This window comes from Boleophthalmus pectinirostris, unplaced genomic scaffold (genome assembly GCF_026225935.1).
Source record: "Boleophthalmus pectinirostris isolate CB_2022bp ecotype Guang Dong unplaced genomic scaffold, ASM2622593v1 HiC_scaffold_3, whole genome shotgun sequence".
NCBI lineage: Eukaryota > Metazoa > Chordata > Actinopteri > Gobiiformes > Gobiidae > Boleophthalmus > Boleophthalmus pectinirostris.
In genome coordinates, this window is record NW_026571299.1 from 38656872 (window position 1) to 38728960 (window position 72089).

The 72089-nt window shown below is 38.7% G+C and overlaps 1 protein-coding gene across 1 annotated transcript; it reads left to right on the plus strand.

Moving 5' to 3' along the window:
* The first annotated feature begins 16620 nt into the window (after window positions 1-16620).
* Window positions 16621-58443, plus strand: dag1 (dystroglycan 1). Its single transcript, XM_055160829.1, has 4 exons — window positions 16621-17095; window positions 38867-39586; window positions 54204-54665; window positions 54774-58443. The coding sequence occupies exons 2-4, from the start codon at window positions 39191-39193 to the stop codon at window positions 56595-56597; spliced, it is 2682 nt and encodes an 893-aa protein (XP_055016804.1). The 5' UTR covers window positions 16621-17095; window positions 38867-39190; the 3' UTR covers window positions 56598-58443.
* The last annotated feature ends 13646 nt before the right edge of the window (window positions 58444-72089 follow it).

Below are 72089 nucleotides of genomic sequence, written 5' to 3' on the forward strand. Positions count from 1 at the left end.
CTGTGGGTCTTGAATTAGCTAATTAGATCATAGGACCCGTGTTCAATTAAAAAGACCACTGCCAGATACTTATCTGCTTCATAAGCTCCTTCCCTGACAGGCCAGTAGGCCGTGTGCATCCCTTGTTTGGAGCACAGCAACATTTTAACAGGTCTAGGCAAATAAAGTCTAATGGGCTGGGGATAAAGTGTCAGGGGAGAGGTAGGTTATCATTATAGTATTTTTAGAAGCGGTATATGGTTTGCCAGGAATTTGCAGTGAAGGAATGTGTGCCAGAGGTACAACCATAAATCATATGTTAGAAAGGTCTTGCAATACAGGGGGAGGTAGGTGTTAGTGACTACAAAAGTATAGAAAAAAGTAAAAGTGAATTAATACTGCATAATAAGCTCATAAGCTTGCAAACTGAATGTACAAATCACTTACAAGCTTAGTTTTACATTGAATGTATACAAATCAAAGAATCCAATTCATTTATGGAGTCTTTCATATATGAAGTACATTTTCTTTTGACAGATCTAATGTGATCCAGAACTGACCTTCTCTCATCACTGTTGTTTCTCACTTCTCTGTGGGATCCTCCCCTTTTTTTACTTATTATCTGCCATGTTTAACAGGTCATGGATTTCTCTGATGGGTTCAGCTGCCTCTGTACCAAGCCCACTGTAACTGTAACTGTAACTGTAACTGTAACTGTAACTGTAACTATAACTGTAACTGTAACTGTGTCTGTAAAGAGAAGGCCACAGACCACATGTCTTGTGTAGGTAAAGCTTGTGTGTGTGTCCTGGCTCTTTGACATTAATCTGAAAGGTTTATTTTGAGGTGAATTTGTGTCATATTCTCATTATAAAATTAACCTTTATTTTATTCAGGTCAAACCCTACAGAGGAGGCAGGGCCCACAGCACTGTTCATGTATTTAGTGACAATGAAATCTGTTACAGGAGACAGAACATGCCAACTCCATACAGAAAGCCCCCACTGGGTCTGGAAGTGGAACATACGATCTCACTGGTGTGTGGTAGAAGTGATAACCATCCATCTTTCCCAATCTTTTCAGTTACAATGAAATAGACTTGAAAAGAACATGAAAGCTCATTAGTGTATCCACTGACCTTTCCATAAATGGTAACTGTAAGATTTATGCAACACATTCAAATCTGCTTTTCTCCATATGTAATCTCAAATACGGTTTGTGCCTGTACATTGCTCCATGTTCTCTAGTCTGGTGATAATCTTGTGCTGAACGCATATTTTGCATGGATCAACAATTGCAGCATTAGCCAATATCTACCATCTAACAGACATAGGAAACTAACAGAAACACTACTTTTTCACAATGTTCAGTCAATCTACTAAAATACTGTGTGTCAGTTCTATATAGTAGGATTTAGCATAACTTGTTTGCTGGAGGAAGCAAGTAAAGCCTCCCCCCTTCTGCCCTCACAACTCAAGATGGATGGGTGCCAATATACAGTTTTGCATGCAAAACACTGGCGCTTCCTCCTGTCCCGACTTTGGAGACTGAACTTTTTGGTAACTAGGGAAACTGAATATGAATAATTCAAGCGTGGACCAATTTCTCCAAAACTGTCTATCAACCGGCAGCGAAAACACCAAATGCTCTGATGGATGCAGTGATATCCCTCCTCTCCAACACTGACCATATATAAATAAATATATAAAAAGCATTAGTCTTGGATCTGATTGTTCCATTTCATAAAGAAAGATGGAAAGGAGCTGTGGGTTTGCTGTAAGCCACCAAAACTCTGTACTTATCTGGTACCACGGGTCTATAACATATATCTTGAAGTGCCTCACATCCGCTCTTCCCTTTGAATCATATCCGTCTTGGTCCATATCTTTTTCCATGACTGGCTATAATATGCCTTTATCTCAAATATACCAAATCCTTACTGCTTTGGTATTTTTTATTAGAAATATTTGACTTGAATGTTTAAAAAGTGAATGTTGGGGTCACTGTAACATAGAGCAAACATTGTGACAGCCTCAAGTCTCAAATCTCTTTTTATCTCCTTCTAATTAAAGTTAAAACTGCAGGAATGTCAAACGAGGTTATCCGTGATGTGTGTTCATTTCTCAGAACAACCATAATTCTAATCTTGCAATTTAACCTCCGTCAGTGCACTGTGACAATATGATGATTCACAGTGATTACTGCAATTACCCTTTCCCAATTCTGGAGATAAACACAGTTCCTCATAAATCAAAAAGAGAAAAAAAAAAAATAAAAATTAGCAAATTATATTTTGGCACACTGCACTTTCCCTTAGTTAAACCTTGGTGAAAAACTTAATTTTCATAATTTTTCAATTTCCCACAACTCACAAATTCCACAAGTTTAGTTAAAGGTCCTAAATTATGCAAAATTGTCTCTTGTGTGCTTTAAGCCATGTTAGAATGTTATTACTTCATCAGAAACATATGTGGAGTTGTGTTTTGTTTCATTCATGCATATTTGAGTAACCCTTTATTATTTATTAGTCTGTCTAGGCTCAAATTTATGGTGAGGTGTCATGAAGCGGTAGTTTTCAAATTAACACCTACCTTTGACCTTTTGTTCAGTAGAGATGGACAATTCCTGGGCTGAAATCATCCAAATGATTCTAGTGAAGGTGTACGGAGTTTAAAAACACAGTGGAGCACATTCTGTATTGCCACACGACATGACATGGTGGAATGTGTTTATTGTGGGAGAGAAGAACTTAGCCTAAATATGCAGGGTTTGTGTGGTAAACATGGGTGAATGAAACTAAACAGAACACTTCAGGTATGTTTTTGATGCACAAGCAACATGATAACACAGATCAGAAAATAGTTGAATATGGCCCTTTAATGTGACCAATGCTTTAACTACATAATTCTGTGGCTATTAGGATTTGCACAAATAGCAGTGTAAATGGTGTAAGAACAAGAACTGTGTTTTAACCCTCTCCAGGCAGGTGTTGTAGATTTGCAACAGCTAAATGCCAACAGTGTTGGGAAGGTGACTTTTAAAATGTATTCCCCTAGAGATTACATACCCCAAAATGTACTTTATAACGTAATCCATTAAATTACTTAAAATGAGTAACGTAATATGAATATTTTGGATTACTTGGTTTGCTGTAGAGAAGCAAAGACTAGGATGGTTTAGTCCTGTTTTAGATCAGGTTTAGACCTGGTTTAGATCTAGTTTAGATCTCCTTTAGACCTGGTTTTAGTCCTGGTTTAGACCTGGTTTTAGTCCTGGTTTAGACCTGGTTTTAGTCCTGGTTTAGTCCTGGTTTTAGTCCTGGTTTAGTCCTGGTTTAATCCTGGTTTAGACCTGGTTTAGACCTGACTTAGACCTGGCTTAGACCTGGTTTAGATCTAGTTTAGTTTCCCGCAATGAGTGGAATTACAGAAGAAAACAAAAAAAAAAAGAAAAAGAAAAAAGGGAATAGCCCAAAATGTGAAAACAGGAAAATACCTCTGTGTAATCCATTTATTTCAACAAAGTAACTGTAATCCAATTACCACTCACTGAAACAGTAACTGTAACTGAATACAGTTACTCATAATTTGTACTCTGATTATATAACTCCAGTACATGTAATCTGTTACTCCCCAACACTAAATGCCAATTACCTACTTACTCCACATCCATATTTTATGAGCCTTTTTTACTCAGATCGTCCATGTTTATCAGCATGGATGGGAGAAATCCCATCCATGCTGATAAACATGGACGATCCAGACTGTACAAGAATGGCTACATGCAAACGGCCTGCCAGAAGTGCAAAGTACTTTTGTTGTTTACAAAGGATAAAAATGGTTTCTTGGAGTACCACACGGAAAAGTGATCTATGCCAAGTTGTTTTTCCACTGTGACGCTCTGTTACACTGTGGCTTTTGTTTTCATTGTTATGAAAAGTGGTATACAAATAAAGTTAACGTCATGATATCATTCATATCATATCATTTTCAGTCTTCAGTGTTCCCATATGGAAAAAAAAACTGGAAAAAAAAAAAAATAAGAATTTACCTCTGTTTTTGTAGTAAATCTTTATATAATGTTTATATGTGTCATGTGTGGTTTACTCCTGAAAGTTTCCCCCTTTTGCATTTTTCTCATACAACTATATTATGAAAAACTAGTAAAGATAAAGTGAACATTTTGCAGGACATTTACAGGTAATGTGCATGATCAACTACATTTTCTTCGTATGTTCCATGTAATGTTTGTATTCTTTAATTATATGTTGTAGAAAAAACAGTCTGAAGGGGGGATTTGAACCCAGATCTACCATGTGGACGTCCAGTGACTCACCAATTGAGTTAATCAGCTGCTGATTCCAGAAGGAACAACAGCAGATATTGAGGACAATTATAAGTTCATTGGTGATATGACGTCTTGTCAGTTGAGGCATGTGAAAAAAAAACAGAAGTGTGTAGCTGCTTTTTGGAATATCACAAGTCAGTATAGAACTTTGTAATAATTAGGATTTTGCAGAGTAAAAATATTTTTACAGCCTGATGTTTGTTCACTGTGAAATCAGTGGAAGATGTTTTTTAAGGTTGTAATGTAATATTTGCATTACTGTGTTTACACCCATGCTGCACACACACACACACACACACACACACACACACACACACACACACACACACATACACACGCACACACACTGTGATCATGTTCTTTCTCACTCTCATACACACACACCAATCAAGTTTAAGGAAACAATCATCATTTCACTTGTTTTTCTATGATTCTGTGGTATAAATGACCTTTGTCCAACACTTGTGAGGAGATTGTGTGTAGGATTAGTGTCATATTCAGCTCTTGCAGGTTACAAAGTTTTATATGTTTCATGCTGCACATATTTACCAAAGATCTTGTAAGTGTTTTCACTGTCATATACAAATCTTTTAGGATTCAGATAAAACATGTTAAAATGGTGTATGATTTGTCTATATCTTTTCCATATGGGTTAATTTACCAAACCGGACCAAATCTGCAACATCCCAGAATGCATTGCATGTGAAGGTCTCTCTCTCAAAAAAAAAAAAAAAAAAGTCAGGATTGTATATTACTACCCCATATGATCATTTTCCCCAAATATCAGATTTTTCCTGATACTAAAAATTAATTTGAGCCTGAGAGGGATAATAGAAAATGTAAACACTTCACCACCACTTTTTATAAATACTTTTACATACCAGTCACTTAAATATGTTTGTAAGTTTGTCATGATCTTGTGACTCCTGCTTGTTATTGATATATTATTATTGAAACTTCATGCAAAAGTTCTGCATATGAAAGTTCCAGAGAAGCCTTTCCATAATTCTTAAAGTACAGCAAGCCCCATTGTGAGCTATGATTAATGCATTGAAAGGTAAATGGACTGCAATTAACACTGTATGGAGTTTTTCTACCATAATGGCTCTTAAAGCACTATTGTCAATCACTTCCCAAAGTCAACTCACTCCGCTAATAGACCTGTTGCGGCCAGGAGGCATTAATAATTTGTGGGGAAAGCTCTGAAAAGGAAAAGCTTGGTTGCACAATGTTCACTAATTCTTTTAATGAAATTTCCACATGCGGCTTATTTGGGAATGGGGAGGGTGGAGCTGTGGTGAGAATAACATGTTATGATTGAAAGCTTTAGAAAACATTGTGGTCGTTGCATAGACTGTATATACAAATGGACATAACTAAATTGCGAGTCGCCGCGTTCCAAATAGGAAGTGCTTCCGGCCCCATCGACTCCGTTTCCATTTCACTTTACATTGACAAATTGTCGCCCCTCTCTCTGTAACTGCTGCTTTGAGCCTCGTCATTTTGGTCTTAAAATGTTTGTAATAACCTGCTCTGCATGATCCTGGTGGTTTTATTACGCTATTTTGTCCGTAAACAAAGTAAACTATTCTTAATATGGAGCTTGACTCCAAATACGCCCCATAATGTCACTCTCTCTTTGTCCAGTGTGGTGTTGCTGTGTGTATATTCTAATATCGGTAACACTTTATAATAACTACACCTTCTTTAGCCTTAATAAAGCATGAACAAAGACTTAATTAATAATGATTCATGCTTAGTAACTACTTAATTACTACCTGAATTAGCACTTAACTTGCTCTTAATTCACCTGTGCTGTAAATAGTTACTCATAAGTATTTCTTACTTAATTACTCATGAACTAACCATTTGTGTGTGCTTTTGTAAATGTATATTTAAGTACAAATTTGAGCATTTATTAATGATTAGTCATGAGAGAATGATTTACTAGTAATGCATTATTGTTTCTCTGGAATTTGACCAACCTTAACAAATGTTTAATAAACATAATTAGTCTTCACTTTAGAAAAGCTCTCAGAAAGACTTAACTAACAGATAACAGCTGCCTGAATTATTATCATTCTCTCATAACTTACTAATCATTAATAAATGCTCAAATGTGTACTTAAATATGCATTTGTAAACATGCAAATGGTTAGTTCATGAGTAATTAAGAAGTATTGAGTAACTATTTACAGCACAGGTGAATTAAGTGCAAGTTAAGTGCTAATTCAGGTAGTAATTAGTAGTTACTAAGCGTGAATCATTATTAATTAAGTCTTTGTTCATGCTTTATTAAGGCTAAATAAGATGTAGTTATTATAAAGTGTTACCCTAATATCTGAAATACCCAATCTGTCTTTGGTGGATGCAACCCAGACATATACAGTGTTGGGAAGGTGACTTTTAAAATGTATTCCCCTACAGATTACAGATTACACACACCAAAATGTAGTTTGTAACGTAATCCATTAAATTACTTAAAGTGAGTAACGTAATCTGAATACTTTGGATTACTTGGTTTGCTGTAGAGAAGCAAAGACTCGGATATCGTAACATAATATGTTTTGTCTGCTAAAAAAAATTAAAAAGCCCAGACTTTCCTTAACCGTATTAAAAATATTATTGATAGAAGAGGAGGAGACACACGGCTGCGCGGCATGGTTTAGTCCTGTTAAATCCTGTTTTAGTCCTGGTTTAGATCTGGTTTAGACCTGGTTTAGGTCTAGTTTAGATCTAATTTAGACCTGGTTTTAGTCCTGGTTTAGATCTGGTTTAGACCTGGTTTAGGTCTAGTTTAGATCTAATTTAGACCTGGTTTTAGTCCTGGTTTAGATCTAGTTTAGACCTGGTTTAGTCCTGTTAATCCTGTTTTAATCCTGTTTTAGTTCTGGTTTATATCTAGTTTAATCCTGTTTTAGTCCTGCTAAATCCTGTTTTAGTCCTGTTTTAGTCCTGGTTTACATCTGGTTTAGATCTAGTTTAGACCTGGTTTAGTTTCTGGCAATGAGTGGAATTACAGAAAAAAAGAAAAGAAAAGGGGGGATATAGCCCAAAATGTGAAAACAGGAAAATACCACCGTGTAATCCATTTATTTCAACAAAGTAACTGTAATCCAATTACCACTCACTGAAACAGTAACTGTAACTGAATACAGTTTCTCATAATATGTACTCTGATTATGTAACTCCGGTACATGTAATCTGTTACTCCCCAACACTGGACATATGAGAAGAACATGCAAAGTCCACAAATGAGGCCCCACCTGGTTTAGGAGTCAAAGCCGGGACCCTCTTGCTGTGAGGCTCTCAAGTTGTACCTTTGCTGCAAGGTTAATACGATGAAATGATGACAGTAAAATTGGAGCACCGCTGTTATACACTATATGATTTGCTCAGTTCGCAGCGGCCCGTTGACTATAAAGAGCTATGAAGAAGTGTTAGGACAGAAACACATTGAAAACGGTGAATCTAATGCATCCTCGAGGAGCCATACAGTATAAAGCAGCGCACACTTCCCCCCATCATTTGGAGTGCACATTAGGCTTTCTCCGCTTCTCTGCCCCATTTCTTTCTAGCAAGCGCAGAGATGAAATATTAACAAGGAGGCCGGCACCCTAACCCACATACTGTACCCTGCACTGCCAATTTAACTGATGCTTTAATGGGCACGGGACAGGAAAAACACTCCCGAAGATACAGTGTTACCGGGAGTCATCTTATCACAAACAAGATCACTTCATCTTGACTGTAGATAAAGCGGCCGCATAGCAATATCCGTGTGCATGGTGCAAAGTTATTTCTATGACACATAATCTGACAAGCTGTAAATACCTGCCACTCAATATTCATTTTTTGTATTTGTTTTCAAGTCGTGCCTAGATTTCCACTGCTACTGCACCATATGCAGTGTTGGGAAGGTTACTTTTAAAATGTATTCCCCAGCAGATTACAGATTACATATCCCAAAATGTAGTTTGTAACATAATCCATTAAATTACTTAGAGTGAGCAACTTAATCTGAATACTTTGGATTACTTGATATTGTCATGCTTTTTAAAACTACATGAATGTATCAACCACATCCTGAAAACTCTTGTTTGTTTTCTTCAAATTGTCTGTTGAGCCCAAGTCTCCATGAATAAGCAACTGTTTACTGTAGAAAAGCAAAGACCAGGAAATCTGAACATAAGATGTTTTGTTTTATCTGCTAAAAGACAATAAAAAGTCCAGTCTTTACTTAACCAGATTAAAAATATTATTGATAGAGAAATGATTTTTATATGAGATCACTGCTGCTTTAAATTATGTTCACCTACTGTTAGTGTCATATTGTTTAGTCCTGGTTTAGTCCTAGTTTAGTCTTAGTTTAGTCCTGCTTTAGTCCTGCTTTAGTCCTGGTTTAGTCCTGGTTTAGTCCTGGTTTAGACCTGGTTTAGTCCTGGTTTAGTCCTGGTTTAGACCTGGTTTAGTCCTGGTTTAGTCCTGGTTTAGTCCTGGTTTAGTCCTGGTTTAGTCCTGGTTTAGTCCTGTTTAGTCCTGGTTTAGTCCTGGTTTTAGTCCTGGTTTTAGTCCTGGTTTAGTCCAAAATGTGAAAACAGGAAAATACCGTCCTGTAATCTGTTTATTTCAAACAAAGTAACTGTAATCTAATTACCACTCATTGAAACAGTAACTGTAACTGAATACAGTTACTCATAATTTGTACTCTGATTACGTAATCCTAGTACATGTAATCTGTTACTCCCCAACACTGACCATGTGTCATTTAGCCAGTGGTGAAACTTAACAAAGTAAAAGTAGTACTGTACTTAACTATACATCTTAGACATCAGTGTTTTTCTTAAGTAAATTTTAATGTGGCCATTTTTTACTTTTACTTCATTACATTTGAGAGCAGGTATCTGCAATTTCTACTCCACTACATTTTTGAACAGGACTTAAAAGTATTTCTTATTATTATTTGTGACATGCAAAAAAAGAACACATCCACAGTAAAACAAAAATGTATAAATAAAAACAGTAGACAAGCTCAATACTACTGCACCATATGTCATTAAGTAACATTTTCCAGATTATTACTCTTCCAAACACAGCAGTTCTCTCTTCCCCCATGGGACAATTATGGAATTTAAAACATAATAAGACCATATAGGCAGCAGCACTTTCTGAAAATACAGTACAGAGAAAGTGAGAATAGAGATGAGAAGACAGAGAATGAAAGCAGCAGCGGTGGTGGCAGCGATGGTGGTGGGGACAGGCAAATAGGATTTGAAACCCAGCAAAACAGGAAGGCTCTCCGGGAGAAGGGAGTTGTCACTTTTCATTAGATACAGTTACACGGACGGGCCCGGGCTCACTCTCCTTCCTACCCTCGCATTCATACCGCCACATAAAGCACAACAGCTGGAGTTGAATCTAGGCAGTTTGTACCCTGCCTTAACAGTGTGTGCATTTAAATGACTAGCACTTTTATCACTGCGTGTATGATTCAGCGGTGCATGAGATCCACGCCCTTCTCCACATGCAGCTTTATGAACTTAAAGGTCCAATATTACGCAAATTGACTAGAATGCTACATCACCCAACACATAACTGAAGATATGTTTTCTTTCATTAACACATCTCTGAGTAAGCCTTTGCTATTAGTCTGTTTACATCTCCTAAGCTCAAAATGCCCTGTTCCACCTCATGATGTCATGAAGCGGTAGTTTTCAGGTTAACAGCTACCTTTTACCTTTTGTCCAGTAAAGAATGGCAATTCCAGAGCTAAATTTATCCTAGTGATTCTAGTGAAGGTGTATAGCAGAGGTGTCACACTCAAATTTACAGAGGGCCAAAATTAAAAACTGGGACTAAGTCGTGGGCCAGACTTAATATTTATTGAAAAATTTCAACATCTGCATGTTTTCTCTTCTTTCGAGATATGTAATGTTAAACTTCATTCTTTCTAAGAGTTTTGCTTAAACACTGAATCCAGAACAAGCATGATATAAAATAATAACAAAAATGTAAATAAATATGTCTCTATAGCCTGTCTGTAGACGGCGGGCCAGCTCTAATACATATTTGATATGATATCGTGGGCCAAATATAATTATGTTGCAGGCCAAATTTGGCCCCCGGGCCTGAATTTGACATGTCTGGTGTATGGAGTTCAAAAGTTTTCTGTTTGAGAGAAGAACTCATTTTAAATATGCAGAGTTTGTGTGGTAAACATTTGTGAATGAAACAAAACAAAAGTCCAGGTATGATTCTGATGAGAAAACATTAAACAGAGATCAGAAAAGAGTGTAATATGGGCCCTTTAAATGGCCTGTACCCAATTTTTCCATGAATTTGTCAAAATTTGTCTTTCAGTACATGCACTGTGTATTGTATAAGCAGCTAACTCTTGAAAAAAATAAGTTTGCTGTTTGCTGCTTGTATGCAATATTTATAACATATATGTTATATATGTGTTAGCATGCTAGTTGTTGATAGCGTTCCCATCTCGTCTGAGAGTCTAGTATACTAGACTGTCACTTATCATAAGTGAGGAATAACTTTGGGCCACTGCAGACTGTTCAAATGAACTTGTTTTGTTTTTCATGTTTTTAAGACAAAAACAAAAAAACAAAATTAGTGCCTTTAACCAGTCTTTCGTCATTCTGTCAAATCAATGGAATAGTGAGAGGTTATTCAGGACACCTATTCTACTTATTTTCTGCAATGTCTCAAGGTGAGTCTGTTTTTGTGTTCTGAGCATATTCCTAGGTCATTCAAGCAGCCTTCATAATAAAGTCATAGTTAAAGCGGTCACACATCAATATAGTTGTTGGTTTAAGTGATGAGAAAAAGCGAGGCCATTGTGATGATGTGTGTATATAGGGTCCTTGCATGGGGGACGTGGGAGAAGGATGCACATAGATAAGGCTCTGTCATGGTTGTATAGCTGGACGGCTTTGTGGATACAGTGACATTTCTTTAGACTTATATTTTGTTTCTATTTACTTTCAGTACTTCAGCTTCAATTACATCACGTCCATTATTTTCAAACCAATTGATTTCCTATTTCAGCTCTCCATCTCAACAGCATGTAGGGCATTTTCATCTTGTCTTTCTATATATTGTTTGTAATAATATCCTCACTTCCCTTTTTGTATTTGCTCTGTGTCACGCGTACTTTCTTGATATTTGTCAAACTTCATTTCAATACTTCCTTTAAGGGCACGGACTGGCCTCAGCTCCTACCCCCTTCCACTCCACTCCCCCATCTCAACTGTCTCCCAGCATGCTATGGTTTACTTCTGCTTCAGCTCTCATTCACGCCTCTGTCATGTACATTCATGAATATTGAAATGGCAACCCCCTCAAGTAAAGCCTGGCCTGTCTGAAGATGTTAGGAGCAGTGCACACACCACGCATGTCCTTCTCTAACAATAAGACACTGGAGAACTGTTTGAGAGCTGCAGTGAACAGCTATAGACTGCCAGTCCATTATCGTGGCTATACGGTTAGTGTCAGACAGACAGTTCAGTGACCTCTGTTGGTAAATCTGTAAGATGGGGTCAGGTGGAATGAGGGATTCAGTTTGCTGCAGAGTGGAGTATTTTATATATCCTTCTGTTTAAATATGAATGTATTCAATGCTTTCAGGGGAAAGTGAGGACAGTGGCATAGCAATTAAAAAGAGAACAATATACAGCCAATATATAGTTTGTTATAATGTCCTAAACTGCATGAAACAAAACAATAGTGTTTGGTTTAATATGCAGTTGTCAACCATCCTCCATATCCAACTTTGATTAGGCCGACTGTTTCAGAAACACTAATTATGGCTTGGATTGGAATAATATAGTCTTTTTCCAAGTTAAACAGAAAAGAAAGAGGAAAATGTTTTATACTTTTTCTCTAAAATCACCATTTGGCATCATACATATTGACCTCAAATGTGACCATAAAAGTGCACTATGTAACTTTTCATGTGGATATAGGCGAGTTTCAGCTGACGACATTGTTATTAAAAGCCCGCGTTGCATGCTGGGAAATATTTTGGTCGGAGGCAAGAAACAGGATAGTGGTCAAACACAGTGCGTAACCTCACGTATTTATCCCCGATAATGGTAAATTCCTGCTGCATTATCGGATGCACAAATAGAAGCACGGAAGATCGTAAACGAACAACAAACGTAGAAGATCCTAGCAAACAACAAGTCCAACAAGTTCAACAACACATCGAGACTCTTGTAGGTTTTCATCTTTTCTGCTGTGAATGGCCCAGCCGAGTCCACCAAGTCATTGTGGATATCGCCGAAGTGAATATTTGTCCAGGTAGTTGGTGATTCTGACCAGAAATTTGGTTTGGTCCACCTTTTGTGGGGGTTGAAAAGGGTGATTTGGCTCCATCGATGTTTATGACCAATTTCTGGTCAAATGGTCTTGGGTCCTCTGCCGTTAGAGTGGATAAATAACCGGGATCAATACCCTTTACGTGCTTTCTCGCGCCGTCCGTCATTGAATTAGTGTTTCTTGCCGCCGACCAAAATAATTCCCAGCATGCAACGCGCACTTTTTTCAACAATGAAACTCGCCTATTCCATCTATTTTTTTTTTTTTTTCAGCAGTTAAACAAAAAGATGCATTTGAATGTAATGCCATTGAATACATGCTAAATATATCTTCATAAAAGTGACTGGCAAAGCAATACCAGCTCTACAGAGACAAACAAATGCTCGATCCCAGTAAAGTCATACAGTGCACCGCTAACTTCCTCTGCATTTGACCCATCCTTCAGTGCTGGGCTTGGAAACTTATCCTCTATTTTATGTAGTAGATTTTTGCTTATGGAACAGTTTTATACAATGTACCCTGACGATAAAACCCCACCAACATTAAACTGAAGATAAAAAAGAGTGAAGAGATGCTGACTTACTTGTACTTACACTAAATTCATCTCACTGGTGATGGGGAATAGATCATTCCAATGAATTAGTTCAAGTTCACGGCAACTAATTAATCAGTTAAAAAGGAAAGCGAATACAACCTAAAGCCATGTGTTTTCTCGTGATGAACAGGTCAGCACTTTGCATGGCAGCTGGGCCATTAACAGTGTGTGTTTGCGTGAGAAAGGATAAATAAGTGCACAATGAAGTACTCTGCGGGCTCTTGGAAGGAGACAGCTATACAAATGCAATCCATTAAGCATTTACAATTAACCTCTTTCGCACCGAGGCTATGACATGGCTTGTAGTGCTCCTAGAACATTTCTGTGATGCTTGCACTCATCGACACTCATTAAAACTCTGGGGACATTATCACATTTGAGTACCTGACCTTTCCATGAATAGTGCTTACAGATTGTGTATCCATTAACTTTTTGGATTTATCACCTGTTTATTGTTTCATTCATTCAAGAAAGCAACAACTGTATATACTGTTTGCTCAGGATGGGCTGTCTTATTTCTGCACTGTAACAAATTTCTGTAGTTTCTACAGTAACTTTTACAACTGCTTCTTGCTTTCACAAATTACATGTCATAACTGTAGATTGCAATGCATTGTGGGGAAAAATATTACAGTTAGTAAGAACTTTTTCTACAACGGCCTGTTGTAAATTAAAATGAGTTTGTGCTTTACTGTAGATGGGAGGATATTACATGTAAATGTTGTATTTTCAAATGTTTCTACACCGCACACATTCAGTTAAGAAGAGCAGAGACAAAGAGGAGCTCATCAGGATAATGCACTGGTCCATTCACTCCACAAAAGAGTAACTAACCTGTTTTTTATTGTTTGTTTGTTTGTTTTTAAGTAATTTTTATTTATTTTTTTCACCGTTGTAATACAGTTTGTAGGATAGCTTATTTGTTTGATTCTGTGTCTGTGTAAGTAGCCTAGCACTTAGACATAAACGTAGCCTATTAAACATAACAGAACCGCGCTGCAACGCGGGCTTTTCATAACAATGACGTCAGCTGAAACTCGCCTATAGGCCAATAATATTTGATACCGATGAGCTGTAGCTAAAATTTATATTATTAAAATTCAGATTTTTGTTGTAATACAGCAAGTTCTTGAGTCAAGTAAATAACAGAAATGATCAGGTTAAACATGTGTTAATTACCAAAACTACCAATGAATATGTTACAAATAAAGATGGTCAAAATGGGTATATTTCCTTTCATCTTAGCAAAAGGCTTTCAGGAAGTTATGTTTTACACCTGATGTACCTCACAGTACCATGTGCATCTAACCAAACATTATATTTTACATTTCTCTATCCAGTGTTGGGGAGTAACAGATTACATGTACCAGAGTTATGTAATCAGAGTACAAATTATGAGTAACTGTATTCAGTTACAGTTACTGTTTCAGTGAGTGGTAATTAGATTACAGTTACTTTGTTGAAATAAATGGATTACATGGCGGTATTTTCCTGTTTTCACATTTTGGGCTATATCCCTTTTTTTTTTTTTTTTTTTTTTTTTTTCTAAAACCAGATCTAAACCAGGTCTAAACCAGGACTAAATCAGGACTAAAACCAGGACTAAACCAGGACTAAAACCAGGCCTAAACCAGGGCTAAAACCAGATCTAAACTAGATCTAAACCAGGACTAAATTTAAATTTAATTTAACAGGACTAAACCATGCCGCGCGGACCATGTTTCCTCCTCTTCTATCAATAATATTTTTAATACGGTTAAATAAAGACCAGTCTTTTTATTTTCTTTTAGCAGATAAAAAATCTTATGTGAAGATTTCAGAGTCTTTGCTTCTCTACAGAAAATCAAGTAATCCAAAGTATTCAGATTACGTTACTCACTTTAAGTAATTTAATGGATTACGTTACAAACTACATTTTGGTGTGTGTAATCTGTAATCTGTAGGGGAATACATTTTAAAAGTAACCTTCCCAACACTGTCTCTATCTCTGGAGAACTGTAAACATATGCAAGTCAATAGTTAGTGGTTCATTGGCTATTTGTTCCAACGTAGCCATAAGGTTTTTACTTCATGTCATGGATGCATAGGTCCCTTACCATCTCACTGTGTGCCATAAACTACATTGACAAAACGTGCAAGATGATCAGTGTTGGTCTGAATCAATGCCGTCATCATAACTCTATGGGAGGAGGTGTTGAGTAAACGTATCGATTTATTTGCTTTTGATTAGACCACATGCCCTTAGGGACACGGACACCAACGGAGTAAAACCCACACGGACTAGAAAAAGGCTGCGATTTGATATGAATACACAGTGTTGGGAAGGTGACTTTTAAAATGTATTCCCCTACAGATTACAGATTACAAACACCAAAATGTAGTTTTTAACGGAATCCATTAAATTACTTAAAGTGAGTAACGTAATCTGAATACTTTGGATGACCTGGTTTGTTGTAGAGAAGCAAAGACGAGGATACTTAACCGTATAAAAAATATTATTGATAGAAGAGGAGGAGACATGTCCCTGCAGCATGGTTTAGTCCTGTTAAATCCTGTTTTAGTCCCGGTTTAGATCTAGTTTAGTCCTAGTTTTAGTCCTGGTTTAGTCCTGGTTTAGATCTAGTTTAGATCTGGTTTTAGTCCTGGTTTAATCTGGTTTAGACCTGGTTTTAGATCTAGTTTAGATCTGGTTTTAGTCCTGGTTTAGTCCTGGTTTAAATCTAGTTTAGACCTGGTTTTAGTCCTGGTTTAGTCCTGGTTTAGATCTAGTTTAGATCTGGTTTTAGTCCTGGTTTAGACCTGGTCTTAGTCCTGGTTTAGTCCTGGTTTAGATCTAGTTTAGACCTGGTCTTAGTCCTGGTTTAGATCTAGTTTAGACCTGGTCTTAGTCCTGGTTTAGATCTAGTTTAGATCTGGTTTTAGTCCTGGTTTAGACCTGGTTTAATTTCCAGCAATGTGTAGAATTATCAAAAAAAAAAAAAAAAAAAAGTAAAAAAAAAGTAAATAAAAATAAAAATAATGTGAAAACAGGAAAATACTGCCGTGTTATCCACTTATTTTAACAAAGTAACTGTAATCCAATTACCACTCACTGAAACAGTAACTGTAACCGATTACAGTTACTCATAATTTGTACTCTGATTACTCCGGTACATGTAATCTATTACTCCCCAACACTGTGAATACGTTGAAGTAAGTAGCCCGAGAAGACATCAGGGGAGGACACTACTAAAGCTACAAATATAGTGAATGAAAAGGAAGGGTTTGGAAAAAAAAAAAAAAAAAAAACGGGGGGCTGGCTGTTACTTCGGGGGGTGGAGTATTCCGGCCGACCCCTCCTATCCCTCTCTTTCCACTCCTCCGGGTGGAAATTCATCCTTCAGGCTCAGTGGCGGACATTAGAGAAGAGGACCGCTGGAGTATACGGACGTGTGCTTTGTTTAGTTGGAGTCTACATTAGTCTGTCTGTTGGGAAGGCGAACAAGCTGTGCCCTTTCAAAGCGACTTGGCGAACGGCTGGAAGTGGGCGCACTCGTGGCGTCTCCGCTGTCCTGCTCCACTCCTGACAACCCCGCTATGCTGAGTTCACTGCTGGCTGTACCGCTACACAGAATGCGGCTGTGACTACTTACCAGCTAACTTTGGAGCACCGAAAGACAGCCTGTCGCCAGCCAAGGGGCAATACAGGAGATTTGACACCGCGCAGAGAACCTATATTTGTCCGCGGTGCAAAAGGGAACGAGAATCTCCCCGCTGTCGCCACCTCCGCCACCAGTTTCCTTTACGAGAGAAGAGGATTTTAGCCTGACGAGAAGGGATATAGCGGACAACTGGAGATTAACGGTCAGTATAGTCTTTAATTAACCTTATTTGTTGATGTCTGGCGAGCGTGGTGCATTTGCTTGCCACGGGTGTTAAACGTCCCTCTTCGGTGCGTGGAAAGTGCTTCGCGCGCGGGGACATTTCACAATATAAACGACAAACGGAAGCAGCGTTTGTATATTGGAATACGCGTTTAGATCTTTTTGTTTTTTAGACTAGCATGGACTGGGGTGCTTGATGGCCCGATACATCCGGGGTTGTTTTGCGGGGCTTCTGGAGGTAATACCTACGCTGTGATTTGCAGTAGCAGCGTTGGAAAAGGTAGCTGTGGTCGAGGATATTTTTAGGCTCTGGCTGCGTTATTAGCTGGCTCGCTGGGCTACTTATCCCAGCCACTGCCTTCTCTGTAGACTGTCTGTCCTGCTCGATCGTGCCCCAGAGCTAACACATCTTGGATTCACCCAGTTCTTGTCCTCTCCTGTGCCGCGGCTGTCCTGTCCTTCTCCCGGTGCCACACAGCGCCTCACATTCGTCGAAGCCCCACAAGGCTCATTCCTCTGGCTTCAAAACGAAACAGGTGCATTTTAAAGCCAAGCCAGGGCAGGCTGAGCTCCAGGAAGCCTCAGTGAGAATGTCCCCTGTAATAACCAGCTTACAGACTATATTTCATAGCTCCAAGGAGTATTTTAAGCATCAAGTGAAACTCTTTAAATTGATAGAAAATGCCTCCAAGTGAACTCGAATTTGGAGGTCAGTCCCTCAAATCAGTTTAGCTACTTTTGTCTCTAGATTGAACACAACTTTAATTCCATGCACCCCTAGAAGCTGTAAGCCCTCTACACTCCATCACTTTCTCTTCTGCCTTGTGTGTGGGTGATTGGAACAGCCAGCCTAAATAAGGTTAACCTCTTTAGAGGTGAAGAGCGTACCAGGGATGTTTTTGCCCAGCTCCTCTTGATTCCTCTCACGTCTGCTTTGCCATGGAGACGTTTGACAGCCTGCCGTGGTCTGGGTATGTCTCCTTTGACCGAGGGACAAGACAAAAAATGAGTAACTGATGAGTGAGAGAGATGACAGGGGAAATTATGTCCTCCAATTCTGGGTGTATGGCTCTAATTAGTGCCAGCTATTTTAGTAACAGGGTTGTTGTTTGTTTGGAAGAGTTAAGAATAGTCTTTTGCTTTTTAGTTTTTTAATACCTAAATTTAAAATCACTATTGCCTTATACCATAGCCAACACTTGCCCACAAAAGCTCTGTTTTTGTGCACTATTGAGAGTTGCAATCTGACCTTTTGAAGTCCTCATATCTATTCAGTCCATGCTCAACTATTTCCTGCAAATGACTTCTTTGGCCTACATGCAGGCTTACAAGAAATCAGAGATTGTGAAGTTACAAAGCTTTTCAAATAACATTCCTTATAGTTTTGTCTGTTATATTTGTTACATGCTCAGCGTCGGCCTCCCATATAGCTCAAACAAATTAAGGACTCAGCTGTTAAGTAATTGGTAATTTGGAGGTTTTTGAGTGCTCCCATGGGTGCCATTCTTCTATGTCTACAGCTGATAGGAGACTTAGAAGGCCATCCATTTCTATAGGACCTCCAGTGGATTTAGACCAATAGCATCTCAGCACTCCATAGCTGACTCTATTCTTTTGTATTGAACTCTGCTCTGTAGTGTCATCGGTGATGTAAATGCAGACATCCTGCAGTTGACCACAATGGCTTTGAGTGTGGGTTATGTGTGCAAAAGCCTCATGTCGATAATGTACTCTGTAGACACGACCTCTGTACAGAACATGTTTTCTTTCACTTAAAGCTGCAGAGACATTTGTGTGTATGCTTTTGAACCATACTGTCAGTTTCTTTGCACATAAGTTTGATCTGTCACCACAGCATGTACGCACAAATGTGTACACATAGGGGGGTGAATATGTGTGAGTTCTTCTAACAGTCTGACTAGTGTTATGTATGCTGTGACTGTAGAAGGGCTCAAGGGAAATGTATGAAAATTACAGTAGCTTCAGTCCTCTCCATGACTCCGGCTGATCACAGGTTGTCAGAATTTACCCAAAAGAGATTTAGTTCTGAATAAGAACCTCTCATGTCAGCCACAGTAAGTAAAGCTGTCTTGTCTTTTTGTTGTGGAGACATATCTGAATTATGTGTTTGCGTATTGGTCTGGACGTGCAGCACTTTATCAACCTTCACTGTGGTTAGACAGTTGAAATAACATAGAGGTGAGAGATGCATTGTGCAACTGGCTCCGTCCTGCAGAGACTGTAAAAATAGCAGGCTGAAGGGTTTGCTCCTTTTAATCATGACAATTATTGAGATAATCGACGGACAGTTTATCATGATCAAACAGTCGTTTTCTGGATGTGCCTAGAGAAAAGTGTTATGACTTATACGGGGCAGTAATTGCATCGAAGGACAGGAAGCACATATTTAGTGACAAAAAAAAGATTTTGTCTATAAATATGTTTTATCAAGATGTCTTCAAGTGGCATCACTTTAACTTGGTCTGGGTCTAATTCAGTAAAAAACGAATTCACAGGCCATTTGCAATTTCAACAACTAATGGGCTATGATTAATCCATTACAAAAATAATGATTAGTTTGCAGCCCTAGTGGTGACATCTTGACTGAAACAAAAAATAACTGAAAAAGCCACAAGCGTATTCAAAGATCAGCACTTTAGTTCAACAAGACTACAGGTCTACCGTAGTTTGTCATATTTACCTCAGATAATCATTAGGGGTTATGTTGCATGCCCGTGTCTTTCCCTTTTCTTCCAGACCCTTTTGATCATACAGGTGTTCTCTGTGTAAAATGATAAGGTTCTGTTTATACTCCTATGATATATAGAAGTAAACCAGTCTGTATGGCTGCTGCTTGTGTACTTGTTTTGCCAGCAGTAACATCTGTTTGTTTATTTATGCATCAAAAGAGTCAACAGTGCATTTCTCCTAAGAAGACACTTCAGGTTTTTAGCAGAAAAGGGCTGCCTCCATGTGTAAGTGTGTTAAATGAGTATGGAAGGGAAGTTACATTCAGCTATTCAAGGTGACTGTCAACTTTATCAAGACGTTATTGAACTCTTTTCTTGTGCTAAGTAAATTCTGGCCTAGGTGTAGATATTTACCCCAACAACCACGGATGTTCAAGCCATACTAAATCAAATATATTGTTGAATCATATAAGGTTGACATTGGTGTCACAGTTTAAGACACTGGCAGCCCTCGTGTCTTGAATGACCACATAAAAAAATAAATAAAATCACTTTATAACATACGCAGGAAGCCAGTCACTTTCTTTTTGTCATTTTCATTGTATTTGCATTTTGGAATCCATCTTGACCCACTAATTTGAATCCACTGATGAATCGAATGGATCAGACCGATGACATGGCAGCATTGTGGTCTGGGGGTGGAAGCCAAAGACGAATCGCCCAACAAACCAAAACAAACAACACAATCTGGCTTGGTTAGGGAGCACAATGCATCAAAACAGCCCTTATGCTGCCTTGCCTTCACAAACTTTTAAATGATGACTGAAAAGTGTTTTTAGAAGGCTTTGGAGTGGTGTAAAGTGTGTACATGTTGTAGTAAGCCTACGTTATCACAGCAGGAGATGAGACTTGGATCCTGAGGCGCTCACTCACTCCCCGCCCCTCCCTTAGTGTGTGTGCTGCTAAAACAGGCCATACTCCATGTTTCCCTGCCTACATTTGGCTATTTTGCCCCACTGACTCACACACGATGATGGCCAAAGCATCATTTGCCAGTCGGAATACATGAAAAAAATCATATATAATTATATATTATCTTTTTTTAGTTTCGTATGTGTTAAGCCATTTTGAAGTAATACTTATAAAAGTGAAAGGTAATGTTCATTTTGAGCCTTACCTTGAAGTCTGCTCAGATGTAAATCCAAGATGTGCCATGGAAAGAGTCATGTTAGAATTAGAAAGCATCATTTGAGATTGGAGAAATTACTGTGTGTAACAAAAGACCTCATCTTCTTAGATGTGCATGTATTTTTAAAGAATATTAATCCATGATGTGGCTAGTGGCTGTAACATTAAGAGGACTGACATTCAAAGTGCACTTTCAGCAGTTTGCCTTTAATGGTGTTTCCGCAGCTGTCACCTCTATTAGTCGAGTGTTTGGTTTGCCGTCATGGCGAATAAAAATGTACAAGACTCTGTTAACAAGACAAAACTACCGCCCAAATTTAAGATCGCACACAGATGCACTGCTTTAAAACCAAGTGTGGTTGAAGAGTCACAATGAAAAACCATCCAAAGTTGGAAATTATTTAGTGGAGTGACTCTTCAGTTGCCAGCAACAATAACAGGTTAAACTCGCTCGGCAAAGCACATCTGGCCAAATGTTACAGACAAGTGTGAAGTTCAAGTGAATAGTGGATGTATTCTGAGGATCATTATAGCACCCAGTCATAGGAAGAAGCCTCCCTTTTAGGCCCATGAAATCTATCTGCCAGTATTATATATCCCTGACACGATAATTACTATATCGGCTTATTGTTCTAAATATGATGGATGGAACAATAATTTTACTTTTTCTTAGTACTAATGGGAAACGTTTTGTTATTTTTCTGTTCTATGATGAGATTTGAGCTGCAGAAGATTGAATTATGACCTTCTCTTCTCATTGTACACATAGAGTAGCTACTAAGTTTATTTATTTATTGTATTATTATTTATTGTACATTTATAATATGTTTGGAGGATAATTTTGCTTTATGGTTTGGTTTCAATATTATCGTTTATTGTCTATATTTAGTTCAACAGTATATAGGACTTTAAAATGTGTTATCGTGACACTCCTAATATTATAGTAAATATTCTTCATTATTTTGAGTTATTCATTTGAATCTCTTTGAATATCCTATTTTTCTTAATCCACAATACACAGACAATGAAGTAAAACGATCATCTATTAAATAATGCAATAGATAAGTAAATGCTTTAAAACTGAGCAGGCTAGAGTGGGAAAACATTGCTGCCATGTTTTTATAGCTCTGTGCATTGCTCCGAGTGGCAGTTGGTGGTATAATTGCGGCTGACATAGCTGTGTATGACTGCACAGGGAGATGGCGCAGTGAGCCGGTAGCACCATTATGAGCGATCAGTGGAGCTAACTGCCCAGGCCTGTATGTCACTGATACTGAGCATGTTTTAGTGCCAGCCTCAAGAGAACCAATTGTGAGTCTCGGAGCGTACTTTGCACACAGGGCTTTAGGTAACAAAAATTCATCTTTGTTTACAGGCAGTTTGCTATTACGGTTATACCCCATTTACTTGTGTTTTTAAATAAAGATTTGAAGACCAACATTAGTGACAAAAACTTTCTTGCCTTAAAGGTGCATTGTGCAACTTGTCTCCATGGAGATGTTATTGCTTTGCCTGGAATGTTCCATGGTACGACATTAAGCATATCCATCTAGCATTTATTCATTACTGGTGTTTCTGTGTAGTAATTTCTTCTGTGAATAAGGGTGACTCTCCACAGATCTGAATTGTAATATAGCGTATATAGTGCTTGTCTTTCTCGTAATAGATATGTTTAATCTATACTGTGGAATAGGGATGGGCATTCGATGAAATTTTCTTAATCGATCGTCGGAAGAATTAACGATCGATTATCGATTAATCATTAATGTTTTTATATTAACATGATCATAATTATTATTACTATCTGCACTACTAATCTGCATAAATAAATTGAACTTTACGACATATAAACCCTAACGACTCTAGAGCCACATCAATCCGTTTGACATTATAATGTGTTTAATTCAGTTTTGCGCAACTCTCACAGAAACAAAACTTAAAACTGCATCGCTAATTTGCATAAAGTAAGCAAAGATAAAACTACAGCTCTTGTGTTGCTGATGTGGTTCAACTTCTGTCGGATTAAAAGACATGACTCAGTGGAATACAGGTTGGTGTGACCAGATTTGCGTTTGTCAAGACCAGGACAGCGTACGGGGGGAGGGAGGTGGGGACTCGTCATCGACATTGAACGAGTCTCACCTGGTAAAACTTTTTCCCACTGGACACTGAAACATATGTGCTGCTTTATACACTGTGCACATGAACTCACACTTGTCCCGAACGCAACGGAAAGCGTGAAATTTCTTGTGCAAGTCATCGTTAAATACACATTTGTGCTTCGGTACGTTGCAGACTGACCCACTGTTTGTGTCTCGCTCCTTCTGATGCAGAGACACATGTACACACCTGTTTGTTCACGCTACGCACAGCAACCTACATTCGGTTTGTCGATTAAAATTAACGTAATCGATGAAATTCTTAATGATGATTAATCGATTAATCATGCCCATCCTTACTGTGGAACATTATAGACAAAGCAATAATATTTCCATTGAGACGGAACCTCTACTAGGACGTTACGTAGTAGAGGTATAACGATATCCAAATCTCACGATACGATATTGTCACGGTATGATATTTATTGCGATATCGTGGGAAAGCTGAGGATATGGTGGGGAGGCTCACAATTAGGGATGTAACAATATCCAAATCTCTCAGTACGATGTTTTCGCGATATACATTTCATGGTATATTTAGTCTGATATTTTGTGGAGGCCAACAGAACTGCGAATATGCTACTTTTGCCTCTTAAAATGCCTTGACAAGACTTAATTCAAACAACTAAGACTTAAAAGTGCTTAAAACTGTTATTTTTTTCTTGGAGTCTGCACTGAAACGGAGCAAAGGATCATGGTCTATGTAGTTTCCTCTGTTTTTTTTAGCTGTTGCTGCACCATAACTCTTAATTTAAGCAAAGGGACTTGTGATTTGATATAATGTAATGGTCCACTATATTATTGTGAAAACTTTGACGATACGATATCACAGTCTTTCAGTTATTGTTACACCCCTATAACGTAGTGGACCTTTGAAGAACATTTCGCTAGATGATTTTTTAAAATTTAGTTTTCAGACAGTGATCAGTTTTCAGAAAGTGACAGTGGTCCATAATAAATGTAGGTCTAGTCCTGAATGGTGCACCATGACTAGTAATCTGGCCACCTCACAGAAGAAGTAAATAATGACAAAGTTTAAACATATTTATCTCCTTAGTGTCTGCAAGGTCCAAAGAAGAAGATATCAGCAGTCCGAGCGTGTGCAAGTATTTCACACTGAAGAGAAAAAGTGGTGGCACTGCAGTAATTAGTTCTGGGGCATTAACTGCTTATCAGTGGACAGTTTTATTAGCCCCCTTGTTTTGCCTGGTTAGCCTTCTGAACATAGAGCCAAAATGGTGCTTCGAGTTGCCTGGTCAACCATAAAAGAATTCCAGAGCCACGCCAACAGTCTTATTGCTTTGAGAGGACCTAATTGGGATTTGATTTCAATGGCACCACAGTAGCCACATGCAGTGAAATTTAAACACATTACATTGCGTTGTCATTAAGCGGAGGCTGTATAATCCCAAAGATCATTTGTGAGTGTCCCTATAAAATGTGAAATTGAAGACTTAATCGCAACCCTGTTTTGCCAGGGCTTTTGCACTTTACAACTGTTTGGTTTGTAAAGGATTATCCAGTATCTGTGTCATATGTTCTATGATTCAAAGGATAGTAAAGTTCTGTCCAAACCACGGAGCTGACAAAAAACACACTAAATAAGCACTTTCTGTTCAGAATCATGCTTTCATGACATTGTTTTTTTCAGGCAATGGAAACAGGCCTACATTTCGGCACATGTTGCTTGGTCATCCATGAAGGAATTTCGACTCTAGCACAACAGCCAAAACAACCACAGAATGTCAAAGCATAGTGGTGCAGTCACCATGGAGACTCCTTTTGAATGGGGGTGTTAGTCAGGGGCCCTTTAGAAGCATGAAGTGGTGCTTCCTGACTCAGATAAAACCACAAGACACTTGCACTAGATTTAATATTATTCCACTTTACTTAAGGCATATGGGTTGACAATGTCTTTGATAGTGAGTTGCTTTAAAATTGAGATGCTTAGCACTTGTTTTGGCATGTGGACCAAACACTGAGACACATTTCAAGAAAGCAACTGTGATTCGTCATGTGGTGTTACTGCTTTAGAGAATATTTGTATGCCTTGTAATTAATAATTAACTTCACAAGCGCATTGCAGAGCAGCTCAAAGAGCTGGAAGACTCTCAAGTGGAGAAAAAAATGACACTTCTGAGAGAGACTTTAAAAAAAAAATGTGATTTTTCAAATGATTGTCACAGTTTACAAAATGGGCTTTCCTTTCAGTTTGTGTGCTGTGTTGACTCAGGCTAACGGGTTGCCCCGTCCACCTGGCCCGGGGCTTTTTCAAACATTGGTTGTAAGACAAATACAGCAGGCACAGGAAATGAGACAGAGAGAAGTTGACATGTTAAATGTAACAGCCAAACAGCAGCAGACCCACTTCACACCACTGCCCGTATGTTTTCTAATGCGTGCGTGTGCGTGTGTGTGTGTGAGGTTTGAGACATGACATTGTTCGTGATGGGGTCGAACACACAGCCCCTTAGACACACAAAGCAGGCTGTGTACTCAGTGTAAACAATCGCACATACACTATAGTTTGACACAAATACGAGTGAGGGTTTCATGTTGCACACAGCGAGCGTGTCAAAACTTGGAATGTTGGTTTGTCAACAGTGACATATCCTAGGGTGGCACACAATAGCCAGAAATAGTTAAACATTAGTTAGACATGAATTTGTTTTAACAGCACTTGACTAGAGTGAAAGCTATTTTTGGAGTGTCCTTGAAATTGATTTCTAAAAATAAATAATGGAGATTTGGTCAGTCAGAGAACCCCTCTTATTCTAGGTGACTTAAACAAGGCCATGGTTCAACTATGATTCAGTAATCTAAAAATAATTTCCAAGCACTTCTTTAAACAGACTATACCTGGAAGTAAACACTCAAATGTATCACAGGGCATAAATAAAAATTTTCTAGTACCATTTGAATTTGTTCAACGGATGAGGATGTCATGAGTCATGCATTCGTCTAGTTACGCACCCTCCCATTTACTCCTCTATTCTGCACCCACCCAACCATCCACACACCATCGAGCTGTTTTTTCACCCCGCCCATTCATCCGTCAATCTCCCCTTTTATGATGGGCAGTCATTCAAAGGGACAAGAGCTGTCGTCTGCCAATGCCTGTTGATGATTCACATCCCCATGACGACGTGCCTTTGAAATGTAGTGCAGTTCATGAGCATATTTGTATGAAGATTGGTCATTTTGTGCGCGTGTGTGTGTTTGCGTATATACGGCATAGAAAGAGGATGGAGGGGGATTTCAGGGACTGACAGGGGTGGTAGTAATGGGATGGTCTTGATTGATTGGTCTTGGTGGCTGCGGAAAAACTCTGAGATGAGGAGGAATGGGGAGCTAGGTGAGAGAGAAACCAGGTTAATGGAAAGTGAGAAAGCATAAGAGTCGAGTGGCGGCGGCAGTGAAATATAACCTTCCTCGGTGTCCTTCACGTACCCATATTTGGCTTTATTTGCTCAGGCTTGGGCTGTTTACATTTAGTACTGTTCATGAATTTCTTATTTGACTTCTGATTCCAAATGTGTTTGTCTGTGATTCTGTGATTGGTCGGTGGTCACAATTTGCATCCAAACATTTTAGAACTTGTGAACAAAGGACAATAAGGAGCGCTTCATGGACTTCTGAGCTGCAATGAAAAGCAGTAAAAATAGTAAAAGAGGTGCTCTTTGGTAAAGGGACCATCAATGAACAAAAATACAAAAAAAGCAAGGCACTATAAATTTAAAATGTTTTTGAATAAGGCATGTCTTCATAGAACTGAGAACACATTTGAGCCTTTGTCCTCCTGATGAAGGCCAGTAGACAGAAGCATTTTAAATTTATGAGAACATGTCTTGGCTTTTTGTATTTTTGTACCTTTTAGAATTTGACCATATACCTTTTTTGTTTTTTTCCTATGAAAGCTCAGACATATCTGGGTATTCTTGGTTTAAAACCATTGAAAAAAATGTTCTGCTAATGATTAACCCTTCAGAAATCAGCTTTGAAGTTGTCTTGTAGGACTTCATATTGCCTCTTGGCTACAGAGGTCTAAAGGGGATACAGAGAGAGCTAAGAAACAAATAACAGGACATGTGCAAGCCAAAGGCACTCTTCTATCATCTGCACTATATTTAAGTGTTGTGCCGTCAGTTGGATTTGCTGCTCGGCTCAGACTGCTCTTGAAGTCCACCTCAAAACAGGTGTTCAACTTCTACAACCTTTGGCCTTTTAATCAGCAGCGATCCACTGGAATGACATGAATTCTGTTTAGCTGTAGTCTGTAAATGTTATACTGCATTTACACAGCCAAGAAAAATACTGTTATTGTTTGGCATAATCAGATTTTACAGCCTATTCAAGTCATTACTGTTTTAAATTATCCAATCAAATCAGAAGGAAATTGGTGACTGTAATTTTCCCATAGACGACTGAAATGCGGCTTGTGCGTTCTGCTTGTTTATATACAGAAGGGAGAGACAGAAAGGGCAAGTTCCTTCCCAAAAAATCTTCCCCCCGATTCGTTGTTATTCTGCAAAGCTAGCAGGGTCGCTATAGCACAGCCACTATGTTCATTGTTTGCTGGCCGCTATCACAAAATACAGGGCTGCACTTTAAGAGACTGTCACCCACTTACCCAAGAGAGAGAACTGGGAGGGAGGAGAGGCTGAGAGAGCCATCAGGGCGGACAGAGCTGAAAGTAGGGGCGAGCGAGCTGTGAGGCAGTGAGTTGGTGTCCGCCTATGGTCCCTCAGAAGGAGATGGAGCTATTGTGGGACGTAAACTGCATGTGTGTCTAACTTTGAATGAGGACCTTCATGTCTGTGTCTAGGTAATTACATTGGTCTGTATACTGTAATAAATGCATACTTAATCTTTATTGATGTGAATGTTTTCAACTGTGACCATTATAAACTAAACTGAGCTGATGAGGAAAGATATCAAAACACTTACCATGCTACTTGTAATTCCTGTCCAGGCAAAGGTTACGATGTCCAGCGTCAAGCACTCTTTAAATAGCATTTGTTTACCATTAGGAGTACAGAATGAAACAGTCTTTAAGTGTGCCCAACTCTTTACCCTGGACCCCAAGCTGTTTCTATTTATCAGCTCCCAGTTTCACCATTGACAGCCCAATATAGACCGACAGGCCTCCACTGTCTTTACAAAGTGCGAACTCGGCATTAAGGTCTCTTCTGTACTCCCGGCCCTGTTTTCCAATTCTTCTGCAGAGCATGTAGGCAGCAGGTATTCACTCACAGGTTTCAACCTTTCAGTCACCCAGCTACTCTTTTAATCCACTGACTCTGCTCACTACAAGCTGTCAGTGCATTTGTTCAAATGAACGATATCATCTACTTTAGTATGAAGTATGCAATTCTCTGTTCTTTTTAGATTTTAATTTGCTGTTCTGTTTAATAGCTTTATTATAATCATTATACATGATATTCTAATTTTGCATATCTCAGACAATTATGCCTGTCTTCATTTCTGTATGTATTCATACATAAAAAAACAAAATCCTTTCTAATCCCAGGATGTCATTTTCATTATCAGGAAAATTGGGAAGCCATTTTGGGACACGCACAGGCAAACCCATATTGGGTATCCCTTGTGTTTCCATTTTCTGTAATTTAGAAAATATTCGACTTTGATTTCTCTTGACATTTACCAAAATCTATTTACAGCAGAACAAAGTACCACTCTGTGCTGAGGTGGGTAAAATAATCTTGTGATAAATCAGAATAAGGACACAGTTTAAAGTATTGCCGGCGCCTAGCTGGACTGGTCTATTTAACTGTGATAAATTTAGCAGATGGGGGACGTCCTTAGTCACAGCACCTTTAAAACCCTGCCAGCGAGCTAGAGGTCACATTGCTGTGGCTGGAAGGCTATCAGCTATGGCCTGCTATTATCATAGCTAGATAAAGAATGTGTCTCACAGAGGAGACGTCTGCGGTGACCATGGGGCAACTTGGAGGTGGTGAAAAAAGTGAGGGGGGGCAAACAAAATAAGATATCCTGCTACATATGCATTAGCAAATATTCAAAAGCTTTTGTTTACACTTTATTCACTACTTCAGGTTAGTTGCCATATTTTATGATTGTATGCAAGCGTAATGTATCGTGTACACAAATGTCAACAGAACATTCAGAGATCAAACCAATTCAGGCTTCAGATTCCAAATTAGGACATTTTTAATTGTTAAATGCTATTTATATATAGTGTTAAATTCCAAACCCCGTGAATACACTAAACACTGACTGCACCCTTATAAAAATATAATGCCGTCTTGGTCTACAGATATAATCAGACTCATGTGGCTAACTCAGTTTTACTTAGTTGAGTGTATCCATTTAAGTATTTACAGTAACTGCTTACCAACCCACATCTGTAAGAGCAGTCCAGTACCAGACAGTAACAGGCTGTCAGTCATATCAGTCAATGAAGCTATCGTTGTTAAAGAGAAGAGAATCTCTGTGTCAGCAGCTCACTAGTTCTTTTTAAGTCTTGTCACGGAACATTGGTCAGATTTCTACTGACGATGTAGTTATTTGTGTAGTTAAAGTTTTACTGCATATTTCTGTGTGGTTGGCTGTTTCTTTCTGTTCCTTTTTAGCCTGCTGACTGGTGGATTTTGCATCCAGGATGTCTATAAACCTGGTGACCAGATAGGACAGGCGCAGATGAAAATTGATGACCTGCACCACCTGGGGAATGGAAGGAGATGGCTATCATTGCTGGCTCATCAGCGGAGAGACACATCCACAGAATGTACACACCAAACTTAAACTTTTTGTATACAGCAGGTTCATATTCCGGCAAATATAGCAGAAAAAAATAACTTTATGTCAAATCCAGGTGTTGCGTATTTGTGTAGATCTTTTCAGGTCACTGCAGTATACCCACATGAACCATAGAGTATTATCAGGGCAGCACCTACAATATGGCTGCGTCTGATTAGTCAGGCTTATCTGAAATGCCCAGTTGTATACAGCGTGCATGGTGCAGGTAAACGGAACTCGCAAAGGCCAGCAGGGAAGTAAGTCTGCAGCGAAAGCACCCGAAGGCTTTTGGCATAATTTCTGATTATTTAGGAGGAAATACATTCACAACTGTGTAAAGTATGTATGACTGTTGAAGCTCTGTGCTTAAACTGAACTTTTGACTTTTTTTTTCAAAAGTGTACTCTTTCAGATGGTGTAAACATCTTGAGAGATTTACAAAATTAAAAATGTATGCAGCATCGTAACATTAAGCTTCTTCACTTTACAGTTAGGTTTTTGCAACCCGTGATTGGGAATCTCAAAATAATCATGATTTTTAGGATCACAATAATTGTAAGAACCAACTATTCTATTATAATCTCCCCTAACCCTAAAGTACAAGACATTTTGTACTGGCAGGAAGCAAGTAATGAAGTGCAAAATCTCTAATGCTTTAAAAGGCTTAATTTGCGATGAATCTTATTATGAAGGCTAACCTATTTAGACTTTACAGTAAATTCTTTCACCATCAGCAAACTGTACATAACCCAGTTCTAAATATGGCCCTATGTTTTTTTCTTTAACCTTGTACTGATGGAGAACGCAGTGCACATGAACGCTAACCTATTTACAGTTTACAGTAAATTCTTTCAATATCACTAACTGTAAATAACGCAGCTCTAAATGTATCCACTATTAAGCTATTCACTCCCATAAGAGCTGTCAAAGGCAAAGCGCACAGGGCACCCTCGCAGGGAATAGGATGATACCTGGGGTAAAAAGTTCATGGACTGAAGCATCACCCACGATTAAAGTGCTCAGATTAGCAAGTCTCTGGAGCTCTGGGGAGAAGGGTCGCAAGTTGAAGAGAAATGAGGGCCATGTCTTTGCTGCCTGTATGTTCGTCCGAGCGTATAGAAGGTCATGTGTTGTCATTTTCTTGTCACGCTGGCAACTGTCTCCAGCTGTCTCTCTCACAGACGCACATGACGTGACCACTTGCCCCCAGCTGTCATTGCATCTCAAGCGCTGAGCTGGTGGTCTCTGTGGGACTACATGTATATGCATGGAAAGACATACAATGACAGGAACATACTGCATGAATGGCAAACTTGGAAATTGTATGTGATATAGGTATCATTTTCCTTTTATAGAAAACTTAGCAATAGCAAGGTGAAATGTAATTACTCCAGCTGCCTACACAGTGTTTAACAATAATTGTATTCCCTCTTTCATTCCTTTTGTCTCGGTGTGTTTGGTAATTCTTTCATGTTTCATTTTTGCTGCAGTTGCACTGTTATAATTAGCCTACTGAGACGTGTGAATGCTTTGCCCCTTATGAGCGGTTACCTCACAAATGCATACACACACACACACACAAACACACACACACACTCAAAAGCGTCTTCGCACTCTCCCACAGCATTATAAGCAAGATTGGTGAAAGCGCTGACGCCCCAATGTTTCAAAACACAAGTCTAATCAAAGTGGACACATGTTTGGCTGTGATTGCAAAGGAACTGCAATTCCCATGATTCCACCCAACTGTGATCATTTATATTTTTTCATCATCTTAGATTAAGTACTTCATATTGAAAAACAAAAACAAAACAGTGAGCCTTGTGGGGGACCAAACTTCTGTGTAAATGCTTTACTCTGTTATAAGGCAATTGTGTGACACTATAGGAAACATCAACTCCCATTTTAAGCTATATTTTTGAACCGCTGAATGTTGTGCTACCTCCATCTCTCACTATTGTTTGGTTTATTCTCTCATATCAAGGCTGAAACAACAAAACGGAAGGTTATTTTTCATTGTTTATCTGCCATGTTCACTTGTGGATGGATGATCCATTCTTTATTGAAACAGTATTGTTGTTTATGAAGGGTTCATATTTCGATTACTATCTTGTTTTGGGACATAATAAATGACCGTCTGTACTGAGTGTTGAGGTAACTCTGTCTCCTTTCAGAATAGCAACCATCCCCATCATGGTGTTTTCAGAACACTGGGAGGTCCGGAAAGGCCACCTCACATAATGTTATAGACATGTCTTTACTGTTTTCACTTTGTACAAGTGGACAAAGATAAAACTCAATCCAGCTGATCAAACGTCCTTGGTGTTTGGTGTAGCAATATTTTTTAAGATTAAATACTTCGTCATTCGTATCCAAGGGATAAACCACGGTTGATAAAAAATACATGTGTGATGGGTGTAGGTCTATATGTCTCTTTAACTACAATCTTTTGAATGGTGAGTTTCAATTTCCAATTTATTCTTTGCCTATGCAATTTACTGTGGGCCACCAATGTTTCCAAACATGCTGTTTAGGTTTGATTAAGGACTGACAGCTGCTGCTGTTTTGTAAACAACATTGCTTTGCTTTGATTGAATGAAATGACTCCATAATGGGCAGTTATCTGCAGGTAGTTACCCCGTTAGCCTTACCTGGAGTTTGTCTGCCCTTTGCAAAGTGTTCCTTCTACCTATCTTATAGTCCAGCATAAAAAAAAAAAAAATTCCTACAGAGAACAGTTGCACAGTGATTTAGCAGATTTTCACACCGGATGCCATTACCCATCGCAACTGACCAAACACTTTTTGAAAATATCATCAAATAACTAATATTCAGAGGATAATAAAATAAACATTTTATAATGCTCCTGGAAATTTAGTTTTATAGAGGGGGTTTGATTCCTGCGGTATTGGGGGAAAAAGTTACCTTTTTATGATTTTTTTTTTTTCATAAAAAGACATCTTATGAAACTATTCACAAGAATAATTCAAGGTCTTAGAATTCTTTGAGGTCTTTTGAACAATTTCTATGCAAATTCTTGGTGTTGCACTTTACTCCAAAAATGAATGTCAGGTGTCTGAATTCCACTGTCATTACTCCCACAGCCTGCAGATATTTTATACATATGCATGCACATCTGTGTCTCAAGGTAGTATGAGTGAACATGTGCACATCCCACATGGCTCTGACATTGTGCACGGACTGGATTAGCATGGCTTTCACTGGAGGTACCCTTGAGTCTAGAGAAAGGTGATGTTCTATTTTCTTGTCCCTCTGTGTGTTGTTTCTGCCCCACTCCCTTTAGTTTCCCATAATCCTCAGTGTTTTAAGAGGCAGGTTCACATCTGCTTCCAGCTGTCACATGCATATTTGAACTCCATATATCAAAGTGTGACTGAGGAGTGTCCGGAACTGTCCACTGGGGCTTATTTTTCTCAGCTGTTTGTGTAGGTGTCATACTTTCTCAGTATTTTATGCAGCCACTTCCTTGTAAACGCCTTAAACTCTTTGTAGATTTTAGTTTTTCCTTACATTGCCATTGGTAAAAGAAAATAAGATTGTGTGTGATATCTTTGTAATTAAAACGTAAATAAAATCCAAGAATCTCATGACTTCCAGAACATGTTTGTAGAGGTCAGAACAACAGGGTTATCAGATTTGGTACATTTTTCAGAATTAATTGTCTCCCTAACCCCTATTCTTACCATTCAAATAGGATTTTTGTTTTTGACTGCGGCCCATAATGTAACTATTAGCACTGCTCCAAACTTAACGGGTGGTTGTAGGTATTTTAGGCAGAGCTGTCTTACTATTGGCATGACACACAGACCCTCTTTTCCCCGCCTTATGGTGCCACATATGGCTCATCCTTTTGCCTTAGCAGGATCGCTTAGCAGACAGACACAAGTGAGTGAAGCAATATTCTGACATTTTATTGACTGTTCGGTGTTGTGTTACTCAGTTGGTTTCTTGATGGTAATTAAACTGGCATTTTGTGCGTAATATTTATTTTTTTCTTTCTTATATGGAGCATTATATTGTGTACTATTATAAGAATACCACAGTAGTACATTATGTACACAGTTTACACATGGGTCCGGTCAAGTGGTAACGGAGGGAAACGGGGGCAGATTTTGTACATTCAAATGTCTCTTATTCAGAAACTAGAGGGACTATTGAAATAAGTAAAGTATCAGAATGTAGGAAAGAGTTACACTCCAACAGGGTCAAGTTAAACCTGTGATATTCTTTCAAGTTGTTGACAAAAAATTTAAAAAACTCATGTCGGTAACAGAGGGAATGAAATATGCAGCACTTTTTGGGCAATAAATCCAAACAGTGATAACTAGTGGTTCTCACTTACATATCCTTAACAAACTGGTTTGAATATTTGCTTCATATAGTTTTCTACCATATGGTACAAGGATTAGGTTGAAAAACCTCTTACTTTTTGAGTAATGAGATTTTTTATTAAGAAAGGTCATGGTAACGGAGGGAAAATTGTGCAAGCAAGTAGAAGGTGCATGATTTTACATAATTTGTCGCTTTTTTCTTCCGAATACTTTAGTATTACTTCAAAATGAAAGGAAACTATTTCTCTAAAATATGTCAGTCCTTCCAAGCAAATTTTTATCATTTTAAATACATAAAAAAAAATAAAAAATCATTACCTTCATCAACAGTTCAAAGATCAAATAACACGAGATATGATGAAAAACATCCATTTATTTACATGATTTGCCGGTTTTTGAAATTTGGGAAATAATTTTTGTTCCATGTTTCATACATGGTCTGTTTAAAACATATGGAACTTTAGAACCAAAAATGGTACAGAAAAAAGGTCAACAGTTTCATAAACTAGAGTAAATATGTATCTGTTCAATACATTTTTATATCAGATGCATTAACTTTTTGGCCTTGCTGTTTACTTCTGCTTGACCGGGCCCACATGCCATGCAGATCTTTGTCTTGGTCACATTGTAGTTGTCATTTTTCTTGTTGTTCTCTGCAAAGCATCAGCATCACCTGTCAAGTGAACAAGTTTCCTGTGACTAAATTTAGAAACCACCCCTTTCTCTCTTCTGTTGCTTATAATGCACTTCTAATACAAGATTGCTATTAATATTTAAAGGTGAACAAAGTACTACAGTAAGTGGAGAACTTTTGCTAAGTATTTCTACAGTTTGAAGATGATATCAAAGATGCGTGGGATCCACTGTAGTAGACTCAACTACTAAAATATCATTTTTTTAAGATTTCAAAAGGAGATTTCAAAATACCTTTTATCCAGCGTCTGGGTGATAGGGCAAACATGTAGCTCAATTTTATTCCTCATACTGATTGATCTTGATTTTGTGTTGCTATTATGTCTTCTTTTCAAAACCAAAATACTTTTATGAATTCAAACATGACAGACTATTAACCATTGACCTTTTAACACTGAAAATACTTACATTGTGTCCTCTAAGCCTGAACTCTGCTCCAAACCTCATGCTTTTACTGACAAAAAAGGATATCACTGACCATTATACTCTGAATCTCGATTAAAATACGATTACTTGCCCCGCCCTACTTTAGCCCCATTCTGTTTCTGTATTTAGCACACTACCTTATCCCCTAGCACCTTTTCACCTTTCCTCTCATAACATCCGTTGTCACAGTGCCGGCCTGCTGCATTGCTCACTTCCAGTCTGTTCGGTCATTTACAGAGAATGAAGCGCAGTAAAAACACTGTCCAGCTAACTGTTCTTTTTAAAGATGTCCTCGCAACCTGAATCCACCCCGGCTTAGGGTGTCATGCCTCGAATGTATTTATATCCGTGTTGATACTTTACAACCCCCACAGTATTTTTGAGTTTTGGCTCATTTTCCAAATATATACTAGAAAATATGAGACTGTGTTGTTGATTGGAACAATAGCTGTAATATATTAAAACTCAATCAATGATAAAAACAGTGCAATCAAAGAAACAAATTAGATTCTGAAAAATATGTTTCTTCCCCTCAAATCAGGAGCAAAGATACAAATACTATCTGCAGTGGGTTTAAAATGATGATAAATTATATGTCTATTCATTATCATACAGAAGATCAACAGATATGTTTTTTTTTTTTTTTTTTTTTTTTTCATTTTTTTTCACAATCTTGATTATTTATTTACAACATAAAGCCCCGTTGTATTGTAATCCATTATGTGTAGTCATGTTTTCTGCAATCATAATAAGTAAGTCAATTTATTATTATTTATGTATGCATTTATTTTGGGCAAGTAAAGATTTACATTTATATACAATGGAACATATAACATAAGTGAAATCATAATAGAAATTAAAATAACAACAAAAAAATTTACTATTATCATTACTATTTTGCCCAAAAAGGAGTGGGAAGGAGAAAACTTATTTAATCCCACCCCTACTCTTCATAATCTGACACAATGAGTTTATTTTGCGTTTTTCAGACATTTTGAATTAAACTATATGAACTATTTACAAGTGCAGACAAAGAGTCACTGTTATAGTTTGGTAGTATAACATAAATGTACCAGCAATTTTAAAGTTAAGGATACAGACAATGGTAAGAAACAACAAATACAAGTAATGTAACGGACAGAACAAACCAGCAATGGTAAGAAAACAACAAATATAAACCAGCGCTACAGAGGCAGCATTGTTCTAATATTATGAAAACTCTAAATTACTAACTTTGATCATAATCAGTGTAATTGTGCTCATATATATATATATTTTTTCATTTCATTTCAAGCATGTGTATCAAAAATGTATGTTCATAAATTATAACTGATCATTATTCCTCCTTTGAAAACTCTAAATACTCTTCAACTGCGTCGCTTTGAACTCGCAGCTTATTTTTGTGGTGTTTTAATTTCGCCCCACTTCTAGCCCACAAAAACCAAGTGCATTCAGCATGTGGGAAATTGTCAAGCAGTGAATTCCCATAAGGGCCCATCACCACGTCTCTGCAGTAAAAGATCCTGAAAAGCCTTGACCGAGCGAGTCACTTGGGGCATTGTACAGTGTCTGCTTGTAACAAAGGTGTCACCACAGTTACCATGTTTCAACTGATGCAACCAGCAGATAATACTTGACACAAAATGGTCACTCCACCTGGCCGTAGCGTAAAGAATAATATAGTTGTAGAGATGGTTGCTTTGGGCAATGTGAAATAAATGCTTTACAATAATACTCAAATAGACAGCAACCATGTCTGAAAATGTTTTAGCTGTAGTTTTGTTATGATTTCTGTCAATTTTATGTATTTTCTGAGTTTTCCTTTACATAGACCCTTTGCTAAATGTCCTTCAGTTCTCCTTCTGCATCAAACAGCCTGAATCTGTTTGGAGTTCCCGTTCTAGAGGTAGATGTAATGATCCAAGTTTCCAATCTCATGCAGAGAACCAAGTTGTGTTTTTATAGACCCAACCGTGTGTTGAGATTTTACTGTTTTCTACTTGGAGCTTTTTCCCCTTTGCAGCAGAAATGCTTCAGTGGGTCCTCTCATATCGAAACTCTTTCAATATCGTCACACCTACTGTCACCAAAGGACAGGCTCTGTTTTTGATATGTGACCGACAGCGGGGGGAAAATGGCCTCAATATTCTGTGGAAAAAAAATAAAACATTAGGTATATCTCAGAGTTTAGGGACGGGCTAGAAGTGAGCTCAAACCTGACTAAAAAGCAGATGCAGTGAACAGCAAAAAGTATCCATAAGGGGAGAAGTGAATTGGGAGGGATGTTGCCCTCGGCGCTGCAGTTGAAGGTAGTCAACATGAAAAGGATAAATCTTATCCCTGGCAGCCATCTTGGACTCCTTGGTGTAACTCCAAATGGTGTGAGGAGAAATACAAGAGGAAAAAAGGATCCAACTATCCATCTCCAAAGCTGTAAAAGTTATACTGTAATCTAGGTTTTTTGTTTGCCTTAAAATTACATAGACAGAAAGTTTTTTTTTTTTTTTCTGAAAGTGGAACTTAGTAAGGGTAAGGTTGGAGTAAGCCAACTTTCTGATAGAGAATATGCATTATATAAAAATAAAATAAACAGTATATTGCATTTGCTTTGTACATTCTGAATATACTATGTACTGAGCATAAAAATACAGTTGAAAAGTTGAAAATTGGGCAGTTCAGTACTTTTCATGGTGTGAATTCTTGCAGTCACATTATTTTCTCCACCGGGCATCTGCTGCCAAGCAAAATGGAGACACCATAGGGATCTCTCTCTTGTTTCTTCCTTCTTTCTCTCTCACCCCTTTTTGATGTTCTACGTCCATCTCATTGTCTCTGGCAAAATCCTCAAGGGAAATCATTTGTGACGTGCACACACTTGCACAGAAGGGGATCCACTCTTTCATGAAAGCGCTGTATGAATAACAAACCCAAAGTTCCACCCTCAACACTCACGGCTCTGGACTGAGCAGTGTCTCCTACACTATTCTGTTCCAATGGTGACCCCCCAACACACACACACACACACACACCTACACACACTCAGTTTGACCCCTCGCACAAAGGAAAAGGCATGCATTCATTATGGCTTCCAGGGAGGCTTTCACTGGTTAGTCATTGTTGGCTAATCCAAGGTCCCACCGTATATCACCTTCACTTTGGTCCTACGCCCATCCATCTTAGTCCCTCTTTTCACTATCCTGTCAGTAAATCGCACTCACTCTCTCCCTCTGGTTTTCATTATGTGACATGAAGTTGGGGACTTGCTTACCAATGAGCAATTTCAAATTGACATGGGAAAAACCCTGTGGTCAAAGAGCATTCGACAATGACTTTTATTTGGCCAAATCAGTTAAAGCAGGTTTACAATTGACTTTTTCAGGTCAGACTTTTTGTTGCTTTTATGTCCACTTTTTTCATTTTCAGATAATTCTAACTATGCCCTCTGTATTTTCTCTCTTTACAGATCTGTAAGGTGCACGGCACAATGGGAACCCTAAGCCTCTGAGGGTGGAGCACAAAAGACCAAACGGAATTGGCCATATAAAGCCAACGAGGGACAAAAGAGGAGGAGAAGGTGGGACAGGAGCAGGCGGAACAATTCTAACCCGGCGCCAAGCCAGCAAGCAGGAGAGCTTTTCAACTGAAGAAGGGGTGGAGAAAGAAGAGAGGGGGGAGTGAAAGGAGGGTGTTGTTTTACCTCCCTTGGGTGCATGCACCCTCTCAACACCCCCGCAACGTGGACATCCACTTTTTTATTTGTTAGTGACAGGCTAACAAAAGGAGAAGAATGCGCAATAAAGCAAGTATTGAATGCCTTTGGGCAAAGAGCGGCCTTAGCATGACACTACCCAGGACTAGAGCTTTGATGTTGGGCCTTCTACTGGCTGTGACAGGATGGTTAACCCCAGTGGTGGCAGATGTGCAGATGGATGACATGGTGATAATAGACGCTGGTGGAGAGCAGGGCGCACTAGGCCTGGAGCTGGAGGCTTCCATGCACTCGTCGCTCCTGCAGGGTTTCCACGAAGTAACACACGATGTCAGGACACTAGGACCTGCTGTGGCCCAGCAGAACACAGCTGCACCCACTGCCTTCCCAGATTCCTCAGCGGTAGTCGGGCGGATCTTCAGAATGAAGGTGCCGAACAAGATGGAGGGCGTCTACCTTGGTGATATCGTCAAGGTGGGTTACTGCTTTACTAAAATAAGCATATTGTTGTTGTCGTTATTTTTTTCTTACAACTTGTTTAAAGTAAAAAAAACAAAATTGTTTAATGAAATTTAATGCAAATTAGACAAAAGCAGTTGTCCCTGCCACAACATGTAAGGATGGACCCAGACAACATTTAAGCATTAAAAACGCATGAGAAAAAAGTAAGGTGGCCTCTATAAACATTTAAAAGCTGAGAATACAAGGCAAAATGCATTTAACCTCACACAGCAATATGTCTAAAATGCCCTTTTTTAATTGCACCAGAATGGCCAATTTTGTATAACACGTTGAGTTTAGTATGTTAATTGGAACACTGTAGTGGAATCTTCTTGGCCATTACTTGCCTGTTTCCACTTCCTCATTAGCTTGTGCATTCTTTGCTTGTTCTTTGTTAGCCTAATCCTGCCTATTCATACCTCTGCCCACTTTACTTAATTCCATTTATCTTTTACTGTCTGGCCTGATTTTTAGCCTTCCTCCTTTACATAAAAAAAATAATTCCTCTTCATCCCCTTTTGTCGAGCTGCCCGCACTTTATTCCTGGCTTGCTCTCCTCCAAGGTAAACCATAATATTGTACGCCTGCAGTCCATCTTGCATAAAACTGTATCACACATTATGTTTATCTGGTTTGTCTTTTGGCTTTCGCCTCATCTCTATATTCGTCTTGTCTTCCCTTAATCATATTTTCTCCCATTTTGCCTTCATCCCTTGTTCCGTCTCTCCGCCCATGTCAAATCACATCAGATCAAATCAATCTTGCCCTGCAGTGTGAAGTGACATGGAAATATATTTACTCTCTTTAAATATTTTAGCAAAAACAATTATATTATTATATTTTTTTAAGAAGGGACCAGAAATGAAATTGAAACACTCGTTAGTAAGTTTAATAATAGCTGATCAAGTGTAGTTTAGTTGCCTCCTGCCACACAACCCAGCAGTAGTTCTCGATTTGTAAATTAGCCTATATTTTATGAAGCACTTACAAAAAGCATAACTGGGTCAGCTGCCAGCCTGGTGTGGATAGATAAAGCACTTTCAATGGTAGTTTATGGGATGTAGTTATTGTTTACCAGTGCCACCAATTATTTTTCAGCTAGGGCACATCTGAAGTTTTTGCCAGATAACTTCTTTTCCATTTTCATTTTGTTTGGCCCACTTTTTCACACATTGTTTGCCCTAACACCTTTTCTCTTCGCTATTCTTTTGTTAACTTACTGTTTTTATGATGACCCCCCAACCCTAACCTCCTGTTCAAAACTTGTAATGAAAAGTTATGTTTTGGAAATAGTATTTTTAGGGAGGCTATATTTTTGTGTCATATTGGCCAAACACTGTGCTCATGCTTTATCCACTTAATAATCTGTAGAAATGTAAAATACCTGTATGGAATATTTTCAAAAGGGCTAAAGGTTGAATTTTAAACTGGTGTTCATGTCCTATTATCATTCTCTCCATCACTATGTCCACCTCACCATTTGTTCAGCTAGATCAGGGGTGCTCAATACGTCGATCGCGATCTACCAGTCGATCGCCAAGGTCGTGTGGGTAGATCGCCGTGTCTCGTCTCGGACTCGATCGCGTTTGGACTCGGTCTTGTCTCTCACTCAAGATCTGACACTCAACAAGTGTGATCATATTTCATTACGGCCGCTGCTGTTGGTAATAAACTTGTAGCGGGTGCAGGAGCGTGTGGGGCGTCTCAGTGCAGCCTGTGCGCTCATTTGAAACCCGCGGAGACTCTACGGCACATCACAAACACACACGCTCCCTATGCACGACTCGTCTGCGACAGCGTGTGCCCTCGTGTACCAGCGTGCATCACAGGGCAGGTTCAACTTCCTAAACATCCTACCTGTCCATCTGCCTCACGTCAGCACGCCGCCCCTCGCCTTTTCACGCTCTCGCTCCTTCCTGCGTACAGCGAACACAAGCCCCTCCCACAGTGCGGCTGATTAGAAGAGCAAGACCAAACGTGAAGCAAAAACCAGTCTAAATTTGTGTTACAGTGTTGGCACAAAGCAGGTCTACAGCATAGAGTGGATCTACAGAACAGACCTACTGCCACATTTGGCTGAAGTTTGTCTGACAAAAGTGCACAAATGCATCTGTGTTTGTCACGATGTGCGTTTGGTTTGGTAAATGTGCAGAGGCTGGTAAATATCACTGCAAAACCAGAAAAGAATGAAACTCCAGTTTGGAACTTTAAAAAACAGGTTTAAAAATCTTCCTTCACTTTTTTCACAGTTTTGTGTAAAGTGCCAGAGGAAGTTCTCTTAAAGAAGGGTTCTCAAACTGTGGGTGAGGGTCCAAAAAAGGGGCACAGAGTGTTTCAGTGCAGTTTGCTTGGCTTTGTATTAGGTAGATCATTTTGACTTGGTCCTTTTGTAAGTAGCTCACATGCTGAAAAAGTGTGAGATGATACCTGATTACATTTGTCACACTGTAGGCTTAGGGCCCCAAATTCAAATCAACACGAACTGACAGACCAGAAACCAGATCTCAGAAATGCACCAATTCAGCTTTTCTGTACCAATACCGATGTCGATATTTTGAGTATCTGATGATATCCGATATCAACTGATACAAGTGCAAAAACAGAAAATATAGCATTTATTTCTTTTAAACACAAAGGGTGTATGATAAACAGTGATTTAAATGTGTATCGGTGCTGATATTGGACACTAGTATGGTATCAGTGCATCCCTAGTTGGTGGATTAGTAAAACAAAAAAAGGTGAGAATAAGACTTTGAGTATCTGTTAAGTATGTTTGAAATAAAAGGTCAGTTGTAGGTTAGGCAGCATACCATCTGTCTTTTCTTGAACTTTTCCTCTGAAAGAACAGGGCCCTCATCTCTACCTGTCAGTTAAAATACACACAACTTCAAGCACGTTTGTTGACTTGCCATACCTTTTTAATTTCACTTTTTCCCCTGCTGCCATGTATACGCTTTGTATTGAATTTCAACAGTCCTCCGTCATGCGCTCCTCTCCCCTTCAGATGTCAGTCCCCCTTTAGGTATTTCGAAGGTTGGTGGTGCTCAAGGTTGTGGAGCGAAAGGCCAAATCAATTTTTTGTGCTTGCCGTTGCACTCATACTAATAGCTCTTTCTTATGAAAATCTGCCAGAGGTCTCCCGCGCGGTGACAGCCCTGACTGCCCATTCACCTTTCGCAGCGCGCACCAGAGCCCATCAGTGAGAGCAGCAGCTTTTATTCATTCACTTCACACACACGTTTCGCTTCTAGGTGCAGGACATTGACCTCAGAGGACAGAGTTTTACACACCTAATATGGTTCTTGTAACTGACTTCATACCTGCAAGACTTACTCACTGCAAACACAAACTGGGTAGCAACTGAGCAGCACCAAAGCATTTACATCTATTTGTTTACATTTACCGTTTAAAATAAAAAGTAATTTCTCGTCTTATGCTATCATAACTCTAGAAACAGAGTTGTAGAATTGTAGAAATAGAGAAATAGAGCGGTTCTTATTTCCCTCGGTACACAGCAGATGGTTAGGCATTCAAACCATTTTCTGCTGTATGTTCCTAAAAACCATCTTTGTCAGTCATTGTTGTATTGTGAATATTAAATGTAAAAAATAGTGGTTCCATGTAATTCTTCATTAAAGTTATCATCATCATCACAGCAAATTTCACTAGAGAATATTTACATTTTTCATAACTTTATAATACGAACATCAGTATAGTTCAGTAGGATAGTATTTGACAGTGTTGTCCCCATGCAAGAAATAAAGTAAAAGAGTTATCTTTAATGAAAGGCCCCGTACTAGATTTTTACTGCTGTCAAAACGTGAAAAGACCAAGATCATTATAAACTGTTTGCAGAGATCCAAAGTTGTCCCTTACTTTCCTAATGCATTGTGCAGCTAGCATTACTTCCTGGTTCATGGATCATAAAAATACTTTATAATTCGATGCAGACTGTACGACCTGATTTTGACCCTAGAAAATGATAACAATCTTTATCTGTACTGGGATAAAACACATTTTAGTTTATTACATGAAAGAAAAAAAAAAATCATGTACTTTTAATGTTAAATTATTTGAGTAATATTATTTTAGTGCAATTTAGTATTGTGACTTTGTTGTTGATTAAACTTGATTGCAAAATGAGAATCAAATGCCAGAGTTGCACGAGTCATCTGTGGGGCAGGAAGCCCATCCGTACAGAGGTAATTTAGTAGAGGCGCTGCAGGTGAAATGGCAGGACCTTTGCGGCAGAGGCATCATCTGTATGCAGGTGCTGCTGGGACACCGATGCCCTACAGAACTTGTATGGTCTATACTGTTATTAATGAAAGTGAACGGGCTTTCCTGGCCAACAGATGAGCGCTCTCAATAGCCTCATTACCACAATTACCAGCATAATTAGCTGATCGGCTGATGGACCGGCTGGCACGCACTGCGGCTTTTCCTTGTCCATTCTTTTTCCACATGTTCCGTTCCCGAAACAGACTGGAGCTGCAAATTCTTCTGTACTTTGTTGATTCTCTTTGTTGTCGACGTGTGGTGTGCCTGGAAGCATATGTTATTTTCCGTTGTGGATTTTTTTAAAAACTAAATGCTATTTTCAAACGGCTTTGTAATTGCTTCTCATTAGCATTCCTTTACTCAGCATTTTTGTCTTCCCCCAAAGCAAACCTCTTGATAACAATATTGGGAGATTGTCGACTCCTGCTGTAAAGGATGAAAAAGCAGAACATTATAAATATTGTGTATATGTGCTTGTGTGCTTGTGTGCAACTCTTCATTGCATCCTCTCATACAACGCATGCATATTTAAGTCCTTTTTGTCAGAGATGAGAGATTGGGTGACTCCGCGGCTGTCAGGACACATTGACTGCAGTTTAGATGGCCCGTCTTTTGATGAATGGAGACAGAAGCTTGCTCTTGGAAACGGCCCTTCCCCTTGAGCCCATTTTTAGCGAAGGGGGGACTTACTTTTCGTCTCCTCCTTTTTTTCTGTTTGTTCTTTTAGCTCTCAGTTCATTACTTTCCCTCTCCTCCTCCTCCTCCTCTTCAATTTCCTGCTCCTGCTATCTCCTTCCCTTTCACTGTATTTCAAGAATCTTGTTACAATTCCGTGTGCCTTCGCCAAAAGCACTCGCTGTTCTGTCACTGTCATTCATTCTCCATCAACCCATTACCTCGCAATACAAACTATTTTCTTCGTTCTTTTAAAGCAATTAACAATTCTCTCATGCCTCAGATTACCTTTCTATTTTGAGGATTGCAAGACCGTTGTGACAAAAGCGTGTTCATGTTATGTTGTCCACCGTTTAACAATGATAGCTTCTATGGCCCATGCAGCTCTGGCACTGTGAGCTGGCAGGACAGGAGTGGAAAAGTGGTATTAAGGAAGAAAAAGGGAGGAGACCATGTGAAGATAAAAACACACTGCAGAACATATGAGTCACCCTAACGCAGGCAGGGAGCGAGCGTACAGCGATCGGTTTACAGGCCCCAGTGTGTGGTAGTGGCTTTGTTGCTATGTAATTAAGCATACAGCAGGCAAGACTTTTGATTTATATCTCCCGAATTATATGCCCCTTCAAATTTACCCACAAATTGTTCTTTTCTGTTATTCGGGTTGTTTATTTAACTTTTCATTGGTTTCTTTAGTGGGGATTATATAGTATAACATCCCATTTGTTTTGTTTCAGTTTTAAAGCTTTTACGCACTTTTGAGACTACATAAAAAGATTGTGTTAGCAGTTTGCCTCCCTGTATCCAGGCAACCTCAAGTTTTGGATTGGGCACCCTTCGAGATGCCTGGTTGTCTCCCAATGAGGAAGTGCCTGAGAGCAGACTGCTTTCATTGGTTTTCCCATCTTTATGAGCCAAGCCATATTTGGCTTCAGAATGTTATATTAGCAGATTATATTTAGATGCAGGGCAGTAGCACCCAGTAATTATGCAGTGGCCTATTAGAGAGCACACGCAAGTAGCCCCACATTTCACAAACTAAGTGTTACTATTGGATCTCCGTTTAATAACCAATCATGTAGGCACTTCAAATTTGACCTTGTTTAATACAAATTTGGCCTGAATTATATTGGAGGATATAAAAATCAATGATTCAAAGGAACTAATCATGGTTTGTATTTTTGAAATGATTAAAATATAACGGTAACTCTAACAGTAATTGTGTGTTTTTTTTTTTTTTTTACTCAGTTTATTTTTGTAGCCTCAAATCACATCACGATAGCACAACAGCAGTCATCGCACATTTAACCAACATTTTTAAAATGTGTTCTTTTTTTTATTATTATTACTGAACTATTGCCACCATTCACCATCATCAGGTCTCTCATTACCCCACAGACATGTTCCAGTATCTAATGGTTTGAAGCTAGAGCTAGTTAGCTCAATAATGGTTGTTCATGTTTTATTCACATGGCATCAAAGAAAAAAGATGGTGTAATCGCTGACCTAGCGACAAATGGGGGTTTATCCCTCTTCGTCATTGGGCATCTAATGAGGTGAATTGTATGTGTCTTGTCGACATGCTATGTCCTTTTTTGTGCTCATTTGTAACGTTTTTTTTTTTAGTTTTTACAATGTCTGCAAAAGTTAACTGTTCAGAGATTTTGATTTTGCTACGTAGTGTTGGAAAAACATTTTGCCATTCTAGTTTACAAGGTCAAATGTAAGAGAAGCTTACTGCAGTGTCAGCACATGGAAACTTTTGGCACACTGCTTTCTATGCGGTGCCCTAGAAGTTTGTTCTTGATTGGAATATTATTAGTACAGTTTTGTGTGTGTGTGTGTGTGTGTGTGTGTTTGATAATACACATCAGTGTTGTGTATTATCTGTATCCGAGCATGTGGTTAGTTTTCTGTAGACTTTTAGCATTAGCTCTGACTAATACCGAAGCCCTGACCAGAATTACTCTCTATCTCTGCCTTTCAAACACACTGATGTTTTTATTCATGCTCTCACCCACACTGCTGCAGGCACACAATGGCCAGCTTCTGTTTGCTTCTTAGTACTCACTGATTTCACCTCCAAAATATCAATTTTTCTGAGTATTTGTGAGTTAGCAACAAAGTTGTAGAAAGATAGCATGCAAATAATACAGATTTCATGTTCATGCCGTATGTTTTATCTGTTTCCATGTCGGGCATATTTTTGTCCATCCCACAGACCTAAATGCATTCCATATGCGATTAATGGCTCAGAGAATGGAGGAAAATGTATGTTGTGTTTAATAGAGCAGACCTATATAAGAACTTTTACCCTTTTTTTTATCACAAGCGGCTTCACAAGCATGTTTTTTTAATCACAAAAACATTTCATATAAGAAGTGCTACTATTCCTGCTTTTGTGCTTCTTCTGTGTGAAATATTGTTAATGATTTTACTAAATTGGCTGAGCTTTAGAATTTATTGGACGTGTAATATTCTTCACTCACCATTCTCCAAGAAGATGGCTGATGAAAGTCGTTGTTCATCTCTATTTATGGTTAGAAATGTTTTAAAATGATTGGTTTATAACAATTTCAAATTTGTTTTATAGACCAGAAAAACAAAAAAAAACGTTTCTTCCCCTAAACATTTTCCTCTTGGGTTTGTTCAGGACTACCTATAAATTGAGAAAGAAACGTGCGATGAATGTGGAATTTGTGCGTCATTAGTTTTTGTTTCATACTGTCACTATTGTTTCCTTATGTTACTACATATATATATATACATATTGGCAGTGTTGGGGAGTAACAAATTACATGTACCGGAGTTACGTAATCAGAGTACAAATTATGAGTAACTGTATTCAGTTACAGTTACTGTTTCAGTGAGTGGTAATTGGATTACAGTTACTTTGTTGAAATAAATGGATTACACTGTGGTATATTCCTGTTTTCACATTTTGGGCTGTATCCCCATTTTTATTTATTTTTTCTCGGTAATTCCACTCATTGCCAGAACCAGGTCTAAACTAGAGCTAAACCAGGTCTAAAACAGGTCTAAAACCAAAAACCAGGACTAAAACAGGTCTAAAACCAAAAACCAGGACTAAAACAGGTGTAAAACCAGATCTAAACCATGTCTAAATCCAGTCTAAAACATATCTAAAACCAGGTCTAAAACCAGGACTAAAACAGGATTTAACAGGACTAAATCATGCTGCGTGGACGTGTCTCCTCTTCTTCTATCAATAATATTTTTAATATGGCAAATCAAGTAATCCAAAGTATTCAGATTACGTTACTCACTTTAAGTAATTTTATGGATTACGTTACAAACTACATTTGGGGATATGTAATCTGTAATTTGTAGGGGAATACATTTTAAAAGTCACCTTCCCAACACTGCATATTGGCGATGGGCATGGTAATTTAAAAGTGCATTGGTAACTTTTCCGGCCGAGGGTCTGTCAAACGCTTTTCTCAGTGGAGATGTAATTCTTTTGTTCTTTATTCACAGTATGACATTAAACTATGATTTCTGCATCAAGACCAAATTACAGGTCAGATCTGTGGAGAGGCGACCCCACTCACAGTCAAATGCCTGTTTTTCAAGGTATCTTTGAGCAATATAAGCACATGCAATTGAATAAATGTAAGTTAGATCGGTTTAGTGTCATACAGTGGAACATTCCTGGCAGAGCAATGGCATATCCACAGAAACACGCAGGTGACAGATTCCTAACCAAAAAGTTACGTAGTGCACAACATTTGACACAAAAAGTGATCCGTTGCGCACTTAGGCCTGTAAAAGTAATTAGCTGCGTATGCACTTTTATAAACGAAGGCCAAGTAAAACAGTCAGCTATTGTTGTATTTGTTTGATATGTTGATATTTACAACTCTGGCATCACTCAGCTCCCAAGCAGTATTTTTATCATTCCTGGATTGCACTGTTAAAAGAGTGTGAATGCGCCTGCTGTGGTCCTGGTGCCGCAAATGAATTTTTAACGGTAGAAAATGGCCTGTAAGATGGATTTCCCCTCGTAAACATCCGCCTGCCTCTTGGCCACCCATAAGCCCCCCGCCCCGCTCGTGCGCTACTATAACGCCAGCATCCATCCTGCCCATTGCTCCTTTTTTTCCACTGCGACGATGCCAATTCCCCGTACGCCCTCTCATGTTCTTCCTCTAAAAAAAAAACAAAAAAAAACGTCTCCCTTCCTGCCGTTGCCCGGTTCTATTTTTTCTCATTACGTTGCTTCCTTGCTCCCTCCCAGCTGCCCTCTCCCATCGGCCCATATATCTTCACTTCCTCCACATCAAGCTTCTTATCCGTTCTCCCATATCCCAGCATGCCCCATCTCGTCCTCCTCATCCCGTCGTCTGCCAATATATGAGGCTTATCAGTGGAGCTGTCAGCCCGGTCTCTGTTAACAATAGCCACCTTTCTTCATGTCCCCCCGCGCTGCTACAATAATCGGCTTTCTTCCTCCACACACTCCATGCCTCATCATATTGGCGTGCGGAGATTTGGTTGGTGCCCGTTCCTCTTTGCTTGACCCCTCTTTCATCTCGTGCATACACTTGTGCGTCTTTGTCTCTGTCGCTATATGCTTTTTTTTTCTGCATATTTGGCTTCCCTCGCTGTTGTGTTTTTCTTTTTTTTTTCTTTTACAAAACAGCTTTTACATCGCAAAGCCCTGGGGGAGAAACAAGTGCCAGTGCAAAGTGTCATGGTGGGTAAAGCGGAGGCACTCGAATGGGTTGAGAAGTGCAAGGTCAGGCGTGTTCAGTGCACTGGGAGCATATTTGAAACTGGCGATAAATAGATGGATTCTGTCAAAGTTGCGTTGCTGTGAATAAACCACGGCTGATTTCGTGTCAGAGTTTTCTACAAGAGAACAAATGGAAAAAAATATTTCAGCTTATTTCAGAAGGTATTTCTTGGCATACAGTAGCCTGAAGGTGCACTGTGAAATATTTCTAGTGGAGGGTCCGCCACCTGCTTGTCTCCATGGAAATGTTGTTGCTTTGTCTCCCACTTCATACATGGGTTTAAGCTATACTAGGGATGGGCATTCGATGAAATTTTCTTAATCAATCGTCGGAAGAATTAACGATTGATTATCGATTAATCATTAATGTTTTTATATTAAAATGATCATCATTATTATTACTATCTGCACTACTAATCTGCAGAAATAAATTCAACTTTACGACATATAAACCCTAACGACTCTAGAGCCACATCAGCCCGTTTGACATTATAATGTGTTTAATTCAGTTTTGCGCAACTCTCACAGAAACAAAACTTAACAACCTCATTTTGTTCCAGGGGCCTGTATCCAACTTATTTTGATCCCAAAGGGGCCGGATCAGAAAACTCATGTCATATAAACCCCAAAAATAACAATAAATTCAAATATTTGTGCAGAGAAACACAAATCTATTACAGAAATCTTTTTTAATTGATGAACTCTTTCTTTTACAAAATATTATAATATTATGAACAACCTGAAACTTTAAGAAAAATACAATTTCAACACAATGTTTTAACATGAACTTGTATGCAAATAGGAATTCAATTTTTCTTGTAAAATCCTGCACTCGGCTCCACTTTTCTCATGTTGGACATTTTTCTGATGAGGGTGTCACGGTCAACAGTCAAAACGATCGTCCTTTAAGAGCGTTTGGAAAGAGACAAGTCTTCATTTGTGCTGCTCTGGTGGGAGGGGCCACGTACAGAGGCTCTGGAGACGCTGCTGTGATAAACACCACAGAAAATTAACAATATTTTAATAGAAAATATAATTAAAGTATTTTAGTAGAAAATCAGCCGAGGGCCACATTAAAGGTCTTGGAGGGCCGGATTTGGCCCCCGGGCTGTATGTTTGACACCTGTGTTCTAGACAATCAGGTTACAGCACTAAGCTACATTACAGTATTTTTGAGCAATAGAAACTCCTGTAATGAATAAGTGCTAGATAGATATGTTTAATGTTATACCATGGAACATTCCAAAGCAGTAACATCTCCATGGAGACAAGCAGGTAGCGGACCAGACCAGAAAATGTAATGAACCTTTTAATAATTTTTTTTAGTGAAGGATTTTTGTATTTTTTGGCCAAACTATAAATTGTTCGGGACAATTTCTTCAGATCTTTTGCCAAATTCTGCCAGAACCTATTTTGAGAGGAAATTGGACCAAAATTCAGCACATCTTTTTATAGACAATAGAATCTCAGCACACAAAAAAATCCCTCAATCAACAGAAATCCCTCAAAAGCCAAGTGCGCGATCACATTATTTTTCTTGCATAACTTAAAATTGCAGATCCCCCCTCTTCTTCTATCGGGCACTGTAACTCTAAAGTACAGAAAAGCTGAGGCGGCAGAGCGGCGATGCAGAGTAAAATAAGGATGAGGCCAGTGATGTGCGATAATGTCACATAATATTTCATGCTTGTCGCTCATAAAAACATGCTGGTTTGCACCCATCACAGTGGCTCAGGCGTCTGATAGTCATGGTGCCTTTGCAATTATGTGAGCGCTGCTGTTAAAAGATGATCAAACGGGTTTTTACTTTGATGAGATGATCATTTCTTTGTGTTTTAATTAGCTGTCTTTGGTTGCAGGGGCAGACTCTGTGACAGCTTTAGCATGGACCTCTTGGGTTATTCTTTATATCTTCAAACCTCATTTTCGAGTGGACAAGTCATATTGACGTTTTTTGTACATGGCCTCTTAAATAAAAAGGCAAATCAAGTCATCTCTGATTTTTAGGTCACAATAATCATCCCATTTCTTATCAGAAAGTTGTTGAATAAGCTATTAAGAGGAAGATTTACGCTTTTTTGTCAATCCAAATCTTTACTTGAAAGTATAGTTTTCCTTTTTGTCTGCTGTTTCATGTGTTCAGTGTGTACCAACCTTTTTATAGTTATAGTTTGTGGCAGTAGAAAAGAATGTGTTATAGGCGAGTTTCGTTGTTGACAAAAGCTCACGTTGCATGCTGGGAATTATTTTGGTCGGAGGCAAGAAACATTAATTCAACATGACGGACGGAGCGAGAAAGCACGTAAAGGGCATTGATCCCGGTTATTTATCCACTCTAACGGCAGAGGACCCAAGACCATTTGACCAGAAATTGGTCATAAGCATCGATGGAGTCAAATCACCCTTTTCAACCCCGACAAAAGGTGGACCAAACCAAATTTCTGGTTAGAATCACCAACTACTTGGACAAATATTCACTTTGGCGATATCCACAGTGACTTGGTGGAAACTCCTGGGCCATTCACAGCAGAAAAGACGAAAACCTCCAAGAGTCTCGATGTGTTGTTGAACTTGTTGAGTCCACGGTTTGCTAGGATCTTCTGCGTTTGCTCTGTGAATGTTTGAAAGTCGTTTAATTCACCGTTAGTGGTTCTTTTCACTCAGAATACGAAAAAGACATTTTCCTTCTTCCGTGCTTCTATTTGTGCATCTGATAATGCAGCAGGAATTTACCATTATCGGGGATAAATACGCGAGGTTACGCACTGTGTTTGACCACTATCCTGTTTCTTGCCTCCGACCAAAATATTTCCCAGCATGCAAAGCGGGCTTTTAATAACAATGACGTCAGCTGAAACTCGCCTGTAGTAGAGTGGGGATTGTCGGGAATACCTGGCTAATGAGTGTTGTATTGTATTTTATCATATTCTTTTGGGAGAAATGCAAGAGAAATAATTAATATTTTGGAATCTGCGTAAACTCAGAGCACACAAGCACCAACCATTTTGAACTTGGTAGAGATATTCCCAATTATTGATGTTTTTCCTTGAGTCTGGACCAAAGAAAAAGGCATAATACGCTTCTTCAAAATGTGTGCATTTCTCTATGAGGAAATAATGGTTCACACAGTCTTGTAAAATGAACTCTTTCATTCTGTTACAATGGCACATTAACACAAATCAACTTATTGTCCCCAACATGTATGGCATGTAGTTTCACCTTTTGCTGACCGAGATCTCAGACAAATTCAAAACAATAAAAATATTACCTACCCTTGTCCCCCACTCATGTTTAACTGGCAGAATAACTGCAGATCACCCATTAAGTCATCCTCCTTGTGTGTTCCAGATACCCTTTGGTAATTTACCAGGCAATTAGATAATTTATTATGAGATTACTGCCTGGCAACCTACGTGTCCTTTTATTGTGCCTTCTCTGATTTAATTTGCTATGTCAAGAGGCAGACTATTCAGTGTGTGAGAGCAATGACGCATGTACTAACAAATAAATAAAAAATATGTACTGAGTGTTAAATCATCACTTTATAGTTGCACATTGTTTGCATATTAGATGGAAAATTGTATGCAATAACCACTCTGTCTAAATGCCGGAAGAGGCACTGGTGCATGTTTTTGATCATTTCTTATCACTTACTTAGTTGATTGTAAATGATGCGGTAATTATTTTCAAACGTGGATTTAATATTCTGAGCAAAGAATTAGATATCTCACTGACAGCACTAAAACCAGAAATAAGCTTTTATCTACGTGTAAAAAAAGCCTGTCATATTCTGATAATGACATTTCAAAGCAGTGGCAGCAGAACTAAAGGCTCCGTGTTGTGGAGGAGGGATTAGGTGACATGGGGAGAAAGAATAAAGAGAAACAAACTGTAGAATTAATACAAGTATTATATAACAAGGCATAAAGATTGGGCTACTTGAAGAATAGTAATTATTTTTAAGTCACACATCACTTCTTACTGCCTGAAAACTCTTATGCCACTGTAAATTTGCATTGGTAATATGTCTATTTTTTATTTATTTATGTATTTATTTTTATTACCGCAGCTGAGAAGTTGAAGCCCTGACCTTCTGCAAAACTCAGATAGCATGCCTTTTTGGTACACTGCTCTTGGGAACATTGAAAAAGTGTTAAATAATAATTGGAAGTGCTTTCTAGCCAAAATTGTATATCTATAATTGTCCATTATATTCAGTGTTGAGCAGGCATTTCCCCAGCACTAAAACATGTAGGGCCAGAACTCGGACAAGTCTGAATCTCGCCCAGATCTAACTAACCAAAATCAGTCCAATAAAAATGAATCATTCTTATTTTACTTTGCTTGTTGTTTACTTTTTGAATACCTACATACTACATAGTAAACACTAGACACTATTGTGTCTTTACATTATGTATGTATTTATTTATTTTTTGTAGGTTGCTTGAATGCATGTGTTTTTTGTATTGTGTGCATTAGTGTCAGTGTTTATGTTTCCCCCAGCTCTGCCTCACATGCTAGTTAGAGCATTAATGATGTGTCTAGGGAACATGGCCTTGCATAATTTATCAACAAGGATTTATTAGTCGCAAAATTAACTCATAGGTTCTGAGGAGCGCAGCTTGTATTGGTTCTTTATTTTGAATTTATGTATGGACAGTCATTGTCACTCCTATTTGATCTATTTCTCTCTCGTTCTGTCACCCGTGCATTAAAGGGATGTCCCCAGTCATATGTTTTGCAGTGATTCAATTTTCAAGACATTTATGGGCCGGTATATTTAATGATGTATTTTGTACTGGTGATAATTATATGATAATAACTTGCTAATTTTCTAATTACAATAATAATAATAATAATAATGTGTTTTCCCTGCAGATCACTGAGATGGGTAAGGAGTCCCTGCCTGATTGGCTGCACTGGGATGCCCCCAACAGAATCCTGCAGGGTTTGCCACTGGAGGAAGACAAAGGAGTCCATTACATCTCTGTGTCCATCGCAGACAACAAACAGTCCTCTTCTTCATCAGAGGTGTTCTCCATTGTGGTACATCCAGAAGACCATATGGACATTGAATCAATCCAAGTAGCATCCACTCAAGCTTCCGGGCAAGAGGAAGTCCAACCATTCTCGTGTAACAATGAGGATCCTGTTACAGTCCTGACAGTCATTCTTGATGCTGATCTGACCAAAATGAACTCGGCAGAGAGAGTGGCCCTGCTGAACAATATGAGGAAATTCTCAGGAGTGGAACTTCAGCACATGAAGATGCTCCCAGTTGTCAACAACAGACTGTTTGACATGACTGCATTCATGGCTGGTCCTGGTAATGCCAAGAAGGTGAGTAATATTTCTGCTGCATACTCATTAACCCAAATGACACAGTTGGTGGTCTACCTTTTAAATGAAATTTTTCTCTTTTTTTTTGTTTTTTTTGTTTTTCTTCAGGTTGTGGAGAATGGAGCCCTGTTGTCCTGGAAACTTGGTTGCTCATTGGACCAAAGCAGTGTCCCAAACATCGACAGTGTCCAGGGCCCTGCAAAAGAGGGAACAATGTCAGCTAAACTTGGCTACCCAGTTGTAGGCTGGCACATTGCCAACAAGAAACCACATATCCCCAAACGTGTGAGGAGGCAATTATACAACACTCCAACACCTGTTCTTGCTGTTCTTCCCCCGACATCAGCAGTGGAGCCCCCTCCTGTGAGAATTGTCCCAACTCTCTCCTCACCTTCTATTGCTGGACCAACTGAAAGTGCTGCCTCTCCCGCCAGAGGCCCTGTCCCTCTCCCAGGCAGACCCACCGTCAGATTCCGTGACACTATAGCCCACACTCCAACACAGGAACCTCTTCCTCCAACAAAAGTTATGGACAGCACCAGTTCTATATCTATTGAACCATCTTTGACAAGACCTCCTTTTGTGCAACCCACTGCTACTGTCCCACCTACACGCAAGACTACTACAAGAAAACCCAAAAAGCCCAAAACAACCCCAGTGCCAAAAGAACCAAAGATTACTACTCCTAAGCCAATAAGTACACAATCTCCAGGTGTCATCCCAGATCCTTTCAATGAGAAACCTGAATTGCGTAACCCAATAGACCAGGTAAATGCCCTGGTCGGTACCTATTTTGAGGTCAAGATTCCTTCAGATACTTTCTTTGATAATCAAGATGGCACAACAGATAAGTTACGCCTGTCTCTGAGACAGAATCACAATGAGGTTGTTGGAGAAGGTTCCTGGATTCAGTTCAATACCACCAGTCAACTTCTGTATGGCATTCCTGATGTCAAACATATTGGAAAACATGAATACTTTATGCAGGCAACAGACAAGGGTGGTCTTAATGCTATTGATGCTTTTGAAGTACGTGTAAATCGCTGGCCTACAAATGACAAAACTCCAGTCATCTTTACTGCTCGATTTGATGGTGAACCACAATCTGTAACTAATGACATTCATAAGAAAATCCTACTGGTCAAGAAGCTGGCATATGCACTGGGAGACCGTAATAGCAGTACTGTGAGTATCAGGAACATAAGCAAAGGATCTATTGTTGTTGAATGGACAAACACTAGCCTCCCACAGCACCCATGTCCCAAGGAGCAGCTCATAGCCATGAGCCGTACCCTGGCCAGTGCAGACGGGAGGCCGTCTCAGACCTTCCGTTACGCCATGGAGCCTGAGTTCAGACCTTTGGATGTCACAGTGAAGGGCCGAGCCAGCTGCAGAACACATTCCTTTATTCCCCCGGGAGAGATCGATATACCAGAGCCAGCACCCGTCACACCCGCTTTGGGAACAGGCCGCCAAAGCACAGATGATGTCTATTTGCACACAGTCATCCCTGCAGTGGTGGTAGCAGCCATTTTGCTCATCGCCGGTATCATTGCCATGATATGCTACAGGAAGAAAAGAAAGGGAAAGCTGACTATTGAGGACCAGGCTACCTTCATCAAGAAAGGTGTGCCTATCATTTTTGCAGATGAACTGGATGATTCCAAACCTCCTCCATCTTCAAGTATGCCTCTGATTCTCCAAGAAGAAAAGCCCCCACTACCACCCCCTGAATACCCCAACATGGCCACCCCAGAGACAACTCCTCTAAACCAAGAACTGCTAGGGGAATATACAGCTTTGCGGGACGAAGATCCCAATGCACCCCCCTACCAGCCTCCTCCTCCCTTCTCTACACCCATGGAAGGAAAGGGCTCCCGTCCCAAGAACATGACCCCCTACAGATCCCCACCCCCCTACGTGCCCCCCTAAGACTTGTATATCCCTCCCCGTTGTAGGGTGGAGGGAGCAGATGCCTGAAGAACTGCGACGGTTTCCTTTCTGGTGTTGTCTGTCTGGACATTTTCTTGGAGGAATGACAAGAGGTGCTAAAGTACAAAATAACTATAGGGGTCGCGAGTCAGGGAGTTGGGTGGGGATTTTCAGCTGAATGAGGGGATGTTTGCTTGAAACGGCTGGGATGGACTACTGTTTTTAGTAGTAGCCCGGCTTCTATTGTGGCCTAAGACAAACAACTGCTTGTCACATTGGATTTCCGATTCTAGACCAGTTTTGGTCAAAGGGGAGGTGTGCTCTCCCTTCCCAGCATTTGATTACTTTTCTGGTTTGGATACAATCATTTTGTCATAGGGTTTCACATCTTTTTTTTTTTTCTTTTTTTTTTTTCCTTTTTTCTCAACTGAATCATTTCGCCTAACAACTGTTCTTTTGTCTTGCTTTTTATTAATCTGAGAAGATGTTGAACTGCCATCAGACTACTACAGGCGATATGTCATGTTTTTATAAAGGAGGGATGAGTTTGGCTAAAAATAGAGAAATAGCTTCACACTGATCTCAAATAACTCTCGAAGACAAAAGAATGGGAGCCCTGTGTGTGGGTGAATGAACAAGCTTGTGTTTTACCCAGTTCATTATGGTTTGCCTTTTAACACTTGTCTCTTTTGGTCTTTATTCACAATGTCTAGTATTGATGAGAATAACAAGGTAGCCTAAGATGATTTTAGAAATGAATAAATAAATAATTAGTTTGTTTTATTGATTCTTTTTTTTTCTTCTGTTGATTGTATATGGATGACCTTCAGGTAGCATTATCTTCATTTTGAGGGGAGGAAAGCCTGAAGGAAAGGATTGCCTCACTAAAATAACCTGCAGGAGCTTACCCAATCAAGTCTGTAAGTTAACTTGATTCACTTGGCTAATAATATATAAATATGGTTAAAATAAATAAATTATCTCACTAACTTATTAGGTGTGTATTTCAGTGTGGAAAAACATTTTAAACTTATATCAAACATGAAAAATAATATAACAGTGTAACCGATTGGGTCAGTACAGCAGCCACTGGCTAGTGTTACCAGATCCGCACCGTAGCAAAATAACACCAAAAATGTACATATTTGGAAACAAAAGCCCTACAGTTTATTTTGGAATATTATATTATTTTTGTACTTTCTATTTTATCTACTGAGGTAATTCTTCTCTCCAGTTACCCAAGTTCTATTTTGTGCCAATGTCTCAGATGGATAATGAAGCAACAAAAATTACTGATCAGGTGGTCAGGATAACTTTTATTAAAATCTCATCTTACATAATCACTGGAAATGATCAACAATAAATCTCCTAATTTTTTACAAAGTTTTTGATACAGCCTCAAATAGTTTGAGTATTAAAATAAACCAACAAATGATTAGTCTTTTGTGATTTGAGTACCCTTAGCTTAGAAGTTTGATTCAGTTATGTACACCTTTTTGTTTTGGGTCACATTTCAGTTGTTTTATTTTATTGTGTGTGTTTGCATATGAAAATGTATCTTCCACTATACAACAATGAAATGACCCATATTTTATGTAACCACAAAGTTTATTTTTAGCTCCATTATTTTAGCTGATAAGTTTTAACTAAAGTGACCCTTTGCAATAATATGTAACATGCAGTCCATTCGGCGACTGGAGGACGCAGGCTCAAGCGAATGACTTGTATTGTTCAAATGTTGGTTTTTTTGCAGGATGCCAAGGCTTTTTTTGCTTCTAAAGTGTGCATTGACATAATAAAACCGACTGGTACGAAAATAAATTGCACTTATTTTTCCTCATTTAAACACTGCTATACAGATCAAGTCTAATGAAATAATATAAAAAAAACCTGTGTTTGTGTCTGCTATGTGGCTATAATCTATGACACCCACAGATCAAATTATAATTTACATATTTTAAACTAGGGAAAGTCTTTTAAAGGTCATATATTGTGCATTATCTGGATTTTTTTTAGCTTCATGTGATACTGTATAACTGAAGATGATGTAGGTGTCTGGAAAATACCAACGGTCAACAGGTAATACATATATCGGTACGAATTCTGGCCTCTGAAATGTTTGGAATGAGTCCGGTGAAGGTAAATATGCAGCTAAATGCATTACATTTTACGCCTACCAGAAGTGAGAGTTTGTAGCTCTGGAGTGGGTGATGCACTAAATATATATATTACATTAACGTGTGTAATTAAAAGAAAATGCAACACGCCAGACTTTTTGATAAGGGCACAATACATCATAGTAAAAAGATCTGTTCTATTGAATTTTTAAAGGTGCATTGTCTTAACTCTTCTGGTGGAGATTCTGTCAAATGCTTTTCTTCATGGAGATGTTATTTCTTTGTCTGGAATGTTTCACAGTATGGTATTGAACCTTTCTACCTTTTGGAGATCAAACCCGACCTAGTTACAGGACAGATCTGTGGAGAGGCAGCCCCGATCGCAGTCAGAATTCCTGCTTTTCTAGGTATTTTTGAGCAACACAAACACCTGTAATTGAAAAAAAAAAAAAAAAAAACATTAGGTAGAGCTGTTTAATGTCATACTGTGGAACATTCCAAGCAGAGCAGTGACATTTCCATAGCGGTGGATCCCTAACCAAAAAGTTACATAGTGCAACTTTACGATTGCATTCATTTACATGCAAATAAATAATACGTCTTTACTACCTGTTATACAATACATCTGTTCCTTTATACCTCTGCAATACTTGTCTTGCTGCCCTGGACTGCTGTCACTTTTTCCACTGCTCTCCTGTGCAAAACATCTCTCCATATCCATTTATTCTTAGCCCTGTGTACTCAAAGGTTGTGTTGTATAATTCCACCCAGCTTCATCTCTCATTACACAGTCAGCAAACAGATAATTTCCACTAATTATTTGGATATTGATTAAATGTAAACAGTTCCCCATTATGACACAGCAGCAATAATTCATTATGGAGTTTAATTTAGAAATAAGGAGGAACCATGGCATGCATCCCCTGTGGTAAAGATTTAATAGATGTATGATGGCAGGGATGGATGAGGGATTGATTGAGGGTGCTTGCTTAGGGGACTTCTGTAGTATAAGAATGTGGGAAAGTCACATTGTATAGAGGAAGTGATTAATATGTTTAGGTTGTGTTATCAACAACTTTTTATCAAAGGTTGTGACAGCAAAACAACTAGGAATTTTGGCAGGCTTCTTATACCATATGTTACTATAACTGGATCCCTTTGGTGTTAGTGTCAATGTTTAAAGTAGTAACTGGTAATACCTAAAGTATTTATCACTGGGGACTTTAAATAGGCACCACACTGCCTTTTATGTGCAGTGTTAAAGCTTAAAGATCCAATTTTATGACAAATTGACTATAGAGGCTTTGCACCATCACGTGACCCCTATAGCAACGGTACCGACGCCGCCATGACACCGGGCAACACTATGTCATTGACTTCAGTAGCATCGGAGAAACATGGGCAGGGTTTGTTGTGTATTTGGTTGTTCTAGATGCTCTGAAAGGGATAAAATGAATCATTTCTTCACTGTTCCTCTGGAAATGACTCATCAGGAGCTCAAACAAAGGAATTATCGAAAAAAGACGCGAATTATAGCTAGAAAACATAAACCGCGAAGAGATTTCCTATTGTACCATCAAGACACTTGAAGTTTCATCAAGGTATTTGCTATTTAAATCATTTCATATCTTATTTAATGAAAGAAGCACATTTAGTGAACAAAAATTTCATTAATTTAACCAGGAAAACCTGCACTAGTTTACGATTCAACGAACCCACACTGGGCTCCTATGATCAACATGGAGCACGAGTCGAAGAGTCTGCGAGCCGAACCTTGAAAAATCGCAAAAAGCAATTAATTCTAGAAGACATAGTTGTGGATAAGCAAGGCAATGAAGAAAACACTGATCCTACGATGAGTGACATGTTTATATGTGCGTTGGAAGATACAGTTTCTACTGCCACTCACACTGCAAATGTTTTCTTTTTTAAACTTTAGTTCAGTAAATGTGCTTCTCTCATTAAATAAGTTATGAAACAATTTAAAGAGCAAATACCTTGATGAAAGTGACGTGAGTGTGTCTTGATGGTACCATTGGAATGTCTTCGCGGTTTATGTTCTCTAGCTATAATTCCCGTCTTTTTCCCATAATTCCCTTGTTTGAGCTCCTGAGGAACAGTGAAGAAACGATTCATTTTATCCCTTTCAGAGCGTCTAGAACAACAAAATACAAAACAAACCCTGCCCATGTTTCTCCGATGCTGCTGAGGTCAATGACATAGTGTGCCCGGTGTCATGGCGGCGTAGGTACCGTTGCGATAGGGGTCATGTGACGGTGCAAAGCCTCTATTGTGTGATTTTAGTCATGTTAGAATGTTCCCATATCAAAAACTTAACTCGAGTCATGTTTTATTTCATTCACATGTTTTAGTAATGCTGTATTATTAGTCTGTCTACATCTCAAAGCTCAAAATTCTCTCTTCCAGTCATGAAGTGGTAGTTTTCAAGTTAACAGCTACCTTTTACCTTTTGTTCAAAAGAGATCAGCAAATCCAGAGCTGAAATCATCCAAGTGATTCTAGTGAAGGTGTGTGGAGTTTGAAAACACAGTATGTATACCACATGACATCACAAGGTGGAACATAGGGTTTTCCATTTGAGAGAAGAACTCATTCTAAATATGTTGGATTTGTGTGTTAAACATGTGTGAATGAAACAAACAAAACACTCTAGTTATGTCTGTGATGAGTAAACAACATTATAACATCAGAAAATAGCATAAGATAAGATAAGATAATCCTTTATTGTCTCCCATGGGAGAAATTTGTCTTGGGACAGGGGGTAACATGCTTTATCAAAAACAACACAACACAAAGCACCACATAAACAAACAACATAGAACAGAATAAATATGAGACCAAGTATGACCACGAGTGATGCACCAACAGGACCTTTAAATTATTCTTAACAGGCAAGCCCTTGCATTCTTGTATTCTATTAATTATTGCACATTCCCTAAGCCTATGAGCAGTTTTAAGTATTGCACATTCCCTAAGCCTATGTGCAGTTTTAATTATTGCACATTCCCTAAGCCTATGTGCAGTTTTAAGTATTGCACATTCCCTAAGCCTATGTGCAGTTTTAATTATTGCACATTCCCTAAGCCTATGTGCAGTTTTAATTATTGCACATTCCCTAAGCCTATGTGCAGTTTTAAGTATTGCACATTCCCTAAGCCTATGTCTAAGCCGATGGACTCTTTAAGGTGAGAAACCAAATATGGTAGGGCTCTTGATGGTTGTCCCTTCCTGTTTATATAAAATAAATAGAGCTGCAGCACTACTCCATCCACCAACAAGAGAATACAAACCCAACGATCACTCATCTGTCTGACTGCATGGGTATACACGCACTTTCTGTTTCAGTAACATGATATAACATGTTATTTTTCTGTTATTAGTGAGAGAAAAAAAAACTGCATTTCAATAGAGCTGTAGTCCGCAGTAGCATTATTACAGATACATGAGCACAGATTCTTTTGCTTTACATCTTTGTTATTCTTTACACTCCTGGGAGTTGGAATATATTGTTAAATTGTATTACTTACAGTCAGAGGGCTGCATTTACTTCTCCATGTCCAAGTGAACTGTGAGATGGAGCACTTGGCCTTGGTGTGTATGGTGGATGGATACGCTTAATCCAGACACTGACAAACAAAACAAGTTCATTTTAAACTTGTTACGCATCTTAATTAATCCCGACAATGATTTTATAAGTGCTTTTCACCACTTTGCACCTCCTGATTATCAGATGATAAAATGTTTTATAATTAGATGCAGACAATACACAGCTAACTCATTTTGACCTCATGAGCTGATACTACTACATATTTATACTTCAGAAAGACAACGTTTGCTCAGTACAAAAATTGAAAAAATCTGATACAGGCAGTGTTGGAGAGTAACAGATTACATGTACCGGTATTAAGTAATCAGAGTACAAATTATGAGTATTCAGTTACAGTTACTGTTTCAATGAGTGGTAATTGGATTACAGTTACTTTGTTGAAATAAATGGATTACAGGGCGGTATTTTCCTGTTTTCACATTTTGGACTAAACCAGGACTAAATCAGGACTAAACCAAGTCTAAAACCAGGACTAAACCAAGATTAAACCAAGATTAAACCAGGACTAAACCAGGTCTAAACCAGGTCTAAAAGCAGGATTAAAGCAGGACTAAACTAAAACCAAACTAGGACTAAAACCAGGTCTAAAACCAGGTCTTAAACCAGGACTAAACCAGGACTAAATAATATGACCCTTAACAGTAGGTGGATATAACTGAAGGCAGCAGTGATCTCATATAAAAATCATTTCTCTATCAGAATGTGTTTGATACATTCATGTCATTTTAAAAAGCATGACAATATCAAGTAATCCAAAGTATTCAGATTACGTTACTCACTTTAAATAATTTAATGGATTATGTTACAAACTACATTTTGAGGTGTGTAATCTGTAATCTGTAGGGGAATACATGTTAAAAGTCACCTTCCCAACATTAGATACAGGGCCTTTAAAGCTGGAGATTACTTTGAGTAGCTGGAGGCAGTCTGAACCCTCCACCCTCACAGAAAAGTGATGTATGCTGTTGAAAACCTACAACCCAGTCCCCTCATGGAATGGCCCCAGGCACTGGATGATGCCACATATTGATATTAGACTATACCATTTTGCAGGAGTGAATTACAGTGAACGGACTATTCTATAATACTTCCTACAATGTTTTACAAGGTGTTCAACCCAGGGGATAGATATAATAGTCTTCAGCTTTGACTAGAGCCGCACCTGAGTCAAGTCCTGCCTTATATCTCGTCAGGTGTTCAGACAATAGACGGATCCATATACCTCACCACTGCTCATTACGCTCACTGTTGTAAGACTGTTTCACAGTAGCACTTTTAGACGTGCACCTGAAATACCCAGTGTATACCAGAGTAACAGATTACATGTACCGGAGTTACGTAATCAGAGTACAAATTATGAGTAACTGTATTCAGTTACAGTTACTGTTTCAGTGAGTGGTAATTGGATTACAGTTACTTTGTTGAAATAAATGGATTACATGGCGGTATTTTCCTATTTTCACATTCTGGGCTATATCCCTTTTTTTTCCTTTTTTTTTTTTAGTAAATCCACTCATTGCTGGACACTAAACCAGGACTAAAACCAAGTCTAAACCAGGACTAAAACCAGGTCTAAACCAGGACTAAAACCAAGTCTAAACCAGGACTAAAACCAGGTCTAAACCAGGACTAAAACCAAGTCTAAACCAGGACTAAAACCATGTCTAACCTAGATCTAAACCAGGTCTAAATCAAGACTAAACCAGGACTAAAACCAAGTCTAAACCAGGACTAAAACCATAACCAGGTCTAAACCTAGATCTAAAACCAGGTCTAAATCACCAGGAGGTCTAAACCAGGACTAAAACCAGGTCTAAACCAGGACTAAAACCAGGTCTAACCTAGATCTAAACCATGTCTAAATCAAGACTAAACCAGGACTAAAACCAGGTCTAAACCAGGACTAAAACCAGGTCTAACCTAGATCTAAACCAGGTCTAAATCAAGACTAAACCAGGACTAAAACCAGGTCTAAACCAGGACTAAAACCAGGTCTAACCTAGATCTAAACCAGGTCTAAATCAAGACTAAACCAGGACTAAAACCAGGTCTAAACCAGGACTAAAACCAGGTCTAACCTAGATCTAAACCATGTCTAAATCAGGACTAAACCAGGACTAAAACCAGGTCTAAACCAGGACTAAAACCAGGTCTAAACCAGGACTAAAACCAGATCTAAACCAGGACTAAACCAGGTCTAAACCAGGACTAAACCAGGTCTAAAACCAGGAACTAAACCAGGTCTAAACCAGGACTAAACCAGGTCTAAAACCAGGTCTAAACCAGGTCTAAACCCTAAACCAGGTCTAAAACCAGGTCTAAACCAGGTCTAAACCAGGACTAAACCAGGACTAAACCAGGACTAAAACCAGGTCTAAAACCAGGTCTAAAACCTAAACCAGGTCTAAATCAGGACTAAACCATGACTAAAACCAGGTCTAAACCAGGACTAAAACCAGGTCTAAACCAGGACTAAACCATCTAAACCAGGTCTAAACCAGGATCTAAACCAGGTCTAAACCAGGACTAAACCAGGACTAAACCAGGACTAAACCAGGACTCTCTAAACCAGGTCTAAACCAGGTCTAAAACCATCTAAACCAGGTCTAAACCAGGTCTAAACTAGATCTAAACCAGGTCTAAACCAGGTCTAAACTAGATCTAAACCAGGTCTAAACTAGATCTGAACCAGGTCTAAACCAGGACTAAACAGGATTTAACAGGACAAAACTATTCTCTCAATCATATTTTTAATACGGTTAAGGAAAGTCTGGGCTTTTTATTTTCTTTTAGCAGACAAAACATCTTATGTTACAATATCTAAGTCTTTGCTTCTCTACAGAAATTCAAGTAATCCAAAGTATCCAGATTACTTTACTCACTTTAAGTAATTTAATGGATTACGTTACAAACTACATTTTGGGGTATGTAATCTGTAATCTGTAGGGGAAAACATTTTAAAAGTCACCTTCCCAACACTGGAAATACCTGAAGACAGCTTGCGAGTGTTTCAAGATTGCCTCCTGCATCACAAGAGACAAAAGCAGGAGCCAGAGCACTGACCACACATTACCAGCATCTATTGAGAACACACACGGCTGACTGTATAAAACCACCACTACCTGTATGACCTGTAGCGTTTGGATAGACATTCTCTGCACCAGAATAGTAGCTCCAAATTGAAAATAAATTGACTATCCATTCTTTGGAGAGCCATTTAGAAAACAATTGAGCCAGACCCGTGCTGCCTGCGGTTGCTCGGTAAAACTAACCTGGCATTGTGAATTTTCCACTGTCCACAATTACATGTTCATTGATTTCAATAAATGGTCAACAGACTTCTTAATAAAAGAAATCATACTATAACTGGACTGTTTATGTGACTCATTGTAGGCCGGGCGTGCACAGAGATGTCAAAGAAAACAGGTTTGTTATCACCGATTGAGGAAAAAAATTGAGTTTGGTGGATCTGAAAAGAGGTGACAGTAATGAGACAGTGGCGCACCCCCTTCTGCCTCCAAATAGTCCCTCAAATGAAAAAACAAAACAAAACACTGATTCCTCTGGGGTGGGGGCTAACGGCACTATCATCAGAAATATCCAGTTGGCAGGGCCTAATGTTTACTGTTTTAAAAGAATCATGAAAAATAAAACTAGTTCTTTCCTCATTTTCCGCATTCTTGGACTAAATATTCACCACAATGAGTGTAAAATGTGTGATATGTTGGTAACACTTTATAATAACTACACCTTATTTAGCCTTATTAAAGCATGAACAAAGACTTAATTAATAATGATTCACGCTTAGTAACTACTTAATTACTACCTGAATTAGCACTTAACTTGCACTTAATTTGCCTGTGCTGTAAATAGTTACTAAATACTTCTTAATTACTCATGAACTAACCATTTACATGTTTACAAATGCATATTTAAGTACACATTTGAGCATTTATTAATGATTAGTAAGTTATGAGAGAATGATTTACTAATAATACAATGCAATGATAATTCAGGCAGCTGTTATCTGTTAGTTAAGTCTTTCTGAGAGCTTTTCTAAAGTGAAGACTAATTATGTTTATTAAACATTTGTTAAGGTTGGTCAAATTCCACAGAAACAATAATGCATTACTAGTAAATCATTCTCTCATGTCTAATCATTAATAAATGCTCAAATTTGTACTTAAATATACATTTACACAAGCACACACAAATGGTTAGTTCATGAATAATTAAGTAAGAAATACTTATGAGTAACTATTTACAGCACAGGTGAATTAAGTGCAAGTTAAGTGCTAATTCGGGTAGTAATTAAGTAGTTACTAAGCGTGAATCTTTATTAAGTCTTTGTTCATTATTAATTAAGTCTTTGTTCATGCTTTATTAAGGCTGAATAAGGTGTAGTTATTATAAAGTGTTACCGATATGTTTATAAACAAGGTATGTTTTTGAGGAGGTAACAACATTCTAACATGATTTAAAGCTTAAAGAGTCAGTCTGTGATGATCACTAACCCTCTCAGGCTCAAATACATTTTTAGTATCAGGAAAAATCTGACATTTGGGGAAAATTATCATATGGGGCAGTAATATACAATCCTGACTTTTTTTATCCTTTGTAAACAACAAAAGTATTTTGCACTTCTGGCAGGTCGTTTGCGTGTAGTCATTCTCGCACAGTCTGCATCGTCCACGTTTATCAGCATGGATGGGAGAAAAGGCTAATGAGTAAAAAAAGCTCATAAAATATGGATTTGGAGTAAGTAGGTAATTTAGCATTTAGCTGTTGCAAATCTGCAGCTTCTGCCTGGAGAGGGTTAACATAACACAGATTTATCATGGTAACAAATTGTATCAAATTCAAATTTTATTGAGAAATAAATTTTTAGTTTTCATTTTTTGATTTCATACAGGTCTTCTTTACCTTTTGGCTTTTCAAAACTTCCTCCGAGCATAATCCACCTGCTGTGATCGATAAACTCCATTGTGACAGTGCTCTCCCTGTGAGCGGTCTGTGTGATACTGCACTTTCAGAGCCATCCTCCTTCAGATTCAAACTCTACACAACCATTCATCCTGTCACCTCCAGTCTTCTTGACCTTGAATCTACGTGCCGAGTGGTGCCAACAGAGCGCCTTTGTTGTACCTATCTGAGTTTCTGTCTTCTTTTTTACTGCAAACTCCCAAATGTGAAGTGAAAATCTGATTTCTTATTCCCTGAAACATTTTTATCTTTAAACTTAAAGGTATGCAAAACTGACTCTTCTGAGCTTTCGACTATATTACAATGTTGTTACCTCATCAAAATCATACCTGGAGTTGTGTTTTGTTTCATTCTCACATGTTTGATTAATCCTTTATTATTAGTCTGTTTACATCTCCAAAGCTCAAAACACTGTGTTCCACCTTGTGATGTCATGAAGCAGTAGTTTCCAAGTTAGCAGCTACTTTTTACCTTTAGTTCAGTAGAGATTGACAGTTGCATGGTTATGATTATCCAAATGATTCTAGTGAAGGTGCATGGGGTACTTCCTGTATTACTACATGACATCACAAGGTGGAACAGAGTGTTTTCAGTTTGATAGAAGAACACAGCCTCAGTATGCAGAATGAACTTTGGTCATATGCAGATGGTGCTAATATTAGAGAGGGGCTTCATGTGTTGATATGTTTATAGGACCTCCACTTACTGCTGTGGACTATGGACCAGTGGACTCACTTTGTCACTGCATCCAACAGATCAGTGTGTGGATGCAAAACAACTTTCTCAAGCTAAACTCTGACAAGACTGAAGTCATAGTGTTTGGTCCACAGAAACAAAGGGACAGTGTCAGCATCACCTCCAGTCTCTCGCTCTAAAACCTTCAAATCAGGCAAGAAATCTCAGGGTAATAATGGACTCAGACTTGAACTTTAACAGCCACATCAAATCAATAACATCTGCAGCCTTTTACCATCTACAAAACATCGCAAAAATTAAAGGTTTACTGTCTAAATCAGATTTGGAGAAACTTATCCATGCGTTTGTCTCCAGTAGGTTAGATACTGTAATGTTCTGCTCACTGGTCTCTCCAAACGAGCTGTGAGACGCTGCAGAACATCCAGAACACTGCAGCTCGGGTCCTTACTCCAACTAGGAAGTACGAGCACATAAGTCCTGTGCTCAGGTCTCTGCTCTGGCTCCTGTGGCTCAGAGACTTTAAAGCAGCTCTGTTTGTACAAGTGTCTCCATGGCCGAGCACCAAAGTCCATCTGTGACATGTTAGTGTCATATGAACCATCTCACACTCTGAGGAGCTCAGGGACCGGCCTCCTGCTGGTGCCCAGAGTCACGACTAAACAAGGGGAGTCAGAGTTTCAGGTTCATGCAGCTAAAACCTGGAACAGTCTGAACATGTGAGACAGACTCTTCTGTGACGCTGTTTAAATCCAGGCTCAAAACATTTCTGTTTAACTGTGCAAATAACTGAAAGGTTTTCATTCCGCACTCTTCTCTCCAATTTATGTCTCTCTTTTTAATTTTAATCTTTATGATTATTTATGTTTTGATGTGTTTTTATTATGATTTGAATGTATTTCTTATTCTGTAAAACACTTTGAATTACTTTGTGTACGAATTGTGCTATACAAATAAACTTGCTTCCCACAGCCTGTTCACCTTTTCACAGTTAAACTTATTTGGAATGCACCAAACAGGAAATAAAGGAATTAAACCAGAAGAGCTTCCCAAACAAATGTAATTTCTTTAAAATAATTTCTCACACAAATTGAGGCGCCTCAAGGGTGTTTGGCTTTTATACTTTTTTTTGATTGGGTAAAGTAGAAAAAGCAAATGTGAAGGTTAGAGTCTATTTTACAAGCTAGTTATTTTATAAGAAAATGACCTATATTATACAAAATTGACTCTTGTGAGCTTTAAACCATGATACAATGCTATTAGCTCCTCAAGAACATACCCAGAGTTGTGCTTTATGTTCCCCCATGGTTCATTATCGCACTGTACTGCTTATGCATACCCTTAAAAGTATCTAACATGCTCAAAATATATTGTCATAATGTTTTTTTTTTTTTTTTGTATTTTTAACCTGAAGTGTCTGTATTAACATCTTTATACTTAATACCACACTTAATCACGGCTTCCCTCAAGTAGATGCAAAATATGCCTGGACTTAAGTGTTACTCATAAGATGGATAATTATCTGTATATTCACATCTTTTTGTAACTGCATAAGTGTTTTGCTCTTTATTGGTTTTGGTTTTACACATCAGAAAACTCCAACCCCGACCCCCACCATTTCAGACATTTCACATATTTGCCATGGGTGGAGTGGAACATTACCAGTGAAGTTACATCTGAAATCCTATAAAAACAGTTGAAGTTAAACATACGGAGCGCAGATGAGGAGCAGTGCCATGCAGATGACTAGATCTCGTATCAAACAGGCAATTGATATTTTGCAGTAACATCATGGTGAAGGGTTCGACATGTGTACCTATGGCGCAATGTTCAGAAGTTACCAGCAATAACTGAAACCGAAACGTTTTAAGTTGGTCTAAAAATTCAAGGCAAGGCAAGTTTATTTGTATCGCACAATTCGTACACAAAGTAATTCAAAGTGCTTTACAGAATAAGAAATACATTAAAATCATAATAAAAACAAATCAAAACATAAATAATCATGAAGATTAAAATAAAAAAAGAGAGACATAAATTGGAGAGAAGAGAGCGGAATGAAAACCTTTCAGTTATTTGCACAGTTCACACAGAAATGTTTTGAGTCTGGATTTAAACAGCGTCACAGAAGAGTCTGTCTCACATGTTCAGACTGTTCCAGGTTTTAGCTGCGTGAACCTGAAACTCTGACTCCCCTTGTTTAGTCGTGACTCTGGGCACCAGCAGGAGGCTGGTCCCTGAGCTCCTCAGAGTGTGAGATGGTTCATATGACACTAACATGTCACAGATGGACTTTGGTGCTCGGCCATGGAGACACTTGTACAAACAGAGCTGCTTTAAAGTCTCTGAGCCACAGGAGCCAGAGCAGAGACCTGAGACCAGGACTTATGTGCTCGTACTTCCTAGTTCGAGTCAGGACCCGAGCTGCAGCGTTCTGGATGTTCTGGATGTTCTGGATGTTCTGGATGTTCTGGATGTTCTGCAGCGTCTCACAGCTCGTTTGGAGAGACCAGTGAGCAGAACATTACAGTATCTAACCTACTGGAGACAAACGCATGGATAAGTTTCTCCAAGTCTGATTTAGACAGTAAACCTTTAATTGGCAAATGGTCACATTTTTCTATAGCACTTTTCCACCTTCAAGGCACTCAAAGCGCCTTACAACAAGGAACCACTCACCCATTCACACACCAGTGTATGCAAGGTGGGTTGTCTTGCCCAAGGACACAAGAACAGCATTCAACTGTGGGAGCTGGAATCACATCAGCCAACCTGTGAGTCAGTGGATCTGACCACTCAACCTGTGAAGTTTTTTTTTTTTTTTTTAATGTCAAGAACTGGATTTGAACCACCAACCTTCAGATCAGTGGGCAAATGCTCTACCAACTGAGCTACTGAAAAAATACAAAAAGGAGACTGTGATTAATACGAGCGTCCATGGTCCCGTTCAGGTGTTTGAGTGACTAACTGGAAAACTGTTACTAGTACAGTTTGTACGTGTCATTTTATCACCTTGCTTGTTGTAGTTCCTGTTAAGTCTGTTCTTTATGGTCAAATTCTGTAAAAAAAAAAACAACAAAAAAACAACTTCAAATCTAACTTGACTAACAGAACTTTAAACAGAGCAGTGCCTTCAGTTAGCATCACACACCCAGGGAATGTTTTTTTTTTTTTTTTTTTTACATAAACCGACTTGCGTAGCTTTTGACTATGTTATGAAAAAGAAACCAACCAATAAGCTACAGTTTTGAACACGAACACGAAACGGTGATTTAGGATAAGTGCAGTATAATAAAGGTCAGATATATAAAGAGAGTGACCACTGAGACATGATGATTATCCTTACTGTGCTGAAGGTCAGGTACTGCTGAAGTTAATGTATTGATTTTGTAACTACAAGGGGGGGAGTCTGTAGGAAGCTGAATTCTGCTTACATCTCTGTGGAGAATAGTTGCGCGACATTGCAAACAGATGAGGTATTGATGCTACTTTACGCTTGAGCTATTTTCACAGGTGGGGTTCTCTGCGGTCACCTCCCTCGCCCGACTCCTATTTCTATGCATATGACTGAATTTCTATTGGTCCGTCATATGTAAATGTGTGTGATTGAAAAGAGGTGCAGCTTACAAGGAACAGCTGAAAGGAAGGGAGCGTCGCTTTCATCTTCGGAGCATTTATGTATGGAAATAATTAAGGGCTTCATAACGCATTCAAAGGCCTATATGAAGGACAGAGCGGCCTGGTTATCATGATGCTACAAAAAGACTAGAATTAATGAGATTTATAGATGAAATGACCTTTGGGCGTGCCACTTGATAAATATGTATATATATTTTAACTGTAGAACACCCATATTCATAATAATAAGAAAAATAGCATTGTTTTTATGCAGGTGACTGATCTTTCTATGCTATTATTTTGCCTTGTTTGATTCAAGATCGTGAGCGAGGGACTGTCTGTACGTATAGGTGCTATAGGTAGGTGGTTTCACTTTCAACACGATTTATAATTTGTGTTGCCTGACGAAGATTATTACTTCTAATCTGAATTCCACTAAAAAAAAAAGAGAGACTG

What these genes read in the sequence shown, in the direction of transcription:
- dag1 (XM_055160829.1), top strand. Translation starts at nt 39,191, where the DNA reads ATGCGCAATAAAGCAAGTATTGAATGCCTTTGGGCAAAGAGCGGCCTT. An exon ending in ACCTTGGTGATATCGTCAAG is followed by an intron (nt 39,587 to 54,203) that starts GTGGGTTACTGC and finishes TTTTCCCTGCAG; the next exon opens with ATCACTGAGATGGGTAAGGA. An exon ending in GTCCTGGTAATGCCAAGAAG is followed by an intron (nt 54,666 to 54,773) that starts GTGAGTAATATT and finishes GTTTTTCTTCAG; the next exon opens with GTTGTGGAGAATGGAGCCCT.